At 39.2% G+C, this 72,089-nt stretch overlaps 3 protein-coding genes across 6 annotated transcripts; 1 reads left to right on the forward strand and 2 right to left on the reverse strand.

The window, feature by feature from the left end:
• Window positions 1-4,042: 4,042 nt before the first annotated feature.
• Window positions 4,043-14,524, reverse strand: LOC117290789 (sin3 histone deacetylase corepressor complex component SDS3-like). 2 transcript variants are annotated; one of them, XM_033772345.1, is made up of 10 exons: window positions 14,327-14,524; window positions 11,986-12,052; window positions 10,024-10,171; window positions 9,237-9,296; window positions 8,712-8,808; window positions 8,198-8,299; window positions 7,806-7,867; window positions 7,058-7,091; window positions 5,418-5,650; window positions 4,043-4,981 (listed from the first exon to the last, which is right to left on the reverse strand). In XM_033772345.1, exons 1-10 carry the CDS (start codon window positions 14,451-14,453, stop codon window positions 4,886-4,888), a joined length of 1,026 nt encoding a protein of 341 aa, XP_033628236.1. In that variant the 5' UTR covers window positions 14,454-14,524; the 3' UTR covers window positions 4,043-4,885. The 2 variants fall into 2 exon arrangements, with proteins under 2 accessions (XP_033628236.1, XP_033628235.1); XM_033772344.1 differs by having other exon boundaries at window positions 8,198-8,311.
• Window positions 14,525-14,859: 335 nt separating this feature from the next.
• On the forward strand, window positions 14,860-22,036 carry LOC117290837 (derlin-2-like). Its single transcript, XM_033772396.1, has 7 exons — window positions 14,860-14,973; window positions 15,900-16,045; window positions 16,542-16,607; window positions 17,579-17,746; window positions 18,480-18,675; window positions 19,351-19,441; window positions 20,243-22,036. The coding sequence occupies exons 2-7, from the start codon at window positions 15,953-15,955 to the stop codon at window positions 20,385-20,387; spliced, it is 759 nt and encodes a 252-aa protein (XP_033628287.1). The 5' UTR covers window positions 14,860-14,973; window positions 15,900-15,952; the 3' UTR covers window positions 20,388-22,036.
• A 5,580-nt stretch (window positions 22,037-27,616) lies between these two features.
• Window positions 27,617-58,926, reverse strand: LOC117290233. Of its 3 annotated transcripts, none has more exons than XM_033771502.1 (5): window positions 58,899-58,926; window positions 35,276-36,149; window positions 32,827-34,248; window positions 32,291-32,423; window positions 27,617-30,601 (listed from the first exon to the last, which is right to left on the reverse strand). In XM_033771502.1, the coding sequence occupies exons 2-5, from the start codon at window positions 36,112-36,114 to the stop codon at window positions 30,428-30,430; spliced, it is 2,568 nt and encodes an 855-aa protein (XP_033627393.1). In that variant the 5' UTR covers window positions 36,115-36,149; window positions 58,899-58,926; the 3' UTR covers window positions 27,617-30,427. The 3 variants fall into 3 exon arrangements, with proteins under 3 accessions (XP_033627393.1, XP_033627392.1, XP_033627391.1); XM_033771501.1 differs by lacking the exon at window positions 58,899-58,926 and adding an exon at window positions 53,661-53,724; XM_033771500.1 differs by lacking the exon at window positions 58,899-58,926 and adding an exon at window positions 41,550-41,883.
• Between the last annotated feature and the right edge of the window lie 13,163 nt (window positions 58,927-72,089).

Here is a 72,089-nt window from a genome sequence, read left to right on the forward strand (position 1 = left end):
ACCCACAGCAACTAAAGTACTACACCCACAGCAACCAAAGTACTATACCGACAGCAACCAACGTACTATACCGACAGCAACCAAAGTACTACACCCACAGCAACCAAAATACTTTACCTACAGCAACCAAAGTACTTCACCCACAGCAACCAAAGTACTATACGGACAGCAACCAACGTACTATACCCACAGCAACCAAAGTACTACACCCACAGCAACCAAAATACTATACCTACAGCAACCAAAGTACTTCACCAATAGCAACCAAAGTACTACACCCACAGCAACCAAAGTACTATACCGACAGCAACCAAAGAACTATACCGACAGCAACCAAAGTACTACACCCACAGCAACCCAAGTACTATACCGAAAGCAACCAAAGTACTATACCGACAGCAACCAAAGTACTATACCGACAGCAACCAAAGAACTATACCGACAGCAACCAAAGTACTACACCCACAGCAACCAAAGTACTATACCTACAGCAACCAAAGTACTATACCGACAGCAACCAAAGTACTATACTGACAGCAACCAAAGTACTACACCCACAGCAACCCAAGTACTATACCAACAGCAACCAAAGTACTACACCCACAGCAACCCAAGTACTATACCGACAGCAACCAAAGTACTATACCAACAGCAACCAAAGTACTACACCCTCAGCAACCAACGTACTATACCCACAGCAACCGAAATACTTTACCTACAGCAACCGAAATACTTTACCTACAGCAACCAAAGTACTTCACCCACAGCAACCAAAGTACTACACCCACAGCAACCAAAGTACTATACCGACAGCAACCAAAGTACTACACCGACAGCAACCAAAGTACTACACCGACAGCAACCAAAGTACTATACCAACAGCAACCAAAGTACTACACCCTCAGCAACCAACGTACTATACCGACAGCAACCAAAGTACTACACCCACAGCAACCGAAATACTTTACCTACAGCAACCAAAGTACTTCACCCACAGCAACCAAAGTACTACACCCACAGCAACCCAAGTACTATACCGACAGCAACCAAAGTACTATACCAACAGCAACCAAAGTACTACACCCTCAGCAACCAACGTACTATACCGACAGCAAACAAAGTACTACACCCACAGCAACCAAAGTACTACACCGACAGCAACCAAAGTACTATACCGACAGCAACCAAAGTACTACACCGACAGCAACCAAAGTACTATACTGACAGCAACCAAAGTACTATACCGAAAGCACCATAGTACTATACCGACAGCAATTACAGTACTATCCCACAGCAACCAAAGTACTAGGCCTATACCCACAGCAATCAAAGGAAAATGCCTCATTTTAACCCCTGTTGCACTACAAGAAAGACAAAGGTCATTTGACAAAGAATGAAGAGAAACAGACAGGGATTTCATATTGAATGGGGAAGTCAACGAGTATCAAATGTAAAGGCAAAAGCGAAAAGGAAAATCTGAAAAAGACTGGCAACTGCAGCAAAAAGGCAAGCTATCAAAGTGAATACCATATGGAAAAGCAAGGGTGTATCTACAATCGTTAAGCTGCGCCTACATGAGGGTGTCTGTGTTCTCATCGCTACAAATAGATCAGAATCATGGGCTATGACACAGAGGGACGCAAAAAGGGTGGACGCATTCAACATGTGATGCCATTGGAGGCTGCCGAGCATATAGTGGAAAGACAAGAAAACAGACAAATGGGTTTTGCAAAAGAAGTGTAAAGAGATGGAAGTCAGAAAGGGAACTGCATTGAGGAAGATGAGATTCTTTAGACACAAGGTTAGAAGAGATGGTTTCGAGAAGACGATAGAGCAGAGAAGAATGGAGGGGAAGAGAAGCAGGAGAAGGTGGACTGGACCAGTAGACGCCAGTAACCACCATGGCGAATAGCAGAGATGGTTGGAGGGCTATTGAAGGCCACAGCAGCACAATTCAGTGCACACTAACCAAGAGGAAGCACCAAAACTGCCAATAGTTACAAATCCTGTACTTTCTTCCTGTCAAGATATTGGTGCAATCACAAGGTGTCAGAAGTTGTAAAACAAACGGGAAAAACCGCTTCAGAATAGGTTTCTGGCCTATAGACAAGTTACACGGCTTCCGCCTTGCATGCCCAAACAACTATAATAGACACCTAAAAAATAAGCAGAGTAACTCTCTTATGGTCAGTTTATGACGTTTTTTCCTGCATGGTATTGTGGAGCTACAGTTCTCAAGTACGAGACCAATTCCTTTACATAGCTTAATAGCTGACACAAATGCATTCTATTTAAACCCGTGTGTTTTTTTTGTGTGTTTTTTTTTTTGGGGGGGGGGGGGAGGGTGGGGCAAGGAAAAATTCCTCCTTTTAACCCCTGTGTAGCACCCCCCCAAAAGGACAAATATCACGGTAATTGATAAGAGAGAAGCAAAACAGACAGGGAATTCATTTTGGATGGGGAAAGTCAATGAGTTCATATATGTACCGTATTTAATATAAAAATAATTTCAAAATCTTATATAGCGCACGTATCTACCAAACAAGGTACTCAAGGCACTGAGTATATACAAACTTTCAGAGAGATAGGTTATTGCAGTGATGAATTCTGAGACCCAATTATTTAGCACCTAAGGGTTTACAACGTGCTACAGCGCATACAGCAGCCACAGCCAGGAACACCGGGGCGATCCCCTTCTCTTTTCGAAAAGTGCACTGGGTTCTTTTACATGCGTTACACAACACATGGGACCAACGGCTTCACGTCCCATCCGAAGGTTGAAGCAATGGTCAAGTGTTGCTTAAGGACACAAATGTCTGGGGATTCAAACCCACACTCTGCTGATCAGAAACACCTTGGGATTGTATCAACAGTGAATGCAAAAGTGGCAAGGAAAATCGAAGAGTTGTGGAAAGACAAGTCACAGGGCTTCTGATTCCCACTACATGTGAAACCATAGACATCTGAAAATGACACGAGACAAAGTGACTCTCTTATGGTTAGTTTATGTACAGTACGTCTTTATTCAAATACAGGTCAAATGACAATACTTGTTTTGTTATTATACCTCGCTAACATTATTTCTCTTCTCAAAGTTATGTTGTCAATCTTCAAGCATTATTAATGGAGTAGGCAGTTTAAAGCAGACGAACGGTTGTTTAAATCGGCCAACAGTAGGAACGATCAAGGTATTGACACCAGAAAACAAAACTCATGACTGTGTATGACATCACGTGATTGGCTTTCGACCAATAAAACTTCACAATTTGTTACCGAGGTATAACAAGATCACTTGTTCAATGAAACGTGTTATTTATTAAGTGAGAAGTAAATTTGCATTGACATAAGTTCCAGTTTTTTGTTTTGTGGGACACCGATCGTGACGGTTTTCATAATAAAAGGCGTTTGCAAATTAACAAGAAAATTTACAAGATAAAATAATGGAATCTCATGAGAACTGCCAACAAATCCAGGTACACTTAAAACACAAACCTGGGATTGCCTTTCAGTAAAGAAATAACGAGTCTATGATGGCGATGAACTGCATTCAATAAGTAACCTGCATGTCTTACTGCAGTGAATTTTTCTCACTTAAGGCCATCTTCATTTTCCACCCATTTCAATCACTGACCCAACTGAGGCTGAAAGGGAACTAGACTGGCCAACTTGACAAATGAGAATCAATATCCATGATTAATATCAAGGGCACAAGTCTTAGACCATGATAGCAGCATGATACAAGTCTATAGACCCGTTGCATATGGCGTCAAACTCTCGAAAAAGGAGGCAGATCATTGGACCTTAGCTGTTCTCTGTGCGTAAAAATATGCACGTGACCTCAGCGTATCTGAGGCGTTTTGCGTTATGCAAGGGGAGCTATTGGTTTCTATACACAATATAGAACGTGCCTCCAAACATTTCACGTATATTTGGGTGTCAACTCTCTTTTGTGCATGTTTGTATATGACGCGTATTGCAAGGGTTCTATTGACCAGATTCAGCTGATGTCATCGCGACAACAAATCTTAGTCGTACCTTTTTGGGAGTCAGTTCCCTGTAATTTATACCGTGTAGCACGGCTCAAATTTACAGGTAAAGTCCACGAGACCACAGAGCTTGTAGCTCAACATATTTATAGGACCAGAATTTATTTAACAAGACCAGATTCTTAATGAGTTGAACAAGCATTAAAAGAAGTTCTTTCTCATTTATCTTGTGTGTAGAGTCATAGTGTGCTTCAATACTCAAAAGCATTTAAAAAAAAAGTATAGACTTTTACACAAAGATATTATTATTATTACAAAATGAGGTATTTAAATAAACTGAAAAATAAATACCACCAGGCTTGAGTTCACTGGCCTGATGCTGGATCTGGATCTGGTTATGATTATACTCTGATAAAAACGGATAACCGCATCGCATCAGATGCTATAATCACTGGCCTCAGATCCTGTGGTTTAATGTTCATTTCGATCCCTGTGTAGAGACCACATTCACACAGTCACAAGGGCCCAAATTCTGAAGCTGTTAAGCAGAAAATACTGCTTAGCAAAAAAATAGGTTGGGCACCAGTACCAGTCACCACAATTCAAACTTCACCAGTTTCTGCTAAGCGATATTTGTCTGTGCTTAAGCAAGTTGTTGCGCTTACAGGCTTTTTTAAAATTGGACCCATATCTTTACATACAACTCGACTCCCAAACTAGCAGACCATAGGCAGGCAGACAAAAGCCACGCACAATGTTAGTGCCAATAGTTCAATAGTTCATATGGTGTAACGGAGGGGGTGAGTGCAATAGTTATAAAATATGTACAATATTCCAGTGATGGGTAAGGAATCACGTATTTGGGAAGAGGATGGTTAGAGGGGGGTTGACTCCGCCCCTCAAGTGGACCTTTTCCTAATCTTGTATTTGCCCTTCTGCATCTGAGAGACGTAGATCCTCATCTTCTGATTGTCTGCTGTTTTCCTCACCCAAACCTGTCAGAGAAAACAACGAGAATTATTTCAGATCATTCTAAAGGAAAAGAGAAATGTTAAACACACTGTTTTAAGATTTTCTGTATAATAATTAATACATGTGCCCCACCCTCCTCTCCAGCGTGATTCAAACCTAGAGGTTGAGAGCGAGGAAAGATACCACCACGCCAACCCAACCACCGATCATCAGAGGATACAAACTGCCTCTAGCTACCGGGCAATCTCAGTAGTCTAGTTGGTATTAGACACTGCTCTAGAATTGCAAGGGTCATGGGTTCGAATCCCACCCGAGTCATATGCCTGTGATATTTTTTACAGGACTCGGGAAAGTACTGAGTATACAGATCTAACACATATCTGTGTATGGTTTTAAAAAAAATCTTATTACTCGTCATCAGAGCGTTAAAATAAAAAACAGTAACAATTCTCTTCTGACCTCATTGGTTCCAATAGAGCTGATGACTGCACTGACTTTACCAGTGTCTTTGGAATCGACGTAGATGTTCTGCCCCCTGTGAAACCAACGCTTCTCGTAGAAGAGCTTGCTGTCTGCAATGCGGACGATATACTTGGGCTGTGAAGGCGCCCCGCTGGTGCCTGCGTTACTGCCGCTGGGAACGCCACCGCTGTGGTTGTTGGCCGTTGTGTGAAGCTTGTCACTGGAATTAGCTGCATCAATGGGAATGGAACAAGAGATGGACTTCATTAGGAATCGTTAGTGTCTACAAAAGATATAGTTGACTATCGTTAACCGTACGCTTTAGAGTAGAAACATCCTGGTTGAAATCAAGATTCTTTGTAAACAAATTATCAAGAATATTTACATAAAAAAGATCAAACATTATGTAGGCCTATAGCAAATATCACCAAGAAACATCTACAAATATCCTGCACTAGTTTAATGTTTTAGGCCTAATATGTCAAACAATTTGAAGGCAAGTTACACTTAAACAACTACATATAGGTCACTATTTGTTTTATGAATGACTTGAGATAGAAGGAGAAGAAAGCAGAGGGAAAGGGGGGGGGGAGGAATTTGTAGCCACTGTTTCTTTGAAATTAACTTTGAATTGGGGGCAGCCAATGTAACCCAAAAGGGGAACAACAAAAAAGTACTGCAGTGTTTAAAATACAAAAATATATTGTTAAAACAAAGAATGGCACAGAAGTTAAAACGCTTTAAAAGCATCAAATAAAGCACAAAATATGCAGAGAGAAACACACTTATTGAAATCACATCCATACATGTACATTGGCACAAAGATGCATTAGGCCTACTATCAAATGCATACAAGTGACAAATGAACATTTGAATAAGTGTGACCAGATGTTAAAACACAAGACAAGCATCAATATGCAGAGAGAAATAAACTTATTAAATCACATGGATAAATTGGCACACAATCAAATGCATACATTATAACAAGTATCACAATGTACCATCAAACGAGGTACGACTGTCGCCCTGGGGATTCCCCATTGGGAGAGCAAAAATCACAGCAGGATAAAAAGTATACACCAATTGGGGTAGTTTGGGCAATAAAAACAAAACCACTAAAAATGCACATCAATACAATATACAGTATCAAATATCACAATGCACCATCAAACGAGGTACGACTGTCTCCCTGGGGATTCCCCAATGGGAGAGCAAAAATCACAGCAGGATAAAAATATACACCAATTGGGGTAGTTTGGGCAATAAAAACAAAACCATTAAAAACGCACATCAATCAAATATACAGTATCAAGTATTAATAAATACCTTGGACGGTTTCAAGTCTCTGATTGGTCAAAACCCGGTCACGTGTGGGAGTGTTAACGGTGGTATAAAGACTGGCTTTGGAAAAGAGCGAATAAGTGGCCACTAAATCAGCATACATTGTGTAAACCTTGCGCGTTGCACTGTATCGCACGCTTATTTATATCCCTGTTAGTTTCATTGCAACTTCGCGCACTTACGCGTATTTATATACATGCATTTGAAATCATATCAATACACCACTCACTGTACATTACAAAGCACACATTATTCATAAAACTAATAATTCACTCATAATTCAAAAAGAAACTCACCTGAGGATTTCTTGGTGGATGAAGATTTTAGTTGCTGTAAACAAGAAATCAAACAAAAACAAAAAACAATCTAGTTAGATGCAGACTCTTCTATCATTCTCAGGTTGCATTCATTCATTATAAAACCACCTTTATTCTTTGCATATCACAATAAAAAAAATGTTCAAAGAGCACTACAAATATCTATACCATCATAACAAGTCAGCGCATGGATTTAACAGCAAAGACTTCTACCCTCAGATAAAACAAGCATTTTTTAATTGCCAATGGCAATTGCAAAAAAATATGATGTTGTTAAATACTTTTATATTTAAAATTAATTATGTATCCTTTGAAAATTGTCACTAGAACAGGGCCCAATTTCATGGCTCTGCTTACCGTAAGCACAGAATCGGCGCACACGGAAGCAGGGAATTCTGTGCTTATGGCAAGCATATTTCACGGGTTAGCGGCAAATTTGTGCTTCTGCGCGTGCGTACTCACGTTACTAGGCATTCTACGCTTCCAAGGCTAGCGCAGAAATTCGGCGCTTGCACGTAAGCGGGGAATCGTGATCGTAAGCGCGGAATTCGGCGGTAAGCAGAGCCATGAAATTGGGTCCAGATGTGCTTAGTAATCACAACACGCTCTTGAATTTGAGATATAAATTTGTTATTATAGAGGAAATTGTGAAAAAAACTTAAAAAACAGAAGAAACACATAAAAGTGTAAATACCAACAATATAACATGTTTCCCAGGCCTACTTACTTTGTTTAATGCTTTCATATCGCTAGCTATCTCATCATCCAACAGCAAGAAACAGAACTGAGGTGAAGAAAAGTCAAAGAAACAAATGTCTCCAAGAAACAAATCAAAGAATACAAAATCTGATTAATGTAGTAAGCCCATTGATTTAAATGTTTGTTTAGTTTATAAAGTTTGTATAGTTTGTAAAGTTTGAAAGTTTGTGAAGTTTGTATGGTTTAAAAAAATAATACAGACTGAACAGCGGCATCACATAAAGTTGACAAAGTTTGTAAAGTTGACAAAGTTTGTAAAATTTATAATGTTTCTCAAAACTAGAAAGTTTATACATGTGTACACTTTACAAAGTTTGTAAAGTTTATAAACCTCATAAAGCTTATATTTCCAAAGGATATCAGGTGAGGGTTTCCTCCGCTTCTCGGGTAAAGGCACCGGCTCGTTCTGCCTCCTCCTCAGCTTCCTGGTGCTGGCCGGCTTAACCTCCAACGGATCCACCGCTAAATTGAAATCAAAATTAAGAAAGCAAACAAAAAAACGGAAGAAAACAAATTAAACCCGGCTTAAAGTAATACTTTTAAAATGCTTCTGACACAGTGGTTGTTTTGTTACGCCATCCAAATCAGAACTAAACTGAGGGTGAGTGGGAAATTTAAGTCTGATCCCTTCTTTAGAGTATGGAGTACCGTTAGGAGACACAAGGTACAGCACAAGATGGTGGCAGCAAGATGAAGATCTGCAAAGAAACAACTATTTTGTTAATGACAACTACAGATTATGTGTATGGTTTAACTGCTTCTCTTTTAGTAGCATTTTCCAGTGAATTGACAAACAATTTGCAAATTAGAAAGTCACTGTTGATATGTGCATTCTAGGAACCAGATAAGAATTCCAACAAAATTCAATGCTCACCACCCGTCAGCTCCAAGGCCGTTCTGTCGCCCTCTATCATTCGTCTTTTATCTTCCAGCTCAATCAATAGATTTTCTTTCAGGTCCACTTTCTTTTGCTATTCAGGGACAAAAAAACAATAACAAAAAACGGTTCTAATCATACATTTGTCAAAATATTGATCAAAAATGCATATCATGAATACAGGTTCTCAATAAGCCAAAATGGGGCCACACTATTTTGTCCTTCAAAGTTTCAGTGAAGTTGTATTGATTGGAATAGGTCAGAAACAAGATGCGATAGTTTCCCGGTGACACAAGGTAAGGGCAGATTGCAAAGTTATACATGTACATGCCGCATTCACACCGTCATCGGTATTTTTTGCGGTTTGCGTCAGCGGTTTAGTTCAAGAATAAGTCATGAGCAAAGATCTTTCCTTGACAGGCACACATAGCAAGTTCAGAATTCAGATTTACAAGTCAAAATCAAAGTAGATTAGGATAAAGATTTGAAAGATTGTTTTTTTTTTAATCACAAGTCTCTTACATCAAGATCTCTGACAGCATTCTTCTTCTCTCGGATAAATTCTCTCTCCACAGCTTCGATCTAAACAATAAATTAATACAACAAGGTGATAATATAAGACCAACGGTAATAAGGCCACAAAATCAAATAAACATGCTTAGCATCCTGCCTTTTGGAAATCAGGAAGGAGGAGGCCCCCCCCCCACCCCTTTTCAAAAATGGCAGCTTGACACATTTTTCAAGATAACCTGCCTGGCTGTTTTATAAGATAGGTGCCAGGGGTTTTCTTTGGAGATTTCTTAGAAAGGAATAAAGAAGTAAAAAATCAGACAGGGACGCAAAATATAATTATTTCGTTTTGCAGGGCTTGATGGATTGGTCTTTTCCTTGTAAAATATATGTACTTTTGGACACTATTGGTAATTACTCCAAAAAGGCCAATATACTTAGTAACGAGCAAGGGAGAGCTGTTGATAGTATAAAACATTGTGATAAACAGTGCCCTCTGAAGTAGTGCAGTTTTTTTTTAAACAGGTAATTTCTCACTCAAATTTTATTAAAAGACTTCAGGCCTGAAGTCTTTTTAGGCAACTGAAAGCACTCAAACTTCTGTCACAAGGATGTTTTTTCTTTCATGATTTTCTTGCAACTTCGACGACCAATTGAGTCAAAATTTTTACAGATTTGTTTTTTTTAAGCGTGTATTGGGATACACCAAGTGAAAATAAAGCTGTCCGTTGCCCTTACAGGGTAGAAAATAACTTGTGTATATTTTTTATATTCGCCAAAACTTTATCTTTCTTTTTACCTCATAGCACCTTGCCACCTCTGCCATACGTAATCTTTCCTTATACATCTGCTCCAGCTTCTTGAGCTTGCGGTTTAGTTCAGGATGCGTTCCGTCACTCAGGCTCTGCAGCTGCTTCTTCAGTGACGCTAACTTCTCCTTGTACATCCTGAATAAGCATGAAAACATTTGGAAGTCAACAATGACAAGAATGGCGAAGTTGGGCAATGAGAATCAGTGTTCTCCAGGTTAAAGACATTGGGCACTATTGGTGATTGTCAAAGACCAGTCTTCTCACTTGGTGTATCTCAACATATGCATCAAATAACAAACCTGTGAAATTTGAGCTCAATTGGTCGTCAAAGTTGTGAGACAACGATGAAAGAAAAAAATACCCTTATCAGACAAAGTTGTGTGCTTTCAGATGCTTGGATTTCGAAAAAATGATTCTAAACTTGAGGTCTCGAAATCAAATTCGTGTAAAATTACTTCTTTCTCGAAAACTATGGCACTTCAGAGGGAGCCGTTTCACACAATGTTTTATACTATCAACCTCTCCCCATTACTCGTTACCAAATGAGGTTTTATGCCGATAATTATTTTGAGTAATTACCAATAGTGTCCACTGCCTTTGACATGAATCCCTACTCACTTTGAATGAAGATGTCTGTAATATTTGGAGTTTTCAAATTCAATAGTCGTTTTTGAGAAATAAAGTAAAAAACACAGAGCAATGATTTCAGGAGAGTCGCGCAAATCTGTTGTACTTAAATATTTAAAGGGAAGCTTTCTACCACCATTATCTTTGATCAGGGTAAGTTTAATGAAAATATGTGGATGCTTGTGTTTTGTGTCGTACAAAAAGTACCCAAACCCTTTAACAGTAGTCCACTGGCCGAACGCCATTTTAATTAGACATAAAAAACAAAACTTTTTATTGCCCTTTTGGCTAAAAATTCGAGAGGGTCGGTCGGTCGTTTTTGTTGGGGTTTTTTTTTCCCAATAGGCCCTAACGTCAGAGGAGAGAAGAAAAAATCCACACACTTTTGGACGATATTATCCCCAAATGTTGGCCCTAAATAATACTTTTTCAAAAAACAAACAATTTTCATGAATTAGTGATTAAGCGGTTTCATCGTTAAAGATCTTCGTTTAAAATAAATCATCGAGATTCAAAGATCGGTAACAACGCACAGAACAATTATTTATCAATGAACTTTGCCCCGCATCGTGCATGCCCTCAATCGGCGAAAATTATACATGTTTGAATACATGTATGGTTCAAGGCTGTACATTGCACCACTCTACAGGCGTGCGGCACACTGCGTTGCAATTCTTTCTCAGTTCGTGAATGTGCGTATTGTGTTGGAGTCTATCAACAATCAAAGCCAATCAAATCAAAGCGTGCGGACTGTTTATGCACTTTGGATGCAGTGGGTATTTCCATGGTGTGGGCGACAGATCGAACCATGTGGCCGAGTGCATGGTCGTGTTTTAACATTTTGTTTACGATCGCAGTTCCGATGCTGTAGTTTTGAAGTTGGTTTTGGCTTGTCTGGTACTTGTTAATTATTGTATTGAATGCAGTCTCAAAATAGTCTATTTGTCTATTGTTAGGCAAGGGGCGGCCCAAGTTTTAGCTGCACAGACAGACAATATCAGACACTTCATCGTCCATCGTGATTTCTGACAGCACTCAAAAATAATATTTCAGCTTCGAATTAAGGGTTTATTGTCGTTTATTGGGCATTCAAAGTATAAAATACTTTAATTTATATTTGTTTAAACACCATTTGAAAAAAAAAAAAAAAAAAAAAACGTGACCGTGGATTTCTGACTTTTTTGGTCGGTCGGAAAAGGGCAAAAAAAAGTTTTTTTGTTCAGCAATTAAGATTGGTACACAGTTAAGAAAAATCTAAGATCTCTGCAAAAATCTAGCTGACCAACTCAAATAAAACACAAACAAGTGTGAAAAGAACTTACTGTTCTTTCATCTCTGTGAATTCTTCTTCAAGCTTAGCTGCGTCTGTTTCACTGGCATCCTCAGTGTCTGTCAAATAAATAACATTGCATGGATAAAACAGTTCACGAATAGTTTGCTATTAATTTGCTATTAATTCATTAATTTTCAATCATCATAAAATTTTACTTTGATATAATAGGCTGTAATATTTCTAGCAATAATTTACACCAAATCAATTATTAATTATTAAATTAAGTATCACAAAGAAACAGAACTGCACAAGTGACACAGGCCAAATATGGTAGGGATCAACTTATAATTATTTATTTGTTTGTAGTTAAAGCATTTGGTTACTTTTTACAACACAAAACACAATGTCCACAGATGTACAATAAATTTATTGCTGTAATTTTTAAGAAATGAGTAAAACAATGTCAAAAAATTATGTTTTACATGCTAAAATAATTTTCGTCTTGTTTTACTCATTTCTTTAAAACTTCAGCAACTCAGCTGTAAGTACTTTAAAGGCAGTGGACACTATTGGGAGTTACTCAAAATAATTATTGTCATAAAACCTTACTTGGTAATGAGTAATGGGGAGAAACGGCTCCCTCTGAAGTGATGTAGTTTTCGAGAAAGAAGTAATTTTCCACAAATTTGATTTCGAGACCTCAAGTTTAGAACTTGAGGTCTCAAAATCAACCATCTAAACGCACACAACTTCGTTTGACATGGGTGTTTTTTTCTTTCATTATTATCTCCCAAGTTCGATGACCGATTGAGCTCAAATTTTCACAGGTTTGTTATTTTATGCATATGTTGTGACGGCTAGTCTTTGACAATTAGCAATAGTGTCCACTGCCTTTAAGAACAGCTTTCTACCATCATTATCTTCAAACTGTGTGAGTTTTCTGAAACCTGTCGACATTGTGTTTGTGTCCTACAAAAAGTACCCAGCCCTTTTAAAGCCATTGGACCCTTTCGGTCCAGAAAAAAAACAAAAAGTTCACAGATTTACAAATAACTTACAGGGTTTACAGAAGGTAGTGGTGAAAGCCTTCTCTTGAAATATTATTCCATGAAATGCTTTACTTTTTGAGAAAACAGCTAAACGATATCAATTCTCGTTAACGAGAATTACGGATTTATTTTAAACACATGTCATGACACGTCGAAACGCGCGGAAACAATGGTGGGTTTTCCCGTTATTTTCTCCCGACTCCTAAATTTTCACAGGTTTGCCATTTTATATAGAAGTTGTGGTACACGAAGTGTGGGCCTTGGACAATACTGTTTACCGAAAGGGTCCAATGGCTTTAACAAAAAAAATTTTTTTTTTTTAAATTAAATTGAATTGAATGGTTTAGGCCTATTCGTCAAGTATATAAAAATACATGAAATTTAAAATCCTTTTGTACAGCAACACATCAAATATTAAAATGTAAAAATTGCACAAGTTAAACCACAATACCACAGAAAACAAAATGTTTATTTGAGTTTGTTTACTTGAGAAAAAATTCCAATGTGCTTCTGACCATAGAGTCTCTGTCCTTACTCTATGTTCTGACATATAATCTGACAAATTACTTCTCCCTCGGAAATACCTTATTGTTTGTTCATTTGAGTCTGTTTACTTGAGAACAATTGATAATGTGCTTCTGACAAATAATCTGACCCAAGTAAGTTAATATAATTGTTAATAATTTTGTTAATGACAAAAAACAAGTTACACCATCAACAAGTAAAATGTAAAGAACACAATAATTGTCTTTAAAAACATTATAAAAAAACCATTACAGTTAATTTGCTGTTGTACTCATAGATTGTAGGATACTGTAATTGTATCAATCTGTTAAAAAAAGTTATGAACAAGTAAAAATAAAAAAACCTGCAGGACCAGTTTAAAAAATAAAATCAAGCCAACTGGTCATGCTGTCCCTGCTGTCTAGCCGTAATTTGAAAAAAAGTGAAGGGCAACCCATGCCTGGCGTAATTATTAACTAAGATTTAGATGACCGGCCGGGCAACTGCGTCTGTGAAGTCACTTGAATTTAGATAAAGTGGCAGGCGTTTTCAGCAAACAAAAACATAACAAACTAAATATAGAAAATAAAAATAAAAATAAAATAAACCAACATTAATCATTTAATGAAATTAATAGGTTTTTTTAAAGGGTTTTTGGACCATCACCAATGTTGGTATATTTGGCAAAAATCATAAATAAAAAAACAAACTTGAATTTCTTTTTAAAAGGTCGACTTGGAGGGAGGTCCGACTTGCTTGATGTAGTCGTGTTATTGTGACCAGGTCGACTTGTCCAAACCTCCGGACTCCCATGCAGTCGACACAATTTTGACTCACCTTCGTCCGACTCTTGTTCGTGGTAAATATCTTTGCCGTCGTCTCCGTCACTGAAGTCATACTCGTACGCTGGGTCAAACACTCTAGGCATGCTAGGTGCTGACATTCTTGCTAAAGTTGACACCATTGTGTGGTCCAAAAAAGACTGAAAATGATGTGCTTTCTGACACTAGCGTGTAGCGCGTTGTGTCCCGTCTCGTCTTTCACAGTTTATGCCAAAACATATTTTTAGGCTGGTAACAAAAAAGCATAGAGTTAAAGTTCTTTACACTATTACAGTAAGATATTCGATAGCAAAGAGGCGGATGCCAGGCAATAACTAACAAGAATAGTCATGCGCAATCAACCCTACGTTGACCTCTCTAAAATTAGTCTTTCTACACAAGGCGTTTGTTCGTGACTTAGATTATGATCAGATGCTTGTGTAAGAGACTAACAGTTTGATACTCCGTTTAAAGTCTGGTTCCCCTATGCAACAATGTTGAACGATGTACAAATATTCCAGCGTACCAATCTTTGTTTGTCCATTTTCAGGAAATCTTGTCAGAAGTACACGTATCATTGCAATTTGAGTAATAAAATCTTGTTGATTTTATGCTTGTGTGTGAAACAACGAGAAATAATTTCCTCTTTTTAAAAGTAAAAAGGTGAGTGCTGTCTGAAATAAACGGCTTACTTGTTGTATAGTTTCGATGTGATGTTAAATTTCTGTGATTATGAATGATTGTTTACTGTTTTAGTTTTTTTTATAGTTTTGTAAGTTTCAGTGGAAAAATTTATTATGATCAATTCAATTATAATTATATGATATGAATGAATTCTTCTCAAAGGTAGCAAATATTTTTGAAATATTAGGAATCAATATTTGACTCAGATTGTCATAACTAAAAATTGTACAATTTTGAAGACAGCAATGATCAATCATTCAATAATGAGTTTGATCATTTTTTCCTTGAGGTTGTTATTATTTTAATTTTTATTGTTGTTTGTTTCATGTACTGTATGATTATGGTGTATGTTGTTCAAATGTTTGAAAATGTATAAATATACTCAACAAGATTAATACTTGTAAAAATGCTAGAACAGAGCCTTGTTGACATTTATAAATCAAAAATAAAACATTAACATCGTGCATACACTGTATTCTCAGTAATCACTATATTAGAATTTATGATTGTAAAAAAAAAATGAATAATTTGAATTAAAATTTAAAAAAAGACATTTAGAGTTAGAGTTAAGACAAATTCAAATTCAAATTGATAAAAACAAAATTGGAGTCGATATAAAACAAATCATTCGCTTTTCTAAATGAAAACTCATCCACTGGTTCAATTGTAAAGTTCATGTTATAATATATAGGATAGGCTACCAATCCTTTAGAAATCAGAGAAATATTTTCAAATAAAGTCCATTGCCATCATATTTTTGGTTGCCACAATCAAAATAAAGCCTGATACCATATTGTGCACAACATAACTAACACACTCGGACAAAACAGAACAAAGATTTTTTCAATTTATGTTGTGTTTTTATAATTTATAAATAAACTGTCTTGATAAACTCTTATTCAAAGGCCAGCAAACGAAGTCAGATGTTCAAGTTAGTGAAGCAGTTTCCATAGCAACGATGGCCTTCCAGACATTTCAACAAGAGTATATTCAAACGCCGCCGATCACTAGGGCTTATTGCACATCATGCGTGCTGACAACACTTGCCGTGGTGGGTAGTATAATAGTAGAGATTCTTCTTCATTTATCACTATCTCAACATTCTCGAAAGTGGTCTGCTGGCCAAACGCCAGTTAAACTATCTGAGGACTCGTCAAAATTCACTTCCAAATGGTCCGGCTGGCTAGTTTAGTATTGAAAAACATTCCAATTTTATACGAATCATGGAGTAGTGCAAAAGCTGACGGATCAGTGAAATGAAAATCGAACTGGTCCTGCTTGCTAGGCCTACTGCTGGCCAGTCACAGAAAAAGCTACAATGTGATGTAAGGGCAACAAACCCTGTATCTTCCTTAAATGATTTATAAGCATCCTTCCCCACTCTAAAAAAAAATAAAATAAACATCATTGGAACTTAGCACCCAAACTGCGGTTGTCACAGCTCAATTTCATAAAGCTGTTTACAGTGTTATAAAGCAGAAAATGGTGCTTAGCAATTTTGTCCCTCATACTTTGATGATGTAACTAATAATTTGATCTCTACACAGCAATTGGAAATCATAACTCCTTTCCAGCTGTACTTCAATCCAGACCTGATCTTCAACCAGTATCAGGTATTAGTCTATCTTCATTCTTTATACAACTATAAATAAGGGAATCAATGTGTGGTGAAGAGGTTTTCAACTAGTGGTTTAATCCCAACAAAGACTGGTGTTGATAATTTTACCGAGACAAAGTCGAGGTAAATTATCAAGAACCAGGCCTCGGCGGGTTTAAACCACTAGTTGAAAACCGATTTAACACACTTTGATTCCCATTCATATACCTTTTCGGTCAAAAACATCAACACTTTTTGGTCAAAAGGTAAAATAAATGCAAAAATTATAATTGTTCAATGATTTCTTTCAACACAACACCCCTCCAGCTATGAAATGGTAAAGCCCTCCGCCGCCCTCGGGTAAACAACTCCTTATAAGGGAATGCTGTGTGCGTATCACATGAGGTGGCACAACTGTTTCAGCCGTTGCTCTCGACTAATTGGAATAAAGAAACTGTCTTAATATAAGAACAGGTGCAAGCTCGCGTGTCACGCCCATGTTTTTAACACTTTTTACTGGTCATAAACAAAGGTTTATACACACCCACGTGACGCGCTCTCCACCAATAGGAATAGCGAAACTGTCTGAGGTATTTATGAATATAGTTTTACAAACAGTTTACTCTGCTTTACTCAGGAGAAAGCTTGGATACTTCCCGGATACTTTGATACTTTTCCGCCCAAATGTGCATCCTCAAGCTCTACTTGTGCTGCATCACAACCAGTAGTCACGCTTTCTCCTGAAGACGAGCAGAGTGTACTATTTGAAACATCAAGTCCACATAAACTCTTTTAGGAACCAGCACTCCTACAAAGAGACTTTAAATATGGTTGTAAATGTACCCGCAATTTTACAATTTTATAGTTAAGTTATATCTTATTTTCCACACTATACAACGCTTCAAACACCTCATAAATTATGATGAATATTACCATTCATGTGTAATCCCTTTGAAACACAATTTATTTTTGTTTTACCCCGTACAGTTATGGCGACTCGTTACCAATTTTCTCTTCTTCGGTCCCATCGGATTCAACTTTCTATTCAATATGATATTTACATATCGATATTGCCGCATGCTGGAGGAGGGGTCATTCAGAGGTCGCACTGCTGACTTCTTCTTCATGTTTTTCCTTGGTGGACTTGTAATGACTGTATCCTTTAATCAAGATTTCCAATAAATATTACCACAAACTAGTTTCAGTTAGACCTTTCTTTTGCAACATCACAGCCCGAGTTTTTGCCAACCCAGATTGGAAAACTATGGAAAGCCATAAGTGCAAATCAAGAAAAGATCGCTACTTTTGGTAACAATGTAACAAAATTTGTTGATTTTGTTAAAAACAAAACAGCTAATAGAAAGTTTGCAGAAAATGTAGAATTTGGTTAAAACATCTGTTAATACGATTGAGTGTTTTTACTAACATTCGGCCGACCATGCCAACCAAGACAATTTGTTTATCAACAAAAGAAAGGTCTATAATTATGCCTTCTGTGATGGAAGTTGTAAATTAAATTACTTTTCAGCCTCTGGTTTCCAGTAAATCTACCATGCGTCACTAAAACTGAAAAATGTCATCAACTAAGGTGGTCATATTGTCTTGGTGAAAACAACTATAAAACTGATCATGTGTTGTCCTGTTTGTACTTACTTTGATTGTGGCTATCAAAATAAGGCCGGGATGAGTTTGAAAGTGTATTCCAATGTTATTTTTCCCTCTTACTTTGACATTATTTTAGCCTAAAATATTTATATGTAGTGCTGAAATTAATGATGTGAGTTTTCAAAGTCAACCAAATACATTTTAAAGTTGTAATTATCAAACCAAAATAATTTCCGTTTAGGTTCGACTGTTATCTGCCCTTGACTCAAACTATTAAACTCAGGTCATCTCACTCTTTGTCAACTTAGTCTTTCTCGGCCAGGCCTTCACGATAATGCTAGTGTATGTCTGGAGTCGGAGAAACCCATATGTCCGCATGAACTTCCTGGGGTTGATGAATTTCCAGGCACCCAATCTACCCTGGGTGCTGTTGGCATTCTCTCTTCTACTAGGCAACCCAATTATAGTTGACTTCATAGGTGAGTCAAACTTGGTTAGCAACTAAAGGTGATGTGATGATGATGATAATAATAATAATATCAAAGTCTTAGTGCACGTCTCTACCAACAAGGTACTCAAGGCGCTTAGTTTATACATTTTTACAGAAAGATAGGTTACTGAAGTTGTTAATGCGGAGACCCAATTACGATCACAGGTTGTGCTTTGAAGTTGGTTTATCAGTGTCATCTCAGCTTCTCCACTCTGTGGACCTGGTTCAAATCCTGTCCTTCATGATCTTCCCGTCAAGGGAACTCTGCAAACTCCCACAAGGGGATATAAACACCAAGCTGGCAGCGGCCAATCTCTCTCATGCAAACGTTGGTTTAGCGTCTATGATTATGAGTTGCACAAATAGGAAAATTGTGATCCAGTACTACAGGACAATACTGATTTTAGTCATTGTGAAATCAGCGGTTTAGTAGGATTCAAACCCACAACCTTGGGATTGCAACCTTTTTTTACATAACCTCATTTTCAAAGTAAAAAATAGTCCTCACAATACTTTATACTATCGAAAGCTGCTGTAGGCTTCTAATCAAAAGTTTTATCGCCTTTAATTTTAAGAGCCATTAACCAAGCGAATACCTTCCCTTTGACAAGTTCAAAGTCACCAGAAATCTAATGCCTGTGATTGGATTTTATTTTGAATGCAGGTATTGCCGTTGGGCATGTTTATTTCTTTCTGGAAGACGTATTCCCCATGCAGCAAGGAGGCTTTAAAATCATCAGAACACCAGGAATTCTGTAAGTCACAAAAATGTGTAATTTCTGTATGCAAGTTCGCCCCAAACAAGGCAAGCAAGCTTAACACACATCAAAATAATAATATTCGTTATAAAAGCCCGTCTTGAGAAAAGGGCTACTAGAATAAAATAGTTCAGATAAAAATAACTTTGGCGGATAATAAGATCATTCCGTGTATAGCACATAAACTGTGATTGCAAAGTCTCAATGCACAGTGCAAATCATACAAAACAATAGTATTGAATGGTGAAGACGGTATTGAATGGCCAGACAGTAGGAGGGTTGACTGTGTACTGTGTATGCATCAGTTTTCCTGCACATTTTGCACACTGTATGCAGTCGGGCAAAGTTGGTCTGTCATTCAAGACCACATGCATCTGATGAAGTGGCTATGAAAGCCCATTTATGCAGTTTTGTTATGCAAGTAGTTGGTTTTTGAGTGATACCACAATTCGCAAGTTGGCTTAGTGGTATCTGTCTTCACCTGTAATCTCTAGGACCCTGGTTCGAATCCCGCCTGTGGGCACTACATGTAGGTTTATTGGGTTACAGTCCCAACCTGACAGCGTGGGTTTTCCCTGGGATTTTTCTTCCCACAATTAAAATTTCCTTCCTTGTCCTCTCTCCATTGGGGTTCTTTGGCTAGTATAGTGATCAAGTTCGCTCTGAGAACCATTGGCTTCACAACCAGAATTAATGAATTAATTTAATGGTCAAACAGTAGGAGGGTTAATAAATGGTGGTGTAGTCTTACTCTGAAGAAAGTTAATCAGACTTTGCCATCCCTTTTTTTTACGACAGGAAAAGAATATTTGATGCCAACCCAGAAGACGCCAACTATAACCCCCTCCCCGAGGAAGATAGACCAGGGGGATTCGATTGGGGGGAAGGGACACGGCCGCAAGATCAACCAGCCGAAGATGATAATGCTGCCCCAGACCAATGAGTTATTTATTCGGAATGTCAAACCACACCCGACATCAAACCGGAAGTGTGTATGCTGCTCTTTGGACTCAAGGGCCAAGGCATTGTGATTAGACTGCAAGGCATGGAACTCCAACGGGGTTCGAATCCACCCCTGACCATTGACAGTACATGCCAAGAAATAAGCATCGGGTCAGATTTGCCCGTCCTTCCTCAGTGACTTAAAGCCAACAGGGCAAATTACCTTGTCGTTTCACAAGTCTGCTTTTTTTTTACTTGTCCATATCCGAACTTAAAAAAGTTCTTTTTCCTTCATCATTGCCATTTGTGCGGGACTTGAATTGGAAGTCATATGAACAATCAATAAAGTGGTTTTCTGCAGTCAACTGTGAGAAGTGAAGAACAACTGGGACCAGTTTTCACTGGTTCCCTAATACATTTTAAGACATGGCAGAAGGTGATGTGTTTCATCTCCATTTTCTTTTGGACATATTTTGAGAAAGTATATTTTTTGAAAAGACATTCATGAACACCTTAAGGAGATTATGAGTTCCAATTGGTCGAAACATAATCACATGGTTGTGTTTTACTGGTCTTATTTCACCAATAAAGACATTAAAGGGGGTAATTAAGAGCGGCTGGATCATGCGCATTCAGTGCTCATAGATTTAAATGTTTTGCGCTCAAAGATAGGTGTATTGGCGCACAAAGATGTAGGCTGCAAGCTTTCAACTTGGTTTCTTCAATCACAGGGCCACAATCTTGCTGGTCCCAAACTGCTGTTTAAGACCTTTTCACTCTATTGGTAAAAACACCTAAATGCAGAATAGTTTCATGCATCAGAACAGGTGTTATCTTGATTTTTTCATAACATTGTTATGTCTCGCACAAAAATGCTGTACCTTGGTGCCATTGGGTTTGTTGGTACATCCGAGATACATGCATAAAGTTACATACATGTAATAGAACAAGAGGGAGCACTCTGTACACACACTTGAAATTATTTATTGAATTTAGACCATGACTGAACTTGGCAAGCCTGGGGTACAGTGAGTACTATACAGACATCAATGGTCTCTAGAGGGTTAAAAGGTCTGTACTGAGTGAGTCAAATAAAAACAATCAGTAAAATTACAAAAATGAACTCCTTGTCTTGCTTCCATTTTGTCTCTCTTGCATTAAATTTTGTAAGCCATTTTCAAAAATACAGCTTTGGTTCCAGCTTTGGCTCCATTAGTTATTTTTAACCACTGTTTTTCTCTTGAATTAGCTGCGAGTGCAGTAAACGTATAAACACATTTCCCTTTTATACAGAGGTTCATGAATACAAAGTAGTAAGTACTAATATTAAGCCACAAGTGGGCAAAGAATAACAATTTCAAAAGTAACAGGAACAGATTTTACTCTCCCAAAAAGCAAGGGATGGACTGTATCTCAAGCCTTGCTTCCAAGGCCCACTTGCCCACAGGCAACCCCAGTCCTCCAAGTCCTTCACTCTGTGGTCATTGTAGAATTGTTTGTCCTACCATAAAAGATCAGTATGCCCAGCCCAGTGATGAGTATTTGTTATTTGGGCCAACAACCCCCAGTTCTCTGCAATTTTTAAACAAGTATGCAAGTCGCCAGACACACAAGACCAGGGCCCAAGTTCATAGCGCTGCTAACTGTAAGCACACGAAAAGGCATGCTAACCTTCCGATGCTTACCGCACAAAAATAAATGACGTCACAATGTAAATCCACGGTAAACACGCAATATGGCCGCCCAATTTTTCTGCTAACCTGTGAAATACGCTAAGGCTTAAGCAAATTTTTCTGCTACAGTAAGCACGAAAAATTTGCTTACCCTTAAGCAGCGCTATGAAATTGGGCCCAGAAGGCCACTTCAAGGCTATCTACATGTACTCCTGGGCTGAACCAGGGTTTGGGTATCATCAATCAAAAGCCTGGCTGGTAGAGCAGAAAGCTCTACCTCCTCAACTTTACTAAGCAATCAGGGTTATTTAAAGTGTCTTGCTTAAGGACACAAGTGTCGTGACCGGGAATCGAACCACACTCTGCTGATCAAACACCAGAGCTTGAATCCGGTGCTCTTAACTGCTAGGCAATGACACGCCACAAATTGGGCAACTTCATGAAGAGGATTTGGTAGGGTTAGGGTTAAAGTTCATAAATTGTTATATCATTTTACTATAAAATCTTTTTCTAATTTAATCGCTCAGAAGAGTTATTACAAATTGCCACTCACTGGAAGTAGTGATCTTGAAGACTCGCTAATTACCGAGTACTAACCATAAAGCCTATTGTGTAAAATATTAAGCTGCTGGCATTGTTGGAATATTTATGAATAAAAATGGCAAAGATTTAGTGAAGGATGTTTGTGTATTGTGATTGAGTGTAATTCTTACAAGGTCTCTTATTGATCAATGATAGGATCAATGTTTGCTGAATGCATTCCAAGAAGATTTGTTAGTAACAGGGTGTATAAAGAGGTAACAGGGGCAAACTGTTCGACAAGGCCTTAGCAAGGATTAAAGGCAGCGGACACTATTGGTAATTACTCAAAATAATTATAAGCATAAAACCTCACTTGGTAACGAGTAATGGGGAGAGGTTGATGGTATAAAACATTGTGAGAAACAGCTCCCTCTGAATTGACTGATTATCGAGAAAGAAGCAATTTTTCACTAATTTTATTTCGAGACCTCGGATTTAGAATTTGAGGTAATCAAATCATGCATCTGAAAGCACACAACTTCGTGTGACCAGGGCGTTTTTTCTTTCATTATTATATCGAAATTTCGACGACCAATAAACTCAAGTTTTCACCAGTTTGTTATTTGTGCATATGCTGAGATACACCAAGTGAGAAGACTGGTCTTTGAAAATTACCATTAGTGTCCACTGTCTTTAAAGGATATGTGCACAGTATTGGTTAGATTGAAAACATAACTGTTCACAGCTTTGCGCATAACTTACATGGTATAAAGATGATAATGATGGAAAATCTGCATGCATTGAAACGTTTTTGCTTCGAACTTTCCAGTTGTTTGAAGTACACCAATACTTTTGATCTTGCAAGTCCAAAACCTGATGTTTAAAAACAGGGGAAACATACAATGTATGATGAGGCAATATTTCTTGTGACTCTGATGACCGATTAAAGGAACATTAACGAATTGGTTGTTGCTAACAAAACAGTTGCTAGCATTGTAAGCACTTTATTTAATCCACCCTATACATTAACTGACAAACCTGTCAAAGTTTGAGATCGATCGGCCATCTACATGTAGGTCACGAGAGAACAGTGAAAAAACGATTACACATTTTGCATTGCATCGATGCCAACACAAAAATGAAAAAAACGCTCACTAAGCAATAAACTCCAAACGCGAAACTAGATTATTTCAAGGGATGTTTTCTCTTATCATTATAATTAGACCATGTAAGCTTTATGTAAATCTGTGATCATCATGATTTTTGTTTCTTTCCTATTAAACTTGTTTGGTATTTCATGTTTTTATTACTTTTTTTGTTCTTGGGAAAAATCAGAAAAATTGTGATTCAGGACATCATATGTAGGTTAGCCCTTGTACTCAATAAAAAGTTCTGTACCTTTTTTTACCAACCAAAATGTAAAGTTGGGCAAAGACATTCCATTGAGGAGGGGGGGGGGGGATTCTGCAGAGTGGTTAGGCTATGCCATGTTAATAATAATAATAATAATAATAATAATAATATCAAAGTCTTATATAGCGCACGTATCTACCAAACAAGGTACTCAAGTCGCTTAGTAGATACATAATACAGAGAGAAGGGTTATTGAAGTTTTAAGTTATGAGACCCAATTATGAAGCACCTTATAATGGTTTACAAGGTTCTACGGGGTCATTTAGCAGCAACAGCCAGGAACACCGGGGCGAACCCCTTCTCTTTCCGATAAGTGCACTGGGTTCTTTTACATGCGTTACACAACACATGGGACCAACGGCTTTACGTCCCATCCGAAGGACGAAGCAATAGTTAAGTGTCTTGCTTAAGGACACAAGTGTCACGGCTGGGGATTCGAACCCAGTTTGAATTCGGTGCTCTGAACCGATCCGCCACGAAACACTGCCACCCCTCCATCGCTCATTGCAAAGTAAATTTTTCTGCTAACAATTATTTTGATTAAGTACCGTTAGTGCCTCGTACAAACACAAAACAAAGTTATGCCACTGTAGTCCACACCAAATACATGCCTCAACGTCAAATCTGACTTTCACAAACACAAAACAAAGTTATGCCACTGTAGTCCACACCAAATACATGCCTCAACGTCAAATCTGACTTTTACAAACACAAAACAAAGTTATGCCACTGTAGTCCACACCAAATACATGCCTCAACGTCAAATCTGACTTTCACAAACACCAAACAAATAAAAGACATGGATTATAATATGCTAATTTCTTTAATCTCTTTGCTGTTCCATTCTGGAACAATCATACAATAATAATAATAAAGATATTAATGAGTCATATGAAAGATTACATTCTCATAATAATGGCTAAGTCTTTGACTGTTAAACATCTCCACACTGCTTCAAAGTGTGAAATAGCATTAGTCAATGGTGTCTGTTTTTTGTTTAAATCTGTCTTAAAAGGATAAGCTGTATTTAAAATAAATATCTAGTACAAAAACAAATGAGTACAATTTTTTATTAGGCAACAAAACTAGCTTGATTGTAGAAGAACTGAGAAAAGTACTAGAAAATAGTAAAAGCGATGAAATCATTTTAACATTTTATATCATAATTTTCATTTAAAAATTTGAATTACGTTATTGTGAGTACTGGAAATAAAATAATGAAATCATTATTTAAAACTGTATAGCCACTGTGGCTGGGAACTGCGCAGTCCACTTCATTTCACGCTGCAACCATTTTGGTCAAGTTCCCTGTTTTGCAGTAGCAATAAGGAACACAGACTTCCATAATACCCCAAAAGGTGACAGACTATCTTTATTTAACCTCCGACCTCATGAATTTTTCAAAGGAAGGAAACATAAGATAGAAACGAATTAATGACGGAAATTTGCCAAGCACATACAAATTTTAGCCTACAAACACTGGTTACTTTGCCCAATTGTATAAAGCAGTTAAAAAATACCGCATGACAAATTTCTTTGCTAAGAAAAAATAGAGTGGGGCACCAGTTACATTAATGTAAGCTTACTGTAATTTTGGCTGGCAACCTGTTTTTATTAAGCAATACTTTTCAAAAGTTGTTTTATGAAATTGGGCCCTCGCAAAAAGTATTTGTAGGGGTTTTTGGTTGGTTCCACATAACAGCACCTCATTTTGTAGGAAGACCAATTAGCACTTTCTGCTTTAAACCAAGTAGTCATAAATTATATTTTATTCTACGATAAGTTACCAAATACTCTATATATGACATAATATTATTTAGTTCATTTTCCTTCATTTATTACCAAAACCATCACCATGAAATGTTCAAGGTATTGACAAGTTGTTGCGGTAAGACATTTGGGTTCCAGTTGACAGGGGCACCTGAATTAAATTACATATTATTTTGGATTTAAATTACACATTTGGTTATTTTGGTTTTAAACCTACATAAAAATACAGATAAATTTGTGCAAAGGGAACGGGAAAAAACATAGGGAAGAGTTGTTCAAGGAGTTTTTAATAATTTCCATAATGGAAATTATGAAATTTACAATAGTGCGGCCATTTTGTATTTCTATAAGAAAAACTCAAATAATTAAGGTTTTTTTTGTCTTCAAATTTTGATAGGACAGATTTTCAACCCTCATCCCCCAGGTCAGTGTGTAGAGAAGAGTTTTGTTAACCCATTGTTTTTATTTTAGTCTCTACTACAATGTCAAAGTGTGTAATTTGGCTAGATAAGGGAGGAGGTATTACTTTGGGGGGGGGGGGGGGTGGTTATAATTGTTCCTCTAGAGTGCTTACATTTTGGCAGTGTGCTTTCTCTCAACAACACATGGTTGATATTTGAACAAGGTGATCAGTTCTTAAGGCTTACTGTTGTTAAAAGAGTCATGTACACATTGACTATGAGTGCACAACCCTAAAATACATTTTCATTATTTTAAGGATTTTAAAACTCTGGCCACATTATGAAGGTTGGTACACTCAGGTGTCCCCATTATCCAGGTTCAAACCACAAACAGATTTGCAAACTATAAATAGTACTAAATACAAAAAAAATCAACAAATAAAACAGAAAACAGAACAAATATAGAACCACATCAACTAAAATAAATCTAAACTTTTGCCAACTCCAATTACACATCTCGTTACATTTTTGCATTATAGAAATCTATCTATGTACAGTAAATTTAAAGCATTTATAAACAATAATAATAATAATAATAATAATAATAATAATAATAATAATAATAATAATAACTAAATGTGTATATTATTTCAAAATCGCGGCTAGTGTTAATGAGAGAAACTTCATAAACAAATCTGACGATTACTCTAATGTTGCGCCAAAGTAAAAGTGTAACACCTAAACTTTGTGTGCATTAAAATAAAATCTTTGATCGGCTCTTACAGAATATCAAACAATATAAAAAAGTGTTAGGTTGCAGATGAGAGTGGCAAGCCAATGGATCTATGGGGTGTTTGAAGGGTTGAGTAATGGGCCACCTTGCCCCCCTTGCAAATGACCCTCACCCCAACCCCCACACCCCAACAACAGATCCTTAGGGTCCACCCCTACCAACCCCATGCCAAGCATGACTGTGGTCGGTACTTTAGTACTGAAACCATCCAAACCGGGGAATTAGTTTTATCGCCAAAAAAACGCAACAATTGCAAAGTTACAGAGATTTTCTTTTGGATCTTTTAAAGATCGACACATAAACTCGGCACCTTGGAGCTACTAATATTAAAGGAATTGTTGTACAATGAGCCTTATTTCAGAGAACTATACCACACGACTTTCTAACCAATGATACCATCCTGTTCTTAAGCCTGGTTTATACTTCACTTGAAGCAAATTCAGGTTACACAACGATCGTTACACGCTGTTTTCCCAATTGTGACGCAAGAAAATTCGCTTTTGCTTTCGCGGAAAGTATAACAGGCTTAAAACTAATAATTCTTACATAATAATAAAAAAAACAAATCCACGATGACTCATGCTATCAAATATATTTAAAAAATATAATAGTTTTAGTTTGTTGCGGCTTTGTTTTGTATTTGCTTTTGTTTCATTTATTCATAATTTGTTTATTTACCTGCCTATTTATTTATTTCATTGTATTTATTTATTTATTTATTTTATTTTTGATTTAATCTGAGCTCACTCCAGAGCCCAAGCAAGAACCTAAACCAGAGCCCAAGCAGGAGCCCACACCAGAGCTCAAGCCAGAGCCCAAGCCAGATAAGGCCCCTGTTAATTCTGAAACCTGTGGTCAAATCAAATCGAGTAATTGTGGAATTGCCCCCCCCCCCCAAAAAAAAAAAAAATAAAACAGATCTACGCCATAAATAGAGACCAAACTCAATCACACTGACCTTATAATCAAAACTGACGAAGTAAAAAAATCACAACAGTATGATCGACCTTTATAATCAGTACTGTCTATAACCATGTGAAGCTTCAGACTTACTCTGCCAGAATATAACATAACGATACATAACCAATGCCTAACTCCAATGGACTGGCCCCAACCTATATTATATGTAAGGCAAACAGCCATCACATGCTGCAATCATGGGGCTGAATGTCTTCCTTAAACCAAAACTAGTTTCCAAAAATTAAACTGGAAGCAGGCCGTCTGCTGCCACCAACCACATACATGAACCCAACCATCAGTCAGTGCCTGTTCTCATCCTAAGCTTTGCGTATAAAACGTACTGATTTAATCTTATGTACTGATGTTTAATATACAAATAATGACCTATCTTTTATAATATATTTTATGATACAAATCCACACTATGATACATAATACAAGTACTGTAGCGAGAAATTATAAAGTATCGCACTAGAAGACATCGTAGTCGCCATTGGAGAGTTTTCAACTTAAAAACTTTTCCTATTTGATGTCTCAAGAACTTGGACAAAGCAGCTTGGAAATTAACTCTTAAATACCGACTGGATTTGTAGACTTTCTTTTCTTAGTTTGGAGATGAGAAGAACGAAAAACGAGGAAGACATATTTATTGACTGGTATCCAGCGCCTTTGTGTGTGCTTTCTAATATGCTGAGGGTGGAAGATAAAGTAGTCTGGCCCCTTTTTGTACTACTGTACAATTGTTACCATTGTGTACACAGGGAATCAGATGGCCACCTTGTGACTAGGGTCCACTAGTGCATGATCCCTACGTAGCTATAGCACCTTGATGCAGTTCGCTTAACCCTTTAGTTACCATAGCGACTTGTACGAAAGAGCCGTAGCGGCCGCATACGGCTGCAAGATTTTGCCACCTTCCACGCACCCAAAAAGGTCAAAGCAAAGGCCATGTCCTGATTTTTTCCTTTACCAATGTTTTGCATGTTAACATAGCACATGTACCTACATTACAATTCTGCCACAAATGGCTGCAACGTGTTGACAACTTCAATGCATCCAAAAAGGTCAAATTACAGATCATATGCTGAATTTTCTTTTTCCAATATTTTGCATGTTAACATAGCACATGGTCAACATTTCTGATGCAGACCAAAGTTCTGTTTTATGTTTTGTTTCAGTTTTCGGGTTTACAAAGAAAAAATAACTAGAACAGGGTATGAATCTGCGACCTCCGGATTTAGCCCCAACCTATCACGACCCCCTGAAACCAAACGAATGTTTGGATCGCCACCTGTCGAAATTAATACGTACACATGGGCCATGCATTATGGCGTATTTCGTATTCCACCGAAACATTGCATTGTATATGTAACCAGCACCAAAAAAAGCATAGAGACCGTTCTACTCTAGCACCTACCACAACTGAACTAACAAAACAACATAATAATGAGGAACCCCTTCCCCTGAGGGATTCGGTTATAACTGCATTGCAAGCACAACATCCTTGCGAGGAAAACAATTTTTAGATTTCTTAATCTTTGATATAAATTCAAAATATAACTCTACAAAGTTGGTACTGTTTAAACTACTTCTTAATATCTCATTTGTCTTTGGTAGAATATTCTTCAATTTTCTTCTGTTTTTTACTGGCATCTACGAAGTAAAAATAACAAAACAAAAAACAATCGTTACAAAAACTTGCATTTAAATAGATAATGCATTATAGTTGTATTCTTTGTTATTATAAAGCATTAATTTTTTTGTTTAAGTTAGCATCATTATTTTTTATAGTTCTCAAAATACTCTTCAAGAATTTATTTTATTTCAAAAAATATTTCTCTCGGCAAACTCTTGTTTAGTATCAGTACTACTACAATGTAATTGCTTTGGAAACAAACCTTAAATGGAACTCTTATTTTTTTTAAACTTAACTTAAATATTTTTGAACTTTTCATAGTGTAAATTCATTATTTTGTATCTTAATAGGCAACATATGAAAAAGTATTCAACACTAATAAACTGTTTAGCCCCATCATGCATTGTAATGGTTGACCTTTGACCTAAGCCTAACGATCCAGTACTTGCTTAGAGGATAGTTAAAAGTCTATCAACGAGTACTTTTGAAAACTGCATTTTTAAATCCACAGCGTCACGGTTCCCCGCGTTCTTTTCTTATGGTAAAGGATGAAACCATGATTGAGTACCAGCCTAACCAAATCAAAACCCACCAATTGGTTTACAGCTACAGTAGTCAACATAAACATAACTGACCATCGCAATTTAAACAGGTAAAGAGCGCAAAACTGTTTTAGTTTTAGCAGTTAGCAGTTAGCCTTGCTCCTTAATATGTTTAGAATATTTTTAAAAACGATGGTAAAAGTTCATCGTGTACGGATTTCGTCCTTAAATCAACACATCGAGCCCACTCATTTTATCTAGATGATAAAAAATAAAAAATATATTTTCTGAGGTTGTTGGTTTCGACGAACCGGCCCTGGCTGGACCTCACACTATACAATTTCCCTGCCGTCCAGGCTTCGGTCCGCATTCTTACTGAAGAGCGCCACCAACTCGCTGCTGCTTCGTAGCGGTGACGCGTGATTGGCCGCAGCCTCAGCAAAGCTGACCAACGCCTCGCGCAGACGCTCAATCTCTATTCGCATGGCCTTCTTGTCGTTGCGTTCCTGAGGAGAGATCAGATAAAATAAGAAAAAATTAGAAGACATAAGTTTGATGAAAGGATATCATAGGGTGAATGCTACCACAAAGTTAATCCATGAAATTGAAATTTTGACCTCTTTAATTGTTAGCAAGCGTTATGGATAGGCCTAGTACTAGTAATTAAATACAGTTCAAATGTTATCCCACAAAAAAACAATTATGGATTAAATGGAATAAGTTTCAATAAACAGATGTCATGTTATGAAATGAAACTGTAAATTTTAGCATAATACATTAACATATGATAGGATTGTTAAATAGAGATACATGTACACATAAAAAGAACAACAGTTAAACATTGAATAATTACTTTCATTATGCTAAAAAGAAAAGCATAGAAAAGCAGTACAAATGGAAATGCAATCAAATGTATCACAGAAAATACACAATATACAAACGCATCAACAATAATCAATGCACAAATAGATTATTGACAATGAAGTCAATATACATAAATCATGTGGAAGATTGTAAAAAGTGCAAAGAGAATACATGTAGCATCTGATAGAATAGCAGTACAACGAAGAATGCAATCAAATATATCACAGAAAATACACAATGGATCAACAATAAGCAATGCACAAGTAGATTATTGACAATAAAGACAATATACATATATCATGTGGAAGATTGTAAAAAGTAACAAGAGAATAACATACGATAGAATAGAATAGCAGTACAAAGAAAAATGCAATCAAATATATCACACAATGCGCAATGGATATAAATGGGTTAACAACAATGCACAAAAAGAATATTGACAATCAAGATAATATACATCATGTGGAAGATTGTAAAAAGTACAAAGAGAATAACATACGATAGAATAGAATAGCAGTACAAAGAAAAATGCAATCAAATATATCACAGAATGCTGCGCAATGGATATAAATGTCTCAACAATAAGCAATGCACAAATAGATTATTGACAGCGAAAACAATATACACGGCCATGTAATGCAAGACCATTTTGGAACAAAGGGGAAGGGCTTTATATAACACCAGGCACAATTTGTTCCAGGTATAAAGTGTTAGGAGTTTCACTTTCCCTGTTGTGAGTGAGAAAGCTGGGTACGATTACAGGCCACAGCCTTCTGGACTGACACAGAGAAATTAATCTCACACAATAACAAAACGTACATGGCCAGCAATATGTTGACACCTTGACAAAGATAAAGTTTTAAATACACAAATGTACGATGCTCAACAGGGCAACAAAAAGCATTGGCTATCTCAACATCCTGCTGCCCCAACGAAATTGTTGCCGGCCCAGTAAATTCAGGACATTTGTTCTCTTCTCCCATTGCTTAGTTCTGGGGACACTTACTGGGGACACTTACTTGACATGACTTAGCCCCCACCTGAAGGTCTTTTCAATATTGGTAAGACTTTGTTTTGAAAAAACAGGGCCCACTTTCATGGCCCTGCTTAGCGGTAAGCAAATTATCGTGCTAACTGAGGCAGAAAAAGTTACATGTAGCAGGAAAATTAGGCGGCCATCTTGCGCATTAACCATGGATTTTCATACATTAAGCATTGGAAGGTTAGCATGCCTTTTTCGTTTGCTTACGGTTAGTGCGCTATGAAATGGAATTTGCGGAGTAACCACAAAATCCGCCATTAAACAGCCCCCAACCCCTTCCAATATCTACCTTGAGGAGCTGTTTCTTGAGTAGAAGACACTGTTCACAGCAGAGCACGCTCTCGTGGTGTGGCGTTGATAGGGCTTGGGGCTGCATTTCTTGTTCCGGAATCGACTCAGATAACGCCTGAAGATCGCAAGACCTTGAACAAACATAAAACTTCCAATAAAGTTTTTGTAGTTTTTTTTTTGTAAACAACATCATTTGTCAAAATTGTTCAGACAAAAATATTGAGAAATCTTTTTGCAAAGACTGATCAATCAAATTACAAAGAGATAACAAATATACACATTTCAAAAAGTTCCAAATACAAGAAAACAATCAAATATAAAACACAAAATTTAAAAAACAAGATTTACAAAGATGATTAAAAAACCGTAATGGTCCAAGAAGTTTCAAACCAAAACCGCCTCCAAAAATTGGGACTACCAAAATCTAAATAAAGAGCAGCTGACAAGGAAAAGAAGCTAATTAATTTCAGGTTTAAGGGATAAAAATAAACCCCGGTTTACATTTAAAAAAAATAAAGCTCTCTGTAACCCTACCTTGATCTGCGTCTGGTTCTGGGATACCGGTCGTCTTGGCTGTTGGCATCCTTCGTCTTAAGGGCCGCAATGGGCCGTTGCTGATGCCGGTAGCACAACGAAGCACCGCTGATATGGGAGTGCTTGGGGCTAGTGCTTGGCGACAGTGACAAGGCTGCATCATTCTGGTTGCAGCAGTCTCGACACAAGCTCTTGTCCGCATCGGGATTGCCGTCCAGATACTCTGATGTGTCCATGGGTTCCTGCTTGATGGCAACACGCGCTCTCTCGTGCCGCTTCCTGTGGGCTCGGAATTCAGAGTACAGCAGGAAGGAGATGCCGCACTGTTCACATTTGTGTCGATTGTTCGTCATGAGATCCAACAAGGTAGGCGAGGGTTTGGTCAGGTCTTCTGCCGCCGAGGTTGACGCCTTGACCGGGGGACTGTGGTGCTCATCGCTTCCTTCTAAGGCGCTACGACTCATTGAAAGATCTATCACTCCGAGAGTGGACCGCGGCGAGATGGGTGCCGCAGCCGCCTGTTCGTCGAATCCATTTTGATAAACTTTGCCCTCACCGTCCATCCTGGTTAAGTGGCCTTCACGCGCCATCCGCGACGTCTCCAGGATGTAACGGATCTGGCTGTGGGGATGCTGGTTCTCGGTATTGGCTGGTTCTCCGTCGCTCTCATCCTTCTCCATCTCCTCCTGCTGGCTCTCAATCTTCTTCACCTGCTGCTGTTGCTGCTGGATGCGTTTCTCCAACTGCTGCAGCATCTGAAGCAGCTCCGCCTTGTTTTGAACCACCTTGGATGTCGTGGCTGCTGATGAGGCAGACTGCGCATGATGATGCGGCACACGGTAACCTGAATCTCCGTTCTTATCAACGTCCAGCTTGCTCCGAACTGCGTGGTTATTCCGATGATGCGTGAGATCGGAGATGAGGTCAAACCCCTTCCCGCACAAATTACACTTGTACTTCTTCTCAAAGACATCATGGTGGCGGACTCGTTGATGCGTCTGGATCTGTCGCAGTTTCTTAAACTGCTCCAGACACAACCCGCACTTGTACGAAGTCATTGCACCCTTGTGTTTACCCCGTGTCCGCTTCGGCGGCGACTCGCCGTCCCTAGCGAAGGCCGCCTTGCACTCGGGATTCTCCGACAGGTGCTGTATGAGGTACGTCTCGGACGGGAACACACATCTACAATGGAAGCACGGGTAGGTTTCGGGACCGTGGATCGTCTCATGCTGGCGTTGGTGGTCGCGATCACTGAAGGCCTTCCCGCAGATGGCACACTTGAAGGGCTTCTCGCCGCTGTGTATGCGCTGCCAGTGCCGTTTGAGGTGGCACTTACGTCTGAAGGCTTGATGGCAGTCCACGCACTCGAAAGGGCGCTCGTTGGTGTGGGTACGACGGTGACGCATTAACTGACTGGTATGCCTGAGGGTGAATAAAGACCAACAAAAAACCAATCAAGTCCAGCCTGACTTCATCTTTCAAATAACTTTTCAAAATTGAGGGATCCATTTCTGAATCCCTTTCCCCAAGAGACAAGTGATATCAAATCTTCAAGATTTCAATTTATTCGAGGGAATCTTAACTGTGTGTACGGCAGCTAGTTGCTCAGCAAAAACATACTTGACATTTGAAAACTAATTTTGAGGAAAGCTAAAATATCGAATGTGCATCCCCCTTAGGGCAAGTAACTAACCAACAACTACCTAAGTAGTGCAGAATGTAAAGAAGTTCTGACATCTGGTGAGAGCAAAAGGTCAAACAAAAAAAGCTATGGAAAACATTCAAGTATTCATTACAATTGCTGCCAAAACTCAAAACTTGGGTTATTTGCTCATCAAACAGATGAGAAGAAAAGCTTTTGAATAACACCTTTATGAGTACATGTTTTAGACGGGACTATTGATCCATTGCACTGATGCCAATGCAGGGCTGCTGTCTGCCCATGGTGTGCCATTTTGATATTCAAAGTGCAGAGATGTAGTTTGTGTTAATAGGTGAGTGCATCATCTATGAATACATACTGGGGGGAGGGGGAGTTGCAGTTGTAACCAATGACTGTTGGTTTACTTACCTTTACTAATTTTTCATTGGTCAATAAATGAAACAGTTATAGACCTTATGCACATGACGTCATTTCAGTACGGCGCACCCTTATTGAGGTCAAAAGGAGGTTGTTCATTGGCCAATCTATGTGCGTTTCGATTGTTTCGTCACCGTTTGACCTCAAAGATGGCGGCTGGATGACGTCAATGCATAAGGTCTATTGGTTTATAGCCAAATAACAAACCCCAGCACACATTGATCTGTGTTACTTTCACTGTGTGGACATTCCTTTGTTTTCTCTTACATTCATAAAATTGTATTAATATTTCAGAAGATAAACACAAAGATCTTATTTCAGGTAACATAAATTTGTATTTGTTTGGCCGCAACCTCTTTAATGTCTTACCTGAAGGTCATACTACACAAAGGGCAGGTGTAGATAGGCCCCATGTCATCCTCTTCGACTCTCTTTCCACCATACTCAGTATCTATGGACAAATCTCCCGGAGTCAGGATGTCATCCTCAGCCATGTCATCTCCTTTCTCTGCGTCTTCGTACGGAGACGGCACCGGTGTGAGTATCGCTGGCGAGCCCACCGATCCGTTACAGTATTGTTCGTCTTTGGCATGTATTGCTGTACTGATGCTAGTTTCATCCTCACTGATCTGCTGATGATGGGTGTTGCTGTTGTTGTTGCCGTTGGCACTCGGCATACAGAAATGTTTGCGCAGGCTGGACTTGCTGACGTAATTCTTCTTGCAGACTTTGCATGGGTAGAACTTCTCCGGCGATTCAGGATCCTGGCTTGGGCTGCCGGCCGAGATGCTGTCGATATCCGGCGTACGCGGTCGCACCACGGAACCGGACTGCTGGAGAAGTGCTCGCAGGACGTTCCCATCTGGCGTGGAGGCCACCTGCGATTCCTGCTGCACCAACGCGGCTTTGAAATCTCTCAGCTCGGTGTGATGTGAGATCGTACCGTCCAGGATGTTGTACCTCGTCACCTCCCGGACGCCGTCTCCCTTCACGTGTCGCCGTTTCCGAGACGATCCATTCATTGCCGCGGGGGTCTCCTTCCCGTTGCCGTTCATGGTCTTCGTCTCTGATAAACTGCCGTCCGAGTCTTCATCTTTCATTGTTTCCATGTCATCGTAACCAGCGATGCATTTGCGGAAGTCGTCCAGCAGGCCTGGCGCTTTGCCTGGAGATGGTGGGTTACTGGCTTTGGTCCGCGACAAATCCATATCTTTGGCATCTAATGTTGCAGTACTGTTATTATCTGTACACAGAAAAGTGAGAACAAAAAGACATACAAATTTACTAGACTATCTCCATTCCCCTGAGATGCCCCTTCACCAAAGAACTGCCTCACACTTGCAAGAACCAAGTATCAGGCCTGGACATGATCTATACTGTGCAGCTTCTCTATCTGAATGAACGTCTTGAAAACTGTTATGATTTATTCATAAAAAAAGTTTCACTATATTGGTGGAGAGCATGTCACGTGGGGGTGTTTAAACGGTTGATAAAGACATAGCTGGAGCTGTTTAAGACCAGCTAGCTTTACGTGTTTGGTGTGCAAACTCGTGTGCCAATTTACTTATAATGCAGAATACAACTTTTAGCTAAAGTATTAGTACCAGTCATGCCAGTGCGTAATATGCTCGAATACACAAACCAAAGCACACCAAACAGAATTTGTTTAAAGTTTTTGAAAATTAATAATCAAATTAAACAAATTCGCAGAGTGTGTTTAATTATACAAAGTTTTCACTTTAAAAAAAAGGTGCATTTATGAAGGGGAATCAAAAGAGACGCGACTCGTTCGTAAAGGGCCGTTTAAAAACCTTGCACTGGGGTCGTTGCTACACTTGTATTCCCTTACTAAAGACTGCACCTAAGCAACGATTAAAAAAGATCATTTTTGCTCTTACTGTAGCCAAAAGATCTTTTTAAAAAACAACACAAGTGTCTGAACAGATTGCATAAGTTTCAAGCCAGACACAGCCTCCGCAAGCCCCAGGCAATCTCAGGTTGTTAACCTATATAATCTGTTCATCAATCAATACGTTTGTGTGAGCGTAAATTTCCCCTCGGGCCAAAAACAATTTTTTACTGTATGTTTTGTCATGGTGTTATTTATTTATGTCCACACCCTTTTGTACACAGAGGATTGTTACCTGGGCTAGATCTTGGTTTCACTTGACATTGAAACTGTTTTCACTACAAAGGACAAATTCCAGTTGACAAAAGGTTTACATCAAAACGGCATACTTCACGTAACCATGAATCGTTCTGTCTTTGATATCAAATGATACCTATTGAATGCGTGCAGGGCCCTATTTCACTATTAAGCCTGTATTAAGCACAAAAATGTGCACAGAAAAACAACGCTTAGCAAAAACTGTGTTCCAGCCAAAATTCCACTAAGTTTTCATTGTTGCAACTGGAGCCCAACTCAATTTTTAGCAAAGAAATTTGTGAAGTATATTGGGCCCTGATATTCAAGTACTGATTCAAGTACACAAACATGCTACCATTTAAGTAATGCTCAAACATCCACCAGCAGGCATGATATTTGCTTCATAAAAAAAAAGTAGGAAAAGTTCACCAAGTAAAACGGCTGCAGACTTACAGTAGGTCTACATAATTATATACATAATGTATGGTGTAGGTTTTAATAGACTTTTCAGGCTATTTGATCAAAAATTTTCTGATTTTTCCGAGGGCACAATAATCAGAAATCAGACCTAAACTTGAAGTAAGAAATATCAGCCTGACCGTCCAGCCAGTCCCAAATTTCATACAGCTGCTTTTAAAGCACACACCGTAACCAAGGCCAACAAAAATATCCTCACCAACCAACCGCAAAAATACAATGTCATGCAACGTATCAAACTGTATCCTGCTTAGTTTTGCTTTGTAGAAATTGTTAAAAGCAATATTTGCTGCTTGAGCAGCTCTATGAAACTGGGCGGAGTTTGTGTCACAAAAACCATCAACTAGCACATTGGTTGTGAACAGGACTCTCCCCATATCACCACAACATCAATTCCAGGAATTGTGTTTCCCCATATTGTGTCCTTGTGCTGTACATGACACATTATAAAAGGGCCATTCAGAATTATCAATTTCTACTGGATTTCACAAAGAGTTATTAAGACTAGTCTTATCTCGATATGAGTTAACTCGAGTTACCTTAAGTTTTTAATACATTTATCTCCTAGGACTTGTTAGAACTAGTCCTTACTCTTTGTGAAATCAACCCCTACTCTAGACACCTTTGGTAATTGTCAAAGATAAGTACTCTCACTTGGTGTATCTCAACATACAATGTATGCATAAAATAACAAATCTGTGCACATTTTTACTTCATTGGTCAAGAGAATAAGTTGAAAGAAAATATTAATGAAATAAAAAATACCCATTGTTGCACAAATTTGTGTGCTTTCAGTTGCCTAAAAAAGACTTCAGGCCTGAAGTTTGTTGTTATTTGAGTGACAGCTTACCTTTTTCTCAAAAACTACGTTACTTCATCAGAGGGAGCTTCAGTTTTTCACAATTTTTTATAAAATCAACAGCTCTCCATTGCTTGTTACCAAGTAAGTTTTAACGCCAACAGTTATTTTGAGCAATTACCAATAGTGTCCATTGCCTTTAAACCCACAGAGCAAGGACCAGAAACCAAACAAATAATCTACATAGTGTACATGTTATGCAGTCGTACTACCTAAATTGTTAATTACAAAATGTCCCTGCTTAGTACATTCCTTCTGAAGTATTGTCCTTCTAATCAATGTAGTGAAGGGCATCCTCCTTATTAAAGCCATTATACACTTTCGGTAAACAGTATTGTCCAAGTCCCACACTTCGTGTATCACAACTTATATATAAAATAACAATCCTGTGGAAATTTAGGCTCAATCGGACATCGGAGTCGGGAGAAACCAACGGGAAAAACCCACTCCTGTTTTCGCGCGTTTCGCCGTGTCATGACATGTGTTTATAACAAATCCGTAATTCTCGCTGACGAGAATTTATATTGTTTTACCGTTTTCTCAAAAAGTAAAGCATTTCATGGACTAATATTTCAAGAGAAGACTTTCACCATTACCTTCTGTAATCCCTGTAAATTATTTGTAAATCTGTGAACTTTTTATTTTTTTTTCTGTACCGAAAGGGTCCAATGGCTATAAGCCATGTGAGTTGTATGTAAACTTCAATCAAGTCTGGGATGATTTGCTTTTGTTACAAGTACATAACTGCTTCAATTTTAATTCAGGGAAAACAGAATTAGCTTTTGCAAACTGCTTACCAAAAGGACCGACATGTATGGGTGTATGGTTTCAAATCTATTTAGATAGATACACTGTAGATAGATAGATAAAATGGTTTATTAAAAAACTGTCCTTGCAGCACAAAGGCTGAATTACAACAATTTTACATAAAGTTAAAATTTGAAATTAAATAGAGGGCAAATTGGTAATAATAAAAAACATCAATATATATGCATGTAGTTGTTGGCCTTCATTTTGACCCTAGCGTAGTCTTTCACCTAGGCTAAACGACAACAAAACACACATTTAAAAATATTACACAAGTACAAAAGCTGGATGGAGGTCTTACAGGAGTGCCATGGTCCGAGCGGGTAAGAGCATCGAACTCAAGCTCTGGTGTGTCTGTTCAGCAGATAAACAGTTGTCCGCTGGCTTGGCCATTGAGGGCACGATAAGTTAACAGACAATTCATACATACGTGTTCAAATGTACAATACATTGGCGGGCCTGTATGCATCCTTTTTGAAAGGGCAAAGGCACCAAGGCATTTTCTCCTTGGTAAAGGGTACCCTTTGAGGAAATTGTAAATTTCTACTTTCAAGGGCGCCAAGTCAATGACCAGCCGTCGATTTCACCAAACTCTTCCTAACTTAGGATTAATCTTAGGACTTGGGACGGGTTCAGTTCTGTATCCAAATACGCAGGAAGCATTGAACCCATCCTAAGTTAGGACGGGTTACTCGTCCTAACTCAAGTTAGGACTAATCCTAGAGTTTCGTGAAATGGCTGCAGGGGGAAGGGAGGCAACCATTGCTGCCTCCGTGAAGTATCAGACATGCACTGGTTGGGGTGCTAAAAAGCTGCAATCAGGTGCCTCTCAGAAAAGCCATCAAAAACTTCCAAGCTGGGTGAATATTTGTTTTCACTTTACTGCTTCATTTCAGGCACTACTTGGTATTTCCAGTGTATAGGGTTAATAAAAGAATCGGTCAGTATTTTAAAACAAATTAGGTTTGGGGTAGGAAAGTAGGTCAAAACAATTTTGGGAAAAGATACAAATGTAAAAAAGTTATTATTCTGATAAACCAAGATCGAAAACACTAACATAAGTGACAAAACAAAACAATAGAATAAAAATAACACAAACATAACACCACACACAATCATAGGCCCCCTATAGGTTTATAAAGACAGACAAACGAGCAATGTAGAGCTATGAGATTTGGTTTTAAACCATGGAGATAACGTGTGCAAACTTCCATTCCATTGTAACTTTTAACACCTGAAGAAATTTTCAGTAGACATGCAACTTTACTATTGCAAAAACTTGAGGAAACTGCCAACCACATACAATTTTACTGAACTCCGTGTTAAGTTTTCTACGGCACTAAAGAAAAGAAGAAAAAGAGGAAACCTGCTTGCCTGTTTCAACAAATTACACATAGTCGAATGTTCAAGGATTATGTCTAACCCTAGTCCTTCCTCAATCCAATAAAAATACTTTCTTTTTCATCCTTTTTTTTAATGTGACATCTCCTAACATCACAAGGCTGGACAGCTATCAACCAACATCAACTCCCACCAGACATGCCAGAGGCCATTGCCAACTATTCCTGGGGCTTAAACAGGGTTACGCCCTGCACCATGTTCACAGTCTGTAAGGATGCGGGCATAGGTACATGTATCACCCACTAGGAGCCTGGCTGGTAGAGTGGAATGCGCTACTTTCCCAACTTTTAATGGCAACTATGACAAGTGTCTTGCTCAAGGGCATAAGTGTCATGGCCGGGATTTGAACCCACACTTCTGCAGCTGACAATTCATCAAAGCTTGGGCTTGGTGAACTAGACCTCTCACCCATGACACGCCACTAACTTCAAACTGTATCAAAATCGGGGTCCAATGTTCTCTTTTCATTGCCAATGATTCTGTCTCTGAAACTTTGTCGACAGACAAACAGATGCTTGTTTTAATTGCCACAAGGCTCGATTTACAACTTTGCAAAATTTACAAATTTACAATTTTTTTTTTTTTTTTCACTGAACTGCATCCCTTGAACAACAAATTTTCACAGGTTGTGTTTCATGGTGTGCTATAAGAAAATAGTATGTTATGTAGTTATGTAGTCTACTCATCTTAGACATTTGTGCTTACCCTTCAAGCAGACGACATGTAACTAACTCAATAAATAGGGAAAAACATTTCCAACTTTCCAAACATTACATTTTGATCAGGAAAACAACTCCCCAAACACACAAACAAATATTAATCTATGTTAACAGGGCATGACGACAAAATTCCACGCACCAGTAATTCCAACAATGAATGCCAAAAATTGTTTAACAACCACTTCACAAAAACTGACAAAATCAGCGAAGGGCGACCAAAACAAAAATACATACCAACACGTGACCCTCTGCAAAGTCTCTTATAAAACATCACGTTCAGTCCGAGATATTCGGTCTTTCTGTGTTTTGTTTGCATACAGCTCTATTCAGCAAACGATCCGACGGCGACCACAAAAGGAACACATTGGAGTGAATAAAGCCCAATGTCTTGAAGCAGCGTGGAGAAACTCAGGGCCGTGCTGTTGTAACCACCGGGCTGGGATGTAGTCGTTCACTCGCCGATTTACCTCCCCGGGAGTCTCTAGCCGGTGATGCTCAGTGACGGTGTTGTCACTAAGGAATGACTAGTCAGTCACTCAAAGTGAAAAAGGGATGATAGGACGTAATTAGAAGCCCACTCGTGTTCAACCATTTCCCCCAAAAAGCCCGGGATCCACGCAGGGCAGAGGCAAAGAGAGAGAGATATATAGATACGTGCAAGGAGCGTGGACACCGAAAAATGAAACAAATCTACGATCATCGCTCTCCGCAAACGAGGGGTTGCTCATCTTACAGCCTGGCCCGCGACAAACAAATCTATCATTTCAGCTCGAGTAGGTAAATCTGTCTTCGGCTGCCGTCACGTGGTCCACGGTGCGCTTCAACCGGCCAACAAAGAAATTGCCACCTTGTTTTACTAAATATCCTCACTGGCGAGTGTATCACTGCCAGGATCGCGTTCACCAGTGAAATTCGCCTGACGTAAAGCGATATGATTAAGACCCGACTGGATGAGAAATTTTAGGATGGGCCACTTGCAGAATTTCTGGCCGATGATCTATACGGGTAAGCGTGTGAGGAGACAGGTACACTGTATGGATGGTAGCACAGGATAGGGTGTGCCATGCTATACCTGTCTTTAGCATTCAAAGTAGCGAGCCGTAGGGGCCCCCGAGGGGCTATTAGTCTTGCCTTCCTGTTAAGAAACTCTCCAAAGTCCTGCGATGGTCGAGGAAATTAAGGCAATTTGGAGAGCCACGTATCGGATGCAATACGGACATCTGAAAAGCCATCACCATTAAACGAAGAATAAGAAGAAAAGTGAGCGAGACTGGGAAAGAGGAGGGAAGAAAAAAACGCAAAGTTCTGCTCTAACCAGATTAAATTTTTCTGCAATAACAGGGCTTGGTTTTTAGTGACAACTGGTTTAATAGCATTGGTAACTTAAGTTGGCACTCAGCGCAAGTTTTGCAAGTTTGCTAGAAAAAATGTTCTTTAACTTTCCTTGTACATGTGATACACTTTTAAGATAAATGGGAAGTGCTTTAAATTACGTTCATGCTGTAATGTTAATCAACCAGCTCTGGTGGACAAAAGTAAGACAGATGCGATATTTGGGCACACCTACGCATGCACATATGTAAAATTTAAAAAGCTGGCTCTTTCTTTCAAATCTTTTTCCATCTTAAGAGAGATATTTACACGGAATAAGATATCTACACAGGAGAACCCATTTCAAATTTACTCTAGACTAAATGCAGAGAGTCTGGGAATCTTTCAAAGGTACTTCAAAGGAAATGCAGAAGTTTTTTTTTTCCAAAGATCCCATGTCCTGAATAAATACTTTTCGTCATATAAAAGTATTTCTTTTTTTTTACCTTTTAAATGTGTATTAAGCACAGTATAATCAGTACTTTCTGAGTTCTGTGAACAAAATCGACAGGCAAATCACTCAAGACTAGGTTTTTTAGTTTTTCTCTTACAAAAGTGTCGTGGCCGAGCTTTTAAGAGCACCGAATTCAAACTCTGGTGTTTCTGATCAGCAGAGTGTGGGTTCGAATCCCCAGCCGTGACACTTGTGTCCTTAAGCAAGACACTTAACCATTGCTTCGTCCTTCGGATGGGACGTAAAGCCGTTGGTCCCATGTGTTGTGTAGCGCATGTACATGTAATGACCCAGTGCACTTATTGAAAAGAGAAGGGGTTCGCCCCGGTGTTCCTGGCTGTGGCTGCTAAATGCGCCGTAGCACCATGTAAACCCTTATAAGGTGCTACACAATTGGGTCTCAGAATTCATAACTTCAATAATCTTTCTGTATAATGTATATACTAAGCACCTTGAGTACCTTGTTGGTAGATACGTGCATTAATAGACTTCGATATAATCATTTATATTATTATAGGACATTAATGAGTATACAGTGCTTTTACACATCAGTGTAAGGGTAACAACAAAATCAAAACTATCCGTTATCCCCCATGAAAAAAATGTACAGATCTATTGAATACTTTTCAATAAAAGACAACATAAACATTATGTTGGGAAGCTCCTAAAGGATTATGTTAACTAAGTGCCATGTTCCTCCACACTCACAAGAATCATCTCAAAACTTCCAAAATATTTCAACGCTAGTGATGAGATTTCTATAAATCCACAGACGAGTAACCACATTCCACTAAATGAGCATTCATCAACATTGATTCCATGTTCCTTTCAGCTTCAGCTTACCATTCTGCCCTTACTGCCCATAGAATCATGCGCTTTACAGAGCACAATAAACGTCTGTATGGTAATTTCACCCCGGGAGTGCGCACAGTCAAAATTTTGCCATGCCCCATGGGAAGTTTTTCTCCCGACCAGTGAAATTTTAATTTTTTTCAGGGGGGGGGGGGATATTCTTGCCATGTCCAAACTGTAAGTTTATTCACTTCGCCAAAGTCAACACTATTAGAAACGGACATACAATGTTTCTCCAGGTACCATCTTCTCCAGCCATATGATGGCCTACTGTACCCCAGGGTCGTCAAATTGTCAATTTTTTTTGCAGGTAGAAACAGACATTCTAGTTGACTCCTTTCAACCTCAAACGCTTAGGATTACATGTACTTTAAAAAATCATAGCGTGTGGAAAGTTCATGATTTTATCAAGCTGCATCCTGTAAACTAAACATGATGCATAAACAACAACCAATAGTTAGGAAATACAGATAGATCTGTCAGCCACGCCCCCTGGCCCGCCACACCCCTTTCCCTATACAGTATATGTGTAGTTGTGCTCTCCATGCAATGAGGACAAAATCGTGTATACATGTAGATACCAATGCTGTGCCGTAAAACCTGTTCTACTGTCCAAAAATAATTTACCCTTAAAGGGTCTATGTCATTTTTGTAGGACCAAAAACACAATGTCCACAGATTTACACTAAACTTACACAGTTTGAAGATAATGATAGTAGAAAGCTTCCCTGAAAATATTACGTGCTGAGGTGCTTTAGTTTTTTGGAAGTGAGTAAAACCATGTCATGAAAGTAATTTTCGTCTCATGAGACGAAAATTATTTTCATCGTTTACAAACGTATTTTCATTACATTTTTTTACTCATTTCTCAAAAAACTACAGCACTTCAGTAAGTAATATTTGAAGGGAAGCTTTCCACTATCATTATCTTCAAACCCTGTAAGTTTAATGTAAATCTATGGATATTTTGAAAAAGTACCCAAATCCTTTAAGTGTCTCTCACTCTAACTCACTAGAATTAAAGGCACTAGACACCAAAGGTGGCCAGTCGACACCTTCGGTAATTGTCAAAGACAAATATTCTCACTCGGTGTATCCCTACTCCTATAACTATTTCGGTTTCGTCCGGCTATCGTCTCCCGTAACGGGAGACGATAGCCGGACGAGACCGAAATAGTTATAGGAGTAGTGTATCCCAACCTGCATAAAATAACAATTCTGTGAAAATTTGGACTCAATTAGTCATTGAGTGGATCACAAAACTAAACTTGACATTGGATCCCCTCTTTAACAAACTACCAACAACAGTTTGTTTGCTCTGCAAAAAGCCCTTTTCACACAACTACCTTTGATCCGTGTAATTGGCGACCCATGTAAAAAGTCTTCTACACAGATTAAAACTCACCCAGAGATTCCTTTCACACAACAATATCTAACCCAGAGAAAAGTAAACCCAGTTCCATACTAAAACCGAGATTGGGGGATTTACCCTAGTCCTGGGCACGGTTAAATTTTACCCGGATTAAGCCAGTTTCAGGTTCATTGATCCAGAGAATTTCTCAGCCCTGAAAAAATGAGTGTGAACACTCAACTCAATCTGGAGAATCTCTGTGTTAAATTGGACACTATTTGACACTGGACACTATTGGTAATAACTAAAAATAGTTAAGCATAAAGACTTACTTGGTTCAAGCAATGGAGAGCTGTTGATTGTATAAGACATTGTGAGAGACAGCTCCCTCTTAAGTAACGTAGTTTTTGAGAAAGAGGTAATTTCTCACTCAAATATAAAAAAAAAGACTTTAGGCCTGAAGCCTTTTATTCAGGCATCTGAAAGCACACAAATTTGTGCGACAAGGGTGGTTTTTTTTTCTTCATTATTTTCTTGCACCTTCGATTACCAATTGAGTCCAAATTTTCGCAGGTTTATTATTTTGAGATACATTGTACACCAAGTGAGAAAACTGGTCTTTGACAATTACCAAATGCCTTTAAATAAACTACAAACATGGGATTATTTTCTTGTAAAATGAAAACGGGATGCTGGCACTCTTGATCAGTACAGTAGTGTATGTACTCTGGAGGCACAAACAATGCAGGAATGTCAACTCCTGAAGGGGGCAAGGCCACCCAGTAAAGGGCACTTCAATTAGACATTCTTAATCAGCAACTGTAGCCTTTAGAGGGGGGGCTGTCAAGGCCAGGGACCAGGCAACACTCAGGCCATGGTCTACCACGTTGTGTCAGAGTACATGGTCATCATGAACTCTGCATGCCATCAAGTTACTCAACAGTCACACGATCACTGAGAGTGATTGCTTTTATTTGTTAAATACAAGTTAAAGAGTAGGGCCTATAGATGATGTGACCTGTGACACCACATGTTTACAAAAGAGCCACAGAGCCTGGACTTCCTGCAGGCATGATTTGTACACAGCTCAATAGAAGAAAACATAAAATCTTATATTTTATGGAGACTGCCCTGTCTAATTCTTATCAACTTTTGATATGATGAAAGGGGGCACATCTCAAAACTTGTCCAGCTTTTACTTTCATAACTCTTGGTTTTATGTGAAAATTATGACACAAAATGTCAACTTTCCCATAGGACCAGTGTAGCATATTGCCTGCCAGAATACTGAAAGAATGTACAAGGTCATACTTATTGTAAACAAGGTTCACATGGTCTATAGACATGCACAGTTTTCAACAACAAAAACCACTGAATTCAATTTATGTTTTATAATGATGTCATAATTTGCATCCATGCAGAATGTCATATGCTACCGACAACTGGGTCATGTATGAATGTCATGAAACTAGTGTTGCATATTTTGGAGCTCATGGTAAAATGGAGTTTATTGATAAAGAGTAGTCTCCTAAGCAGTTGTTTGCATTATTCTGAAGTAACTTGAATTGCAGCTTATTCAGTTAAACAAAAAGAAATCCTCACATTTGTCCAGCATTGTTCTTACTTGCTTAACTTTTTAATAATTGTCTTTGGTCGTTTGTAATTTTCTTAAGCATTTTTAATATGTTTTTTTTTTCTTTTTCTTAAATTGGTTTTTCCTTAAATTGGTCTGTATTTGCTTAATATTTTTTAACCTTTGTGAAGCGCCTTGGGGCCCTATATAAAAGGGCGCTATATAAAAGCCGTTTATTATTGTTATAATTATTATTTTTATTACGCATTTTTCATTTAATGCCCTTTTGGTTTAAACTTCCACAGTCAACCTATGTACAATGTACATTGAGTGAATGTACAGTACAAGTGGTTTTTTTTAATAGTCAGCCGCTTCTAAGAAAAACAGCCTCTCCTCTGGCAAACCATTTCCAGGGACATGTACATATGATCGTTGACACTTTCATAAAACTGAACAAAAACATACACTGTAGGCCTCCAAATAACCCATGGCACCCGCAGCACTCGACATGGTGCCCTGTACTTTTCACGTGGTGCCCTTTACAAAAGTTCAGTACAAACTTTAATTTTCTGCACAGAAGTGCTCCTTATTGTATCAGAGGAAAATTACAGTGCCCCTCCAAAACCAAGATTTAAAGGAACACGTTGCCTTGGATCGGTTGAGTTGGTCTTTGAAAAGCGTTTCAAAACCGTTTGTTATAGAATGCGTATATGGTTGGAAAGATGTTTTAAAAGTAGAATACAATGATCCACACAAATTTGCCTCGAAGTTGCGTGGTTTTCCTTTTACCTTGTCGACTAACACGGTCGGCCATTTGTAAAATGCCGACCGTGTTAGTTAGCAAAGCAAAAGGAAAACCACGCAATTTCGAGGCAAATTTGTGTGGATCATTGTATTCTACTTTTAAAACATCTTTCCAACCATATGCATTTTATAACAAAAGGTTTCAAACGCTTTTTATTATAGACCAACTCGTCCGATCCAAGTTCCTTTAAAGCCTGACACTGGATGTCGAACCTCATTTGTTTGCTTGAGAACTTGTTGAGAATGTTGAACCATCCTAGAGGCATTAAAGTTGCCCTTGACATTTTCAGCGAATACATGTATAGCCTAGTGTGGAAGAGGGGGTCCCCCAATGTACCCATACTTTAAAATAAAAGCAAAGTATATACCATTGACTTTTGGATTCCTTTGATAAATACAATACAATTCTTTCCAAGAATTTGATTTCGAGACCTCAGATTTAGAATTTGAGGTCTCGAAATCAAGCATTTGAAAGCACACAACTTCGTATGACAAGGGTGTTTTTTGCTTTCATTATTATCTCGCAACTTCGATGACCGATTGAGCTCAAATTTGCACAGGTTTGTAATTTTATGCATATGTTGAGATACACCAACTGTGAAGACTAGTCTTTGACAATTACCAATAGTGTCCAGTGTCTTTATCCGCTCAACCACAACACTTCCAAATTGATTACCAAACTTATACTGTACCTTCTCTATAACCATAGAGCAAGGATCTCTATGCTATAACATACCATTTTCCTCTTGTACAAAGCAAGGATTTTTTCGCTTAAGCAAAATTTTGTGCTTAAGCAGCTCTATGAAATTGGGCCCTGAATGAAGTAACCCCCCCAAAAAAAAAATTCTGAGATTCCCAGAACACAATGAAGACAACCGAAGGACAGGGGTGCACCATTCCACGTATCCAGCACCAAATGGCCAGGGGGAACCAGTTAACTATACATTTCAGTAGTCCATTAGCGTTTCCACTAGTCCATATTTCATATAAATTACGGATATGCTTTTCAACACTAAACAAGCCAGCATGAGTGACCACTTGTGCCTGGTCCTCAGGTGTTTTAACTGGCATTTGGCCGGTGGAGTACTGTTAAGGGCATACACTGATAGACATATACATTACATCCATACAGTATTTCCTGAACATTTTTTTTTTTTTTTCAATTTCAGGCGTAGTGTTTTCAATCCAAATCAGTGTTACCACCCAAACGAGGCTGAGGCAAAAAGTCTGACCACCTCTTTTGATACATGAAAAATCAGATATCTATAATCGGTTCTCACTGAAACAGACAGGGAACAAGACAGCATGAATGTACTACAGGTTTGTATGAAGCTCAATGATACAGTGTAGCACCCAACAGTTCTGTCTTCTGTCTGCCATGAACTATTCATTTAAACCAAGTCACATCAAGTCTTCCTTCCAAAGTACTGTACCAAAAAGTGCATTGTATTATGCATACAAATTTACATGTAGTACCGGGGCTGGGAATTTACACTGGACCACTGGCCCGAGGCCCGACGCCAGTGGTTTTAGCATCAGGCCACTAAACTTACAACCAAACAAATCCTTTGTTCTTGTGGTTTTTTAATAATGAACTTGCCTCGCCCTGAATACTATGAATGACAAATCATCCTTGCCCCTTCTCTTTGCCTCAATGCCCAACTGGTCATTGCCTTGATGCCCCTTGGAATGTTCCAGTACAAATTTACCATTCCCTCACTGAGGTGCCTTTTTACTACAGGATGAACTCGCCTCGCCCTAAACACCATGAATGACAAATCATCCTTGCCCCTTCTCCTTGCCTCAATGCCCAACTGGTCATTGCCTTGGTGCCCCTTGGAATGTTCCAGTACAATCGTACAACTCCCGCACTGTGGTGTGCCTCAAACTATGGGATAAAACTCGCCTCGCCCTAAACACCATGAATGACAAATCATCCTTGCCCCCTTCTCTTTGCCTCAATGCCCTACTGGTCATTGCCTTGGTGCCCCTTGGAATGTTCCAGTACAATCGTACAACTCCCGCACTGTGGTGTGCCTCAAACTATGGGATAAAACTCGCCTCGCCCTAAACACCATGAATGACAAATCATCCTTGCCCCTTCTCTACATGTACTTCACCACGCACCATCTTCCCCACTCATCATCCCACCCAGTCACTAACCACCAAACTACAGCCAACAGGCCTCAAGTTACACCGTGAAGGACCCAGGCCCCGATACAGTGAGAGAGAGAGAGAGAGAGAGAAAGAGAGAGAGAGAGAGAGAGAGAGAGAGCGGACAGGCTGTAAACGCACGAGGGTGTTTCCAGGCTGTATCCATCCATCGATGGCCATAGGGGGGTAGATCATCTCAGTCCTTTGCCTAGTTTCACCTTTTTTCGACATCGTGCCTTACTGGGAGGATAGCGTCTGAATGAACCATCAAGTTACAAGTAAAGGGATGCATCCCACACACTACCCTCTGGCTCTCTCGTGGTCAGTACAAGGGGTATATACCCTTACATGTAGGTACAAATCAAAGTGACAAATTTGCTTCGAGGAAGAGTCTAGAAGTCTCAGCCTGCAGCCCCTCTTCTTCTTCTTTTTCTTCCCCCCTCGGTTTTTTTTTTCTTTCTTCTTTTCCCCTGTACGTGCCTGGTGTGTTAAAACGCCAGATAAATGAGCGATACCCAAATTGAAGTGTTGTACACATCTTTGACTTTAAAACCAGTCACGGGGTTTAGTGTGGTTTTCTAGGCTTCCTTTAAGATTTGGTTTCTTTAACTCCTAAGGCCTTGGTTTGCATCTTGGTCTTCTTGGTAAAAAAACACAAAAATACTACGATTTTAGAACCTGCCTTTTAAAAGAAATTGAAAACTTTGCATGAATAATAAGAGCACCCCAAAACATTAGTTTTTTGTTTTTTTGTAATTGATTGATCGAAATATTACTCTTGCAAAAATTATTTACAGTTTACTTCATTGAAAAGTTTTTCTTAAAAGTGCTTTGATGGAAGGGGGAACACTTTAATTTCTAACCCTGCATAGCATTGCCTCTCACCAGGAAAAAATTATGGGTCGTGGCGTAGCAGTTAAGAGCACCGAACTAAAGGTCTGGTGTTCCTGATCAGCAGACCAGGGTTCGAGACCAGTTCTTGTCTCTTGTAACCCACAAAGTCAGGTAGGAACTGAAAACCCGATCCACATAGTTTGAACTAGGGTCCTAGAGGTGGAAGGCGAGGAAAGATACCACTATGCTAACCAGACCATCAACGCCAACGCCAACCCACGCCAAACCCGACCACCTATGCTATATAATGACCAAAAGAAAAAAAACGTCATATATCGCCAGAAGTTCAGCGCAGCATCAGTTTGCTTTACACTGAGTTGAATTTCCATTTCAATTACAAAAATATTGCCTCAAACCAAATTAAACGCTTCTAACTGGAGCCAATCACTGTACTTTTCAATTCAAAAATGCCATCCACCCATTATACACAGGTACATGTATGGTAAGGGTTTCAACACTCACAGGTAAAGGACGAAGGGCTATATGTACATGTATGTGACATTGTACTTTGAAAGTTATCACATCTGGTCTCCGAAACCCTCATAACAAACTTAAACAAAATCTGACCACCAGGTAAAAATATGCCGACAAAGCCTCGGAGGCCTCATACACTATTACTGTCTTGTGTAACAATCGCATCGGTGAATACAGTGCAATGGTCAGGATTTGTTCGCATCAGCTGAGACATGTCAATGTATTCACAAGCCCATGGCGTTAAGTATACAAGACTTAAACCGGGGACGATATTCCCCGTGCCATTACACTTGATGCTTTTTTACCGAACACCATAAATGATGTCCCCCAATGTGCAGGGTGATCGACACACATGCTAGACACACACACACGCAGCGGAGGACGCTAACACACTCTCAGTCTAGCCGTCCCCGGGCGAAGCGTTCAAGCTGATCCCATCCGTAAAATTGTTTAGTGATTGATAACTGTAATCGCGGATGCGACGATTCCCCAATGTGCCAATGCACAAATGATATAATTATCAGGGTAATAATGGTAGCTGCAGTGGTTACAAACTCCCTCACCCCCGGGGCCTGACAGGGCTACAACAATGATGAATGCACGCTGCGCTAAATGGAGAAGCACTTTCCCTGAATTGAAAGTCTACATTGTAGCTAGCTCACCCATTTTATATAAAATTTAAAAAAAAAACTTGGAATACAGCACGTGTAGGTGTTTTAACTGTCCCCAGGCCAAATTCTAGAGTGGGTCTTTAAAACTGACTGGTAAACCTCCTCTAAATACTTTTGTCCCTTCAACAAAATTATGAAGCTGTCCCTTCAACAAAATTATGAAGCTGTGTACCCATCATGGAGCAGCTCGGACAATGTGAGCTTCTGAAACTGACAGGTAAACCTCCCCTTAATGCTTTGGTTTGACTTTGAGATTAATTCGTGCACAAGGTTACTCATTTTGTTTTGCCCCATCGACCAAATTTGGGAGATGTGTACCATCATGGAGCTAATTGCTACAGCGTGATATTTAAAATGAAGGGGGAAAAACCTTGAACGCTAATACATTGTACATGCAGTAGGTATTTTAACTGTCCCCAGGCCAATTGCCACAGAGTGAGTCTCAACTGGTAGTAAACCTCCCCTAAATAAAGATCAAGCAGGGGTGTCCAAATTACACCTTTTTTTTTTCAAACTGTTGTTTGAACCTTACTCATCGCCAAAACTAGTCAATGGAGTCTCTAAAACTGACTGATAAATTCCCCCCAGAATATTTTGGTTTGAGAGAGTTTTATACACACGTTAGTCATTTTGTTTTGTCCCATCAACCAAATTGAGAAGCTGTGTACCCATCATGGAGCTCGGAAAGTGTGAGTTTCTAAAACTAACTGGTAAACCTCTCCTGAATATTTTGGTTTGAGAGCCTTTCATCCACAAATTACTCATTTTGTTTGACAAATTGTGAAGCTGTGTACCATCATGGTGCTAAATGTTACAGAGTTATATATAAAATTCTCATTATGTTTTGCTCTGTCAACCAATTGTGAAACAAAATGGAGCTAAATGCTACAGATATATAAAATAAATCTTTAAAAACCTGGAAAGCTATACATGTACATGCAGTAGGTGTATTAACTGTCCCCAGGCCAAATACTACGGGGCGAGTCTCTGAAACTGAATGGTAAACCTCACCTAGATGCTTTGGTTTGACTTTGAGAGCGTTTCATGCACAAAGTAAAAACCACAAATGTGAAGCTGCGTACCATCATGGAGCTAAATGCTACAGAGTGAAATGCAGAATAGGTGTTTTAACCGTCCCCAGGCCAATTGCTACAGAGCGAGTCTTAACTGGTAGTAAACCTCCCCTAAATAAAGATCAAGCAGGGGTGTCCAAATGACACCTTTTTTTCAAACTGCTGTTTGAACCTTACCCATCGCCAAAACTAGTCAATGGTATCCAAATACTCAGTTCAAAACTTACATGTATATCATTGTACACAAATAAATTTAGCCTTTGAAAAAGACTCTGCTAGGGTCCAAACATCAGGCCATGTACAGTGTCTACGGGTCCATTTTGGTTTGTAAGCAGTTTGCAACAGCTAATTCTATTTTCTCAAATAATGTGTGTGACCAAATTTTAAATCCACCCCCTCCATGAACCCCTCAATCCACCCCACCCCACCCCACCCCAACCCAAATAATTTTAAAATAATGTACAGATTTCTGTTGAGGTTGAACATTTTCTAGCAGGCCTACAAAATGCGTGCATTTATTTCATTTAAAAACACAAATTACACAAGGCAAAGATTTTACCACACTCCGACAGTGGTAGCCTAACACAAAATTCAAGGCAATTAGCAGACGAAATGGGTTTACACCACAAAAGGATATTTAACTCAGCGGTAAAAAATACAAGCATCAAACTCACCGACTCTGTTGAATTAAATCTCTCGGTCTTCAAACACCACGGAACACCTTCAAATGTTCATAAGGAAAGGCTCTGAGAGTTTGAACGTCTCAATCAATAACATGAGTAAACCATCGCTCTGAGCATCTCAACCATGCAGCGTTTTTTCCACTAAAAAAGACATTGCCATCATCATCACAACGCACAAAAATAGGAACAAAACACAGGAAGAAAAGAAAAAAAACACTGGTGTTTTTTAATGGGGAGGAAAAATCCTGAACGAAAATGTCAAGTCTTTTTGATTGTCGTTCATGTTATCTCCGTGGTTCAAACCTCACACAACGCTCAGAGGCAACGCAGAAGAGAGAAAAAGCTGCAAAAAAGACTAGAGCCCACTCTGCCCGGGTACCGAAACGCCATTTACACCGCACGCCGTGCTTCCTAAAGCAGCCCGGGCAGCCACAGGCGCCGGAAGGAGTCGTACTTGGCGAATTGTGCAGCGAAACCAGAACCGGTGTTGCGCCTAGGGCTGGCTGTAGCCAATACTGTAACAAGTGGGGCGGTGCGGATATGTGTCCACTTCTGCACTGATATGTAGACCACTACCGTCGGAGCATGGCTGCATTTTCCCAGCTCTCTCCTCTCCTCCTCTCCTCTCGGAGAGCTTGGGGAAAGTCGTCACAGCGGTATGACTTTTGGATGAGTTATTAATCAGGGGCGTGGAGAACTAAGACTATCAGCCACTGAACACTGGGCTGTAAGCACTTGAAAACCGATCTAAATTATCTCCAGATGCAGACGGAAACCCGATACAACAAACGGCCGGAGCGTCGGAGGGGAAAAAGGGGGTAAGACATCCTCGGTAGATTGTGCCCTTATACCTCATTCTCGTCTCTCCCTCCGCTCTCACCAGAAAGAGCTAACAATATTAATATCACTCACAAAAACACAGTGCCACTATACTGTATAGCCAAGCATCTCTACAAAAATGACTAGTTAAACTCCCTATGGGCTTGTAAAAACTTTGTATAGTGGGCTAGATGGGTTTTATTATCACACACAGAAAAATAGATCAAATGTCAGGCTCGTGAAAACAAATTCAAAACTAGACATGACATGGCAGTGCTTTCCTTCCCTATAATTCATCTGTTAAAGGCACAGGACACCTTTGGTAATTGTCAAAGACCAGTCTTCTCACTTGGTGTATCTCAACATATGCACAAAATAACAAACCTGTGAAAGTTTGAGCTCAATTGGTCGTCGAAGTTGCGAGATAATAATGGAAGAAAAAATACCCTTGTCACACGAAGTTGTGTGCGTTTAGATGCTTGATTTCGGGACCTCAAAATCTAATTCTGAGTTCTCAAAATCAAATTCAAATGTTTTAGTGGAAAATTACTTCTTTCTCGAAAACTACAATGTACATTACTTCAGAGGGAGCCGTTTTCCACAATGTTTTATACTATCAACAGCTCTCCATTGCTTGTTACCAAGTAAGTTTTTATGCTAGCAATTATTTTGAGTAATTACCAATAGTGTCCAGTGCCTTTAACCTACACTTTGCTTTTATTGACACCCTAAATTTTACAGGAAATTGTAAAATTAGACAATTTGTGATAGAATGTTGAGTGGTTTGAGTAACTGTGACAAAAAGAAGATAATATGACCCAAGACCATCCAAACTAATTTGGAGAAATCTCCTTGACCCCGTTCCCACTGGACCCCGCATTGATCTCCCAATTCGAGAAAAGGGCGATCAAGACCCCGAAGGAGCGATCAAAGGGCAATTTTGATCCTCCTCGGGACTAGGATTAAAACGGAATCTGATCGCCCTTATGGATTAATGGGCGATCAAAATTCTAGTGGGAACGCAAAGGGCGATCAGACCCCGCAATTTGCTGGCGAACAGTGTTCTTTTGAACCCACTTCCATTCCCCAAAAGGGGGATCAGTGCGCGATCATACTCAAGTGGGAACGCGACTGCGATTACACGCCTGCAACTAATCTTGTTGCGGGATCCCGATCTCGCAATTGTGGATCCAGTGGGAACGCGGTCGTTGTCACAACAGAATCAAACCCTGGTTGGCCTTGGTGGTGAACCATTCTGAAAATTTGAACAACACAAAAAGCCTTCCACCTTGCCAGGAAAAAGAGGTCAATTTAGAGCACACTGGTCAAGGGAAAATCCAGTTTGAGAATAAACCATATATATCAAATTACACTAATCTGTTAAAGACAGTGTACACTATTGGTTTTTGTCAAAGACCAGTCTTCTCACTTGGTGTATCTCAACATATGCATAAAATAACAAACCTGTGAAAATTTGAGCTCGATCGGTCGTCGGAGTTGCGAGATAACAATGAAATAAAGAAACACCCTTGTCACACGAAGTTGTGTGCTTTCAGATGCTTGATTTCAAGACCTCAAGTTCTAAACTTGAGGTCTTGAAATCAAATCGTGGAAAATTACTTATTTCTCCAAAACTACGTCACTACAGAGGAAGCCGTTTCTCACAATGCTTTATACTATCAACCTCTCCCCATTACTCATTACCAAGTAAGGTTTTGTGCCAATAATTATTTTGAAACCAATAGTGTCCACTGCCTTTAATCTGTAATCTGGACACTATTAGTAATTACTCAAAATAATTGTTGGCATAAAAACTTACTTGGTAACGAGCAATGGAGACCTGTTGATAGTACTATGAGAAACTGAAGTAGCATAGTTAATTTTTTGAAAAAAGTAATTTCTCACTCAAGTAGGCATCTGAAAGCACACAAATTTGTGCAACAAGGGTGTTTTTTCTAAATTTATTCTTTTGCAACTTCAATGACCAATTTGGTCCAAATTTTCACAGATTTGTTATTTGATGCATTATTGGATACTCCTTCAAGTGAGAATACTGTTCTTTGACAATTACCAAAGGTATCCAGTGCCTTTAAGGAAGTAACAAGGGGGGAAAAAAACATTTTTTATACATCTTCTTGAAGTTATTGTTTTCTCTGAGGTAGGCCTGGAATTTCATTTATGAGAGGGCAAGGCCATTTTCATTTTGCAAAGGGTACTTCCATTGTACAATCTGAGGGTTTATGGGACACTTTTTGAAGGGGCACCTAGAACCAAGACCAGGGGGCCAATCTCATAGAGCTGCTTAAGCAAAAATTTCGCTGAAGCACCAAAATAGCTCGCTCATTTTACACGTGTTACTGGCAAAAAAAAGTCATGCCATATACATTGCTTGTGACTGGTATTTATCTGTTGTTTACTTAGCATAAAAATTGAGTGGAGTCTTGGCCGGTAATCTGATTTTACTAGGTTAGGATTTTTTTGCTTAAGCAAAATTTTGCGCTTAAGCAGCTCTATGAAATTAGGCCTTGGGGGCACAGGAGGCCATGGCCTCCAGGTCTGTGAAGGTCGGCAGACGGAGTGAGGCCTACAATCCCGGCCAAAATGCTTGGGCCACCCTTTCCTGAAACAACAGTTCCCTGTAAAAAAACCCAACCCAAAACACCACTACCCCCATTGACCCAGCAATAAACACTCTCTGCCAGTCCCTCACCCGCCCCACCCCCCCCCCCCACCCCACCCCGCCAAAAAACAAAACACCACTACCCCCATAAAATAATCACTGTTAAAATTAGACATTCACTTTGTTTGGACATTCATTATCTTTTCAAAGCGTTCTTTGCATGTAAAAAAATTTCCAAAAATCACTCAGACAATCCCGGCCAAAATGCTTGGGCCACCCTTTCCTGAAACAACAGTTCCCTGTAAAAAACCCAACCCAAAACACCACTACCCCCATTGACCCAGCAATAAACACTCTCTGCCAGTCCCTCACCCGCCCCACCCCCCCCCCCCCACCCCACCCCGCCAAAAAACAAAACACCACTACCCCCATAAAATAATCACTGTTAAAATTAGACATTCACTTTGTTTGGACATTCATTATCTTTTCGAAGCGTTCTTTGCATGTAAAAATTTTTCCAAAAATCACTCAGACAATCCCGGCCAAAATGCTTGGGCCACCCTTTCCTGAAACAACAGTTCCCTGTGCACTTCCCATTCACATTCACATTAAAAACATTTGCCCACCCCCGGCCCCCCGCTCAATGTTGACTGAATTCGGAAGAACGTCGGCAAATGGAACCAACATTGAAAGGGGGCAGGGGGGCCCAACGAGATTTGGCCGGGATTGTAGATTCGTCTATTTCCTCTTCTCCTGTATCTCAATCTACAACAAGTATTTTGGACTTGAAAAAGATTGGAAATGCCTGACCCTGTGATATGCACTGCCGACCCAAATCTAGCCGTGATCGAGGCGCGCTCGTTGGATGGAGCGATTAAGTCCATTTTTGTCCCCCACACCCAGCCTAACCCACGCTTACTGCTTGGACACCCTGTTATACATGTGCTCAATGTACTCTATATGTACATGTACATAAACTGAATGGGTGTACACTCAAATCTCACACAAAATATATTGAGCTGGATGAGAAAAGAACTTTCCAGATAGATTAAGCCAGTGAAAATTAAGGGAAATGCTGATGGACAAAGAAAACAAGCAAGCTACTGTAATAACTGGGTCCAGTTTCATAGAGTAGCTTCAAAGGCAGTGGACACTATTGGTAATTACTCAAAATAATTATCAGCATAAAACATCACAAGGTAACGAGTAATTGGGAGAGGTTGATAGTATAAAACATTGTGATAAACGGCTCCCTCTGAAATGACAGAGTTTTCGAAAAAGTAGTAATTGTCCACAAATTTGATTTTGAGACCTCAGATTTAGAATTTGAGGTCTCGAAATCAAGCATCTGAAAGCCCACAACTTAGTGTGACAAGGGTTTTTTTTGTTTCCTTTCATAGTTCTCTCGCAACTCCGACGACCAATCGAGCTCAAATTTTCACAGGTTTGCTATTTTATGCATATGTTGAGATAAACCAAGTGAGAAGACTGGTCTTTGACAATTACCAATAGTGTCCAGTGCCTCTTGCGCACAAAAAGTTGCCATGCACAAAAACAAATTCTGGTTACCAGCCAAAACACCATTTCACATGACAATTTGTCACTGCTTTCCTGCAAAATTGTGATTAGCAATCTTGTCAGTTCTCTTGAACATGGGCCCTGGTGCTGATGGGTCGACACTGAAATACTGTGAAGGAAAAACCCTGCAGTTTGCGCAAACATACAACTACATAGAAGCAAAGGCACTGGACACTATTGGTAAAAAAATAATTGTTAGCATAAAAACTTACTTGGTAACAAGCAATGGAGAGCTGTTGATAGTATAAAACATTGTGAGAAACGGCTCCCTCTGAAAGTACAAAGTTTTTGAGAAAGAAATAATTTCTCAGTAAAATATTTGAATTGATTTTGGGACTTCACGCGTGAGGTCTCGAAATCAAGCATGAAAGCAAACAACTTTGTGTGACATGGGTGTTTTTTCTTCCATTATTATCTCGCAACTTCGACGACCAATTGAGTTCAAATTTTCACAGGTTTGTTATTTTATGCGTATGTTGATATACAAAAAGTGAAAAACTGGTGTTTTACAACTACCAAAGGCTGTCCAGTGTCTTTAATGATGGTTAAACAAGTGTACAGTGAGAACTCAAACTTGAGTTTTCTCATGTGACTGCTCAAGCCATTGTACCAGACAATTTCAAGTAACTTGTCAATTACTTTTTCTAAAAAAAAGCTTTATAAAAAGCAGATAATGTCCCACAATACAATCATCCTTCAACAACACAGGCTTGCTAGTTTGTTTATTTGTTTGTTTACTTAGATGATCTTCCCATCAAGGGAACTTGGCAAACTCCCACAGGGGGATATATATAAACACCAAGTCTGCTTCAGCCAATCTCTCTCATACAAACATTGGTTTAAACGTCTGTGATTATGAATTGCACAAATCAAGAAATTGTGAATCAGTAACTAGAGGACAGATACTTATTCTAGTCACTGTGAAATCAGCAGTTTAGCTTAGTAGTAATGTTGAACCCAGGACCCCAGGACCGTAACAATTGTGGTAAGGTACATTTAGGTATACAAACTTACCAACAATATAAACAGAAGTTTCTTCCACTAGTGTTTCAGCATCTATCCTACCAGTACTTGCACACTGTTTCACGGATAAACATACAATGCCTATAAAACTGATACTGTTCCCACAGCCAAGTTACAGCCGAGTGAGGGGTAGGGTTATATGATAATTTCACCTAACCCCGGCCACCACTTCCTCAGGCTTTTTGTCAGACAGGGACTTTCATTTCCTGTTCAACCAAAATATGATATCTGAAGGAAAACATGGCGGGGTTTGTGTTACATGTTTATTCACCGAGCATTTTTTTGCAGTTTCTGATGAAGACTCCTTTCACTTTTGGGAGCGATTCAAGATTCAGAAAGACATTCTGTACCACAGATATATTTTTTTGTCTTAAAATGAACAAAACGACTAATTGTTAGGAAGAATACAAAAGTACATTCTGTTTGTATCCACAGCAAAAGGGTCTTTAAAAACACCCCATACACTGTACAATCATAGTGCAATTAACCTTCAAATACAAAAACTTCTGTTTTTGAAAGCTGGGGTTTTGTGCATGATAATATATTTCTTAGTAATAAAAGCAAGGATGCCTTGAACTTAATCACTGAAGCTTGTAAGCCTGAAGAAACCTGTCAAGAAGGGCGCTTGCAATGTGAACCAGAAACACCGATGCTAACCTCTACTCTTCAACAATATGTGTTCTGGGTTCTTTTACAAGTATTACCAATCTCAGTACACTGTACCTACTGCTTCATGTCCTATTTAATAATAATAATAATAATAATAATAACCGTATTTATAACGCGCCTTTTGCCAAAGGATACAAAGCGACAGGTATTATTACTGCAAGGAGTGGGGCAAATTTTGAGATATAAGACCTAATCCTTAAGCACCATGTAATGGTTTACAAGGTGCTGTGGCGCAATATGCTACCAATCCAGCCAGGAACACCGGGGCGAACCCCTTCTCTTTTCGATAAGTGCACTGGGTTCTTTTACATGCGTTTACACAACACATGGGACCAACGGCTCTACATCCCATCCGAAGGATGAAGCAATGGCTGTGTGTCTTGCTTAAGGACACAAGTGTCACGGCTGGGGATTCGAACCCACACTCTGCTGATCAGAAACACCAGAGTTTGAATTCGGCGCTCTTAACCGCTCAGCCACGACACTCCCATCGGAGGACAAAGTTGTAATAAAGTATCTTGCTCAAGGACACATGAGTCAACACTGGGACAAGAACCCCCTACCCTGCTGATCAGAAAGACCAGAGCTACATGTAGAGTCCACTACTCCTAATCGCTCGGCCTCAACATTGGAGAATCAAATTTGTATTTAAAAAATAAAAAATAATTTCACACCAAGAGGGATATTTCAGACAAAACAATTTCGCAGAATGCTCCCTACCATTACAAATTTTATAACAAGAAAGCTTTAATAGATGTTAGTTTTTACATCGATTTGGTTTTACTGTGACACCAATGTGAGTACTGTATTAGTACTTTCCAAAGTTCTGTGGGAAAAAAAACACAGGAAAATAACTACAAGTTAAAAATGTTGTACATAAAAATATGTGCACCAGACAGGTCGTCAAAAGGTTTTTGAACCTCGCACTCTATCGCGCAAATCTCACAGTTGAATTGTAAACATTGGCTGTGCAGATAACATTTGTGATTAGACCTCATTAATGATAGCAATAAGAAGAAGAATAACTCTAGTGTTTATATAAATAGTGCTTTATCTAGGGGTGTCTGAAAGCGCTTAGCATTATTTGTCTCCAGACCGGCTATTCAAGTTTATGAATTATGAGACCAATATATGTAACACCTAGTAAAGGCCGAGTCACACTGCAGAATTAACAAAAACGATCACGGCGCAAAGAGAACTCATTCTATTGGTTGAATTGCTCCATGCAGAATACGCACACGCTCAATCAATGAATAGATGGTTCTCTTTGCGTCATGATCGTTATTGTTTTCGTTATCGCTGCAGTATGACTCGGCCTCAAGGGTTTACAAGGTACTGCGGCACAATCAGCAGCCCGTGCCAGAAACACCGGGGGACTCTTTCTTGTTCATTTACACAACATACAGGACCTACAGCTTTACAAACCCTCCGAACAAAAGATAAAGCAATAATGGTTCCATAAATGTCTCGCTTAAGAACATAACAATAATAACGAAAACTTATATAGTGCCAAAGTCCACCTAAAAGACGCTCAAGGCGCTTCACAGAGAAACAATTTAAGAAAAAAAGGCTAAAAAACACTAAACTAAATAATTAATCATTAACAAACCTAAGAAAAAAAAGAAGAAAAAAAATACAATTTAAAAAAAAAAAAAAAAAAAACACTAAAAAGTCTGAAAATGAACCATCCCTAAAACCTGGAACAGCCAGAAGCAGATCTAAGCAAACAAATTACAATATTGAGTAAACTTAAACCAAACAGTAACTAAAACCTGAAAGGCAGTACAAACATTTAAAAAACAAGTGGGTCTAAGGGTTTTGAAGGAAGCCAGTAGCAGCATAAGCAAACACATACAATAATGAGTAAATTTAAACTTAAACCAAACAGTAACCAAAACCTGGAAGGCAGTACAATCATTTAAGAAACAAGTAAGTGTCAAGACAGGGACTCGAACCTACACTATGCTGATAAGAAACACAAGAGCCAGAGTCCTGTGCGCTTGACCACTCAGCCATGACACGCACAGGACGGTCTGACCATAGACAAACAAGTCAAACTGCTTCTTCTTGTAAATACCAGGCCGCGAAATAACCCACAGCATCAAAAAGCAAAATGATGTGGTGCCCTGTGCTTTTGCCGTGGTGCCCTTTGCAAAGTTCCAGTACAAACTAAACTTGTCCGCATAGAAAGCACCCTTTACCAGAGGAAAATTGCTGTGCCCCTTCAAGGAACAGAATTCAAGGCCTGAAACACGCATAACAGTAGAAATGTATAGGGGTTTTAACCAAAGAGCTTTATAAGCAACCAGGTGAAGTGTGCTAAGCTGACAATGATTATCACCCACCTTACAAAAAGCCCCACACAAACCTATTCTCTAATTGTTTATCTCCTAATTAAAGGCAGTGGACACTATTGGTAATTACTCAAAATAATGATCATCATAAAACCTCTCTTGATTACGAGTAACGGGAAGAGGTTGATAGTATCATGGAGGAATAATAGTATAAAACATTGTGAGAAACAGCTCCCTCTGAAGTGACATAGTTTTCGAGAAAGAAGTAATTTTCCACGAATTTGATTTTGAGACCTCAAGTTTAGAATTTGAGGTCTCGAAATCAAGCATCAGAAAGCACACAACTTCGTGTGACAAGGGTGTTTTTTTCTTTCATTAAAATATCTCGCAACTTCGGCGGCCGATTGAGCTCAAATTTTCACAGGTTTGTTATTTTATGCATATGTTGTGAAGGCTGGTCTTTGACAATTACCAATAGTGTCCACTGCCTTTAAGAACAGCTTTCTACCATCATTATCTTCAAACTGTGTGAGTTTTCTGAAACCTGTCGACATTGTGTTTGTGTCCTACAAAAAGTACCCAGCCCTTTTAAAGCCATTGGACCCTTTCGGTCGACTAGTCTTTGACAATTACCAATAGTGTCCACTGTCTTTAAACATCCTTCACAGGCAGATACCATGAAGTCCTGACCTGCAGGCAGGCCAGTGCTCCTGTGCCACTGTCCTGACCTGCAGGCAGGCCAGTGCTCCTGTGCCACTGTCCTGACCTGCAGGCAGGCCAGTGCTCCTGTGCCACTGTCCTGACCTGCAGGCAGGCCAGTGCTCCTGTGCCACTGTCCTGACCTGCAGGCAGGCCAGTGCTCCTGTGCCACTCACTGGAGTGTGCACCCCACTAGATAGGGAGAACACCAAGTGTCAGCCTCTGGACACGTTTGGTAATCGTCAAAGACCAGAGTTCTCACTTAGTGTATCCCAACAAAATACATAAAAATAATAACAACCCTTTGAAAATTTAGGCTCAATTGGTCATCGAAGTTGTAAGAGAAAAATAAATGAAAAAACACCATTGTTGCACAAATTTGTGTGCTTTCAGGGGTGGATTTCACAAAGAGTTAAGATTAGTCTTATCTCGAGTTAGGACGAGACTTAGGACTAGCCACACGTTTTGTATATCTCCTAGGACTAGTCCTAAGTTAGGACTAGTCCTAACTCTTTGTGAAATCGACCCCACAAGCCTCAAAAAGACTTCATAGTGAGAAATTATCTACTTCAGAGGGAGCCGCTTCTCATAATGTTTTAACAGCTCTCCATTGCTCGTTACCAAGTACATGTAATTAGTTTTCATGCTGAAAATTACTTTGAGTAAATACCAATAGTGTCCAGTGCCTTTAAAAGAGTCATTTGTAGACCCTCAAATATCTATTACACAGATTTGAGAGCCCAATAAAAGGGGGTTAGTGTACAAATTTTTCCTACATGTACTAATTGTGACCTGAGGGGTTGTTGACTTCAAACTTGAGATACCTAGTATTTTTTATGACATAGACCCTGATAAAAGTGGTCCTACGTTATTTGAGCAGAAGTGTTGGGCCTTTTTTGAAGATCGATTCGCGGACGTTTGAACTGTTGTAGGGTGGTATTATTTGGAGGGAGAATAACTCACCGATCCTCGCAACTCCCCATATCAAATTGAACAGAGGATAAAAGTTCGAGATTCATTGGAAAATTTTCCCTTACTGTAAAAAAGTTGGGAAACTTCTCTAAGTACTTTTGTAGTGTTTTTGAATATATATTGCACTGTGTGAGTTTATGTACAATATGTAGCGGGTGCACCCTTGGTACCCAACACAAAAGGTCACTCTAATATTCCAATGGCAGTTCCTTTTATTCAGGAAATGTGGCCTTGCCCCTTCCAGATTGAAATTCCTGTCACATGTCTCATAAATTACTCACAGATAAACGGACCTACCTACTAACAATCTGTGAGGACCAGGAGAGGGGGAGGTATGGATGCAGAGCTGGAATATTTTATACTGGATGCAAGACCCGAGGCCAACAATTTTAGCAAAAGCCAATAAACTCACAACAATTATTTTGTTTTCAAATGTCAATACCCTGTGATGGAAAGTAGAGGCAAATGTCTCCATTGCCTTCATGAAGTATCAGGCCTGGAAAATGAGAAAACATTGTCCTTTTATTATGTCATTGTCTCAATCAAGATAAGGATGACATAAATATGCAATAAATCCATGAAAGAAAATATGAATGTCAATTTGTTTTTCACTGTTTATAATAAAAACATGACCATGGAATAAGTTTATCACAGGTTTGTTGCAAGGTGTTTTTGATAAAAACTGAAGGAGGAGAATCTACTCTACTCTTCTACCAACAAACAAAACAACAGCAAAAACCAACAACCCACCAGCATCACCAAAATAACAAAAAAACAACAACAACAACAATCAAATAAAAAATAAAAAATTGGTGCACTTTAACATAGCTCAGCCATGATGTTAAAAAAAACCACCAGCGAACAAAATGCACCAGACTGTACCACAAACCTTCAAAAATATTCCTAAAAATATAATCATGGTTTTAAAATGTGACATTGCTTCTAACCAACAATAAAATATTGGCTATTAATAAATTGGCTCACTTGATTTTGAAAACAAATGACTGGCAGCTGTCAAGAACAGCAAGAGCCAGTGAAACTTTATCTTCCAAAAGACTCCTGGTTCTGTAGTTGATTTTTATAGCCGCAGTCTAAAAGTTTACTGTCTGAGAGCTCTGCACCATGACCTTTATAATCATGCATCTTCAAAAAGTACAGTACCCTGTATATCCACAATGACAATCGTACTTCTATATTGCCACCTCTGAAACAGTGACCAGACTATGTGTCCATCAACCCTCAATGTGGTTCAGGGAAAAAAGGGGTGCTCTGAGGTGTATCTGTAAAGATTTACCACAGAGCGTCTGGGTTTGTCAAACAGCAGTCACAATGACCCATTATTAAGCACGGTCTACAGTTTACACAATATAGATTGTCTGTGTGTATACACACAAGATGCTCTTTCTTCTGTGACAACACAAACTCGTCCTGGTGCCTGGTGGTATAATAGCCCTCTAAATAGTCAACACTCAATCAGTTCTGAACTCCACGAAGAGTTCAGAAGAATATTTTCCAAATTAGAAAATTCTGTTCCAGTTTCTTCTCTCCCCCACTGTTCTGACATTAATTGGGGAGCCGCCTCTGCTCACCCAAAAATTTGAAATCTGTCCAACACCACAGATCCCCTTCTCCACAACACCGATATATCTAGGTTAATGACTAATGCCCCTGACAAAACCTAATACTAGCGAGCACACACGTGGGAGCCAGCACAAATTTACGGGCTCTCACTAGCCGGTGTACCCTTGCACGCTTCGCGAGTCTCGCTTTTCCGTCGCAACAAGCGCTGGTAAGAGGCTTCTGTGTATCGTTTTACGGTGTTCGTTTCATCGGTGCTCAGATACCAGAGACCGTTGTTGGATCTGCACCACACCACGGTATCGACCCTCTTATGACAGGAAGGCATCCGAGGCGTATCTTTTTGGCTTGTGTATCGGGTGTACCCTTACTGGGCCCGAGTTGTGTGGACTTGTGGGGTTTTTGTTTCATGCCGGGGTGACATGGATAGGATTGGGCTATGGAGTGGGTGAACTATGGTGGGCAAACAGTTTGGACAAACACTTCTTCTCCGCTTCATAATATCCCCCCCATCATAATCAGCGACGATTGTTGTTATAGTCTTAGTGCTTTGCTTGGTATTGTATGATATTCATGACCAGCATATTTCAGTTACCCCCATGTCTGTGACACAACTTAGCGCATGGTTTAAGTGTATGAAATGTAGTCTGCCAACAAAACCAATGAACTATTTAGTACACGTTCATGCATTACACAGCCTGTTTATGTAATATACCCCAACAGTGATTCAATGGGGACGCCTCCAGTGCTACCACATTTTTACCCCATATTTAACCCATTCACGCAACACTATACAATATTTCTATAACGTTAGTTAAGCCTCCACCCACAGGCCGCCCACCCAAAACACAGTACAATTATTAACTTCTACAATACAAACAATGTACCGTACACACGTGTGTACATGTGGAAAACCACAACTTTTCATTGTGAGTGCTTCACCCGTATACCATACCAGTCACCTAGGCCCAATTTCATAAAGCTGCTTACAAAGCAAAACAAGCAGCTATACAGCCATAGGCATAGCAAAATCATACTTACACGTACCACAATAAGGTTATCAGCTAAAATACCATTCATTAATACCTCAGACAGTTTCGCTATTCCTATTGGTGGAGAGCGCGTCACGTGGGTGTGTATAAACCTTTGTTTATGACCGGTAAAAGGTGTTAATTCATGGGCGTGACACGCGACCTTGCACCTGTTCTTATAAGACAGTTTCTTTATTCCTATTGGTCGAGAGCATTTGAAACAGTTGTGCCACATCACACGATACGCGCGATGCGCACAGCATTCCCTTATAAGGAGTTGTTTACCCGAGGGCGGCGGGGGGCTTTACCATTTCATAGCTGGAGGGGTGTTGTGTTGAAAGAAATCATTTAACAATGACCAAAAAGTGATGATGTTTTTGACCGAAAAGGTATTTATGAATGGGAATCAAAGAGTGTTGAATCCGTTTTCAACTAGTGGTTTAAACCCGCCGAGGCCTGGCTCTTTATAACTTACCTTGACTTTGTCTCGGTAAAATTATCAAGAACCAGGCCTCGTTGGTATTAAACCACTACGTAGTTGAAAACCTCTTCAACACACATTGATTCCCTTATTTATCCTGTACCATTTTGTGACTGGTATCCTGCTAATTTTTAATTGCTAAGCAGGAAATTGTTCAGCAATATTTTCTGCTTTTTAAAATCAGCTCTTTTAAATTAGGTCTTGTACCCAATTTCATAGAGGTGCTTTTAAAGCAGAAAATATTGCTGGACAGTTTATTTTCTGCTAAGCAAAAATGAGCAAGATACCAGTCTTAAATGGTACACAGGTTGAATGGTATTTTGGCTGGATTAATTGTCACCCAAAAAGTGTAGGATAACAGATTTGCCTATTAATAGGCTGATTCAAATAATAAAAGCAAGTAGTTCAAATTGCCCCACTTACTTGAAAAAAATTTCTGAAAAAATCGTACTCCAAACAACAGAAGTGAAGTGGCAAAATTATTTTTTTACCGTTACCAATTTGTATTTCACCCTTGGACATTTTAAAAAATGAGGTTTATTTAGCAAAGCTACTGAATATTGGATAACTTGGGTTTCTTTCCAGTTGAATGATAACAATACTCTCAGTATAATTCATATTTATCAAAAACCATATTTTGATTTCAGTGTGCCCTCACTACATGGTCTCTACACGTCCCCGCAAATCAAATTCTTTCCCAATGGATCTTCAAAACCAAATTACCACCTCACTCCCCCCCCCCCCCCCCCCCCCCCCCGCCTGTGTGACCAGGAGCGAAACCACTCCTACAACCCAAACCATGACACCACCATCCTGACAAACTACACAAACCCCCACGTCAACAAGCCGGCAAACCCTTAACACAACACAGAAACGGTATCCTGTTGCCGAACAATGCAAGGCCCCCCTATCTTCACGCTCAGTACTTGGGTCTACAGGTCATGGACACCTCATACTTTAATACAAAGGTCGTTGCAATTGTCAGCGTTCCTAGAACGGTGGTAGTAGCACACTCCCCTTTTGATGCCTCCAAACTGGAGGACACATTGTTTTCCTATGGACCCGGTCTACCTCCATGGTTGTACTCAGTACATGTACGTGTGCTGGGTGTGATGAGAAAATTATACCACGGTGTGGCATGAATCATCTCACAAGAACCCCCACGTTTTTAAAAGGGAAGGTATTTACGGTTTGGGTACTTTTTGTAAGACACAAAACACAATGTCCACAGATTTACTCTAAACCTTATACATGGTTTAAAAATACTGATGGTTGAAAGCTTCCCATTCAAATATTGCTTGTTGAGGTGCTGCAGTTTTTTTTTTTTTAAATGTCATAAAAACTTATCATGTACAATGTATTTATGCGATTCTCTTGAAAATATTGCTCTGCGATTTTTCCCTTTTTCTCTCAAAAACCTTACGACTAATGAACCTGAAACTTCTACAGGTAAATTATATTAAATTCATCATCATTCACAGTGAGTAGGGATTCATGTCATGGCCAAAAACTTGATCTGCAAAAAAGTATCAATCCCCTTTAAAAGCTTACAGCAGCTTTCAATAGCATTTTAAAAGCATTTTGAGAAATATTGTACTACCTAGAATGTGGTTTATGTAAAACAACATCAGTTTTTACATGCCCCAAAGTTGAATTTGAGAAGCCTTACGCTGTAGTAAAAAAGTTTCTCAGGTTGTCTATTTCTATTGGGGATTATTCTTCCTGCATGGAAATAACTGATCTGAATAATCGGCGATATCTCAAAAACGCAACCATGAAATTTTTAGATTAGTTTTGTTGTACGCTAGGATCTACATTTTTAAAGGAATAAAACAATCAAACTGTTCCAGGTTTTCTCAAAGAGTCGATTCCGCTCCAGCTTTTTCAATCAACAGTCAGCACAAAACCAATCAAGTGAAAATGTTATCAACATTATTTTTGAAGTCATATTTTAGAGAACTCAACATGATGTTGAAACAGTTCAAACTTTGTATGTAGATTTTGATTTGATTTTACCGAAATTAAGAAATTGGGTTTTGGGGCATAACAACTGATCTTTTTACATTAATCAAATTACTTTCAAGTAAAATATTTCAAAAAAATTGCTTTATCGAAAGCCGCTGAAGGCTTCTAACAAAAAGTTTGTGTTGCCATATATTTCAAGAGTGATCCCTTTCCCTTTCCCATTCCCTTTAATCATTACAATTGTTAATATTACTCTAGTTGACTAGGGGATAGTTTAGCATGCATTGTTGAATTGAGAGATGATGTAGCCCTACACCAAACTCATCATACGCAGACGGATTATTTCAAAATGTAGACGACTTTGTAAAACTATCCACGTGACTTACTGTAATCAGATTGTGACTGACAATCCCTGCACATTTACAAAACAGATTCTTTTACTTGTCCGTCAGGTTTTAAGTAACCACAAAAATACTAGATGTCAAATTTGCATTGGGGATTTGTATACTGTTTGGTGTACCCATACAGTAAGCTCTCCTCTGTATATCTCGGTACTTTCTGGAATCCTGTTAAACAATTGGAGACTTTTGAGATGCTGGCAGCAGCAGACATCCTTTTTTTTTGCGGCTCTGAGTGTGCGTGCATGTGCTCAGTATTGCATGCGTAGGTCTGAGCAGGCGCAATTCGGGCGAGAACTGTGAAAAAGGACTGCCCACTCACTAACGTACTAAATTAGTTGCAAGGTTTTAATTTGCTCTTGGAATGGGACAGTCATCCCCTCCCCCCCCCCCTCTCCTCTTTATCTTCCCTCTTTCCTCCCCCACACCTCACCCATGGGGACTACAATGCAAACAATGCAAACTTCCAGCAACATTTTTCAAAGAAATACACCCACGCAAAAGAACAATGAAGGCCTGTTAATGTTGCCAGCACAAGTGCACAACCAATGTGTAGTATACATTTGTAAGAAGGGAGAAAGAAGATTGGGTGTCAGAATCAATAGACCACAAAGCGTTATATAATGACTTCACAAGCCCGAACAGCGCCCGAACTGAGGTCAAAGGAAGATGTACCATTGCCTGAGATGTGTGCGGGGTGCGTACAATGCGTGCAGCAGGCCTGATGCTTCATGCTTCAAAGGCAATTGCCTCCATGCCCCCTGGTCAAAGACTTTGTGCCCTTGAAATGCTCAAGTACAAATTTACAGTTTTCTAACAGGGTGCCCTTTACATGTACCAGGGGGAAAAATGCCTTGGTGCCCTTGCCTTTGCAAAAACGAAGCAGCTAGTTTCCGTTTAGCCTTTTTGAGGTACGGCGGACATGATAAGAGTGTACTGTTTGGTTTGGGTGTATACACACAAATTTACCCAAACCTTATACATGTAGTGTTGTAGCATTGTGTCCGCCATATCTCGAAAAGGCTTATTGTTTGACCTCAGCGATAGCCGCCGCTGCAAGGGGGTCTATAGCTTGTACAGAATTCTTGAATTGTGCATTACACTTTCCAATGAGATTTTCCTCCCATATCATACTCCAATAAAAATCATACACAGGCTTGAAACCTAACCTTACAACCAGGGCATGCCTGAAACATGACAGGATTCTCCCCTTACCCCCTTACTGCACCCAGACATTTCATCGTCCCTAGAGAAAAAACACCTTCTCATTTTCACTTCTTTCTTTTTTTTGTTTTTGTTTTCTTCTTTTTTTTCTTCTGAAACCACAGACCTCTGCTGACCTCAAAAAATATGTAGCGGCCCTGCGGGTTCTCACCATGAAGCCCGATATGCCAAAAATGTCCCCTATTGCCCCCTCACTCCCAAACCAAGGAGCTAGTATGAGATTAGGGGAGATAATATTTCAGGGGCTGCTCGTCAGTGGCTCTCACCTGTACTGTGCAAAGTAGTGGTGTCCGTGTGTTTTTATGTTGGCAAAGAACATTAATGGTGTGCACTGATACACCCTGTGAAAAAAAGCACTGCATGCTAGTGAGATCAGTCGTAAAATTCTCAAAACTTTGTAAAATCTTAGTTATAAAGTTGCCAATGGTATCCTGAGAGACTGTGACAATCTTCGAGACATTTTGGACCTGGTCTAATTTGATAAACAAACAAAACTAAGATCTAAGAGCTTTTTTTTTACTACATGTAATTGTGAGCGCTGTAAACATGCATTTAATTGTAATTTTAAATTACACATTATAAGATTTGTGATGCATTTGTGGAAGTGTCGCGGCCAAGCGGTTAAGAGCACCGAATACAAACTCTGGTGTTTCTGGTCAGTAGAGTGTGGGTTCGAATCCCCAGCCGTGACACTTGTGTCCTTAAGCAAGACACTTAACCATTGCTTCGTCCTTCGGATGGGATGGGACGTGTATTGTGTAACGCATGTAAAAGAACCCAGTGCACTTACCAAAAAGAGAAGGGGTTCGCCTAGGTGTTCCTGGCTGTGGCTGCTGTAGGCGCAGTAGCACCTTGTAAACCCTTAAAAGGTGCTACATAATTGGGTCTCAGAATTCATCACTGCAATAACCTATCTTTCTGTAAGTTTGTATATCGCCTTGAGTACCTTGTTTGGTATGTGTTAATATAAGACTTCAATATTATCAATGTTATTATTATAGCTGGCTGGATGTGTGTACTGGAGTGTGTCAGTTTTGTGGTTGAGACCACATCGGTTCTTCTCAGAACA

The sequence above is a fragment of the Asterias rubens genome, chromosome 5 (assembly GCF_902459465.1).
Source record: "Asterias rubens chromosome 5, eAstRub1.3, whole genome shotgun sequence".
Taxonomy (NCBI): Eukaryota; Metazoa; Echinodermata; class Asteroidea; order Forcipulatida; family Asteriidae; genus Asterias; species Asterias rubens.

Coding starts and splice junctions, on each gene's coding strand:
- LOC117290789 (XM_033772344.1), bottom strand. CDS start 14,453: ATGGTGTCAACTTTAGCAAGAATGTCAGCACCTAGCATGCCTAGAGTG. Junction 8,809..9,236: donor ATGCTGTCAGAGATCTTGAT/GTAAGAGACTTG, acceptor GTCCCTGAATAG/CAAAAGAAAGTGGACCTGAA. Junction 8,312..8,711: donor GGCCTTGGAGCTGACGGGTG/GTGAGCATTGAA, acceptor TTCTTAATTTTG/ATTTCAATTTAGCGGTGGAT.
- LOC117290837 (XM_033772396.1), top strand. CDS start 15,953: ATGGCCTTCCAGACATTTCAACAAGAGTATATTCAAACGCCGCCGATC. Junction 16,608..17,578: donor TGATCTTCAACCAGTATCAG/GTATTAGTCTAT, acceptor TACCCCGTACAG/TTATGGCGACTCGTTACCAA. Junction 19,442..20,242: donor ATCAGAACACCAGGAATTCT/GTAAGTCACAAA, acceptor TTTTTACGACAG/GAAAAGAATATTTGATGCCA.
- LOC117290233 (XM_033771500.1), bottom strand. CDS start 41,631: ATGCAAACAAAACACAGAAAGACCGAATATCTCGGACTGAACGTGATG. Junction 36,150..41,549: donor TTGCAGAGGGTCACGTGTTG/GTATGTATTTTT, acceptor TTCTGTGTACAG/ATAATAACAGTACTGCAACA. Junction 34,249..35,275: donor TTGTGTAGTATGACCTTCAG/GTAAGACATTAA, acceptor ATTCACCCTCAG/GCATACCAGTCAGTTAATGC.